Source organism: Spea bombifrons, chromosome 6 (assembly GCF_027358695.1).
Source record: "Spea bombifrons isolate aSpeBom1 chromosome 6, aSpeBom1.2.pri, whole genome shotgun sequence".
NCBI lineage: Eukaryota > Metazoa > Chordata > Amphibia > Anura > Pelobatidae > Spea > Spea bombifrons.
Window position 1 is genome coordinate 17860103 of NC_071092.1, and position 72089 is coordinate 17932191.

A 72089-nucleotide genomic window follows, 5' to 3' on the forward strand; every position below is an offset into this window, starting at 1 on the left:
CTATCTACACTTAGCACCATACTTTTTTGCAAAAAAACTTTTTTTGTTTCTAATTCACCAAAACTGCTTTAAATCATGCCTTCAGCAGCCCAAATAACAACCAACATAAAAGTAATGTTGTGGGATGCAGTATGTGGAAGCTACACGCAATACAGTATTTGGATGAAAACATGAAGCTATCTACACTTAGCACCATACTTTTTTGCAAAAAAACTTTTTTTGTTTCTAATTCACCAAAACTGCTTTAAATCATGCCTTCAGCAGCCCAAATAACAACCAACATAAAAGTAATGTTGTGGGGTGCAGTATGTGGAAGCTACAAGCAATACAGTATTTGGATGAAAACATGAAGCTTTCTACACCTAGCACCATACTTTTTTGCAATTAAACTTTTTTTGTTTCTAATTCTCCAAAACTGCTTTAAATCATGCCTTCAGCAGCCCAAATAACAACCAACATAAAAGTAATGTTGTGGGATGCAGTATGTGGAAGCTACACGCAATACAGTATTTGGATGAAAACATGAAGCTATCTACACTTCGCACCATACTTTTTTGCAAAAAAACTTTTTTTGTTTCTAATTCACCAAAACTGCTTTAAATCATGCCTTCAGCAGCCCAAATAACAACCAACATAAAAGTAATGTTGTGGGGTGCAGTATGTGGAAGCTACAAGCAATACAGTATTTGGATGAAAACATGAAGCTTTCTACACCTAGCACCATACTTTTTTGCAAAAAAACTTTTTTTGTTTCTAATTCTCCAAAACTGCTTTAAATCATGCCTTCAGCAGCCCAAATAACAACCAACATAAAAGTAATGTTGTGGGGTGCAGTATGTGGAAGCTACAAGCAATACAGTATTTGGATGAAAACATGAAGCTTTCTACACCTAGCACCATACTTTTTTGCAAAAAAACTTTTTTTGCTTCTAATTCTCCAAAACTGCTTTAAATCATGCCTTCAGCAGCCCAAATAACAACCAACATAAAAGTAATGTTGTGGGATGCAGTATGTGGAAGCTACACGCAATACAGTATTTGGATGAAAACATGAAGCTATCTACACTTAGCACCATACTTTTTTGCAAAAAAAGTTTTTTTGTTTCTAATTCACCAAAACTGCTTTAAATCATGCCTTCAGCAGCCCAAATAACAACCAACATAAAAGTAATGTTGTGGGATGCAGTATGTGGAAGCTACAAGCAATACAGTATTTGGATGAAAACATGAAGCTTTCTACACCTAGCACCATACTTTTTTGCAAAAAAACTTTTTTTGTTTCTAATTCTCCAAAACTGCTTTAAATCATGCCTTCAGCAGCCCAAATAACAACCAACATAAAAGTAATGTTGTGGGATGCAGTATGTGGAAGCTACACACAATACAGTATTTGGATGAAAACATGAAGCTTTCTACACCTAGCACCATACTTTTTTGCAAAAAAACTTTTTTTTGTTTCTAATTCACCAAAACTGCTTTAAATCATGCCTTCAGCAGCCCAAATAACAACCAACATAAAAGTAATGTTGTGGGGTGCAGTATGTGGAAGCTACAAGCAATACAGTATTTGGATGAAAACATGAAGCTTTCTACACCTAGCACCATACTTTTTTGCAAAAAAACTTTTTTTGTTTCTAATTCTCCAAAACTGCTTTAAATCATGCCTTCAGTAGCCCAAATAACAACCAACATAAAAGTAATGTTGTGGGATGCAGTATGTGGCAGCTACACGCAATACAGTATTTGGATGAAAACATGAAGCTATCTACACTTAGCACCATACTTTTTTGCAAAAAAACTTTTTTTGTTTCTAATTCACCAAAACTGCTTTAAATCATGCCTTGCCTTCAGCAGCCCAAATAACAACCAACATAAAAGTAATGTTGTGGGATGCAGTATGTGGAAGCTACAAGCAAGACAGTATTTGGATGAAAACATGAAGCTTTCTACACCTAGCACCATACTTTTTTGCAAAAAAACTTTTTTTGTTTCTAATTCTCCAAAACTGCTTTAAATCATGCCTTCAGCAGCCCAAATAACAACCAACATAAAAGTAATGTTGTGTTATGCAGTATGTGGAAGCTAGGGGGGCGTGGCTTGACCATCGAGTGAGATGGCAGCATAGTGCAAGAGCTCTGTGAGGATTTGGGCTTTTTTCATTAAAAAAACAGCATTCAACTGTGGACCCGTTCCAGAATCGAACTACTATTGGACTGATTGGAAGATGCAAAAGCAGAAGTTTTCAACCAAAACTTCGGGTGCCTCGAAACCTGTGGAAAAGCTCGTGATTGAAGACACTGAGTCCCCACGTAAGAAACAGGCTAAGATGGGTGAGGAGTTTGAGAGATCAGGTATGACTGTTACGGAACCTCGATTAATTAAGCTGCTTACGGATCTCAGGAATGGGATTCGTGATGATTTGATGAAAGAGATTTCCGTTATTAAGAAGGATATAAACGAACTGGACATTCGTGTGGATCGTACTGAACAGGCTCTTGGTCTGCAGAGGAACTCACATTTAGAGTTAGAAAAGCGTGTGGATCTGCTTGAACACCAACTCGAGCTAAGTACACTAAAAATTGCTGATTTGGAAGATCGTAGTAGGCGCAATAATATACGGATCAGAAATATACCTGAATCCATACAAAATCAAGATCTAGGCGCATATGTTAAAAAAATTATTGGCTCAGTTCTGAAAAATCGTGCTGAACCAGAGATTTTGATTGACCGATGCCATCGGCTGCCGAAGTCCAACCGAGCTCCTAAGGAGGCTGCAAGGGACACTATAGCACGATTACATTTCTTCCATGTTAAGGATGAGTTCCTGACTGCTGTGAGAACGGGTGCTAATCTCTGTGAGGAGTATACAAACCTCAAATTCTTTCAAGATTTTTCTGCTTCCACTATGTCACGAAGAAAAGATTTTCAATTTCTTACAAGGGAATTACAAGCTCTGAATATCCGATACAGATGGGGATTCCCTGTTAAAGTTTTATTTAGGCATGATGGTCAGAACTATGTTATAACATCACCGGAAGAGGGAAAGGATTTTTTACAAATATTTTCGCCAAGACGTCACGAATCTAAGGGACAAAGATTTGATCGCAGAATGCATACCAAAATTGCAGAAGCTGCAGCTATATTGGATGAAGGAGCCATTATTGCGGAGTAATAGGTTTGATTTATTGATATGTGCTCTATACATATAGACATTGATTTTTTTTCCGTGTTTTTCTATTTTTTGTTTTCTTTTTGCAAGTTGATGGCGCTGACTGGGCGTGCCACACCTATTTCAAATCTCTGGAATTTCCTTATTCCTCTATTGTTCTCAGGAGTAAACAACCGGAACTTCTTTGTTAAATAAACATTGCAGTATCTCTGCAGGAGCATGGATATGTTGTTAAGAAACACTGCTACAGGGACACCGCCCAGCTATTGTTTTAAAACTATCCATATATTTTTGAGGTCTTTTTTTAACTGTCTTAATTCGAACTGGCTACTTGTTGATAATGTTTCTTTTTTATTATTTATTTCCATTTTTATTTGTTTTCTTTTGTTTCTATTTTTTTTTCTTATATGTGTGGGTCTTTAATAGATTTCTTTTATTTTTTATTTTTTTCATTCGTTTTTATGCAACGTTATTAATTATTACATTATCCCTGTCCTCACTGTTCTCTCGCTACCACCCCAACAGTAAGGCCTTTTTTTTTTACCATCAATGGAGAGGAGTATATTTTTAATTTCTTTTTACTCCTCTCTTTGGGCCTATTTTTTTATCTTTGGTATATATTTTATTTGTTCCAAATTTAGTTGGTTCCCCATTAGGAAGGGAATCATTTCTTTTTTAGTTTTGTTGTTTTTCCCCTACCCATTTGTAATCAATGGAAGCTCTTGTGTGATACTTCTTATTTTGTTTCTTTTGGTTCTCTCGCTGTGCGTGCTTGTACCTCCTTTACAATACCCTTTCATGTTTTTAAAATTTGATGTGTTAGGCCCAATCCCTTTATTTTGTGTTTTAGCCATTCACAGTCTTGTGTTCATTTTTGATGTTCCTTATAATCAATGGTATTGAAAATAATGTCCTTTAATGTTAAGGGATTGGGCTCTTTTCATAAAAGAAGGCTGTTGTTGAAGGAGGCTAGGGAGAAGCGTGTAGATGTTTTGTGCATACAGGAGTCCCACTTTAAAAATGATTTTAATCCCCACATTTTTGCTAGGTATTATCCCATTCAATTTCATTCTAAGTTTTCTTCAAAGGCTAGGGGAACTTCTATTTTTTTTAACAAATCATTGGCTATCAAGACTTTGGCAACTATTATTGATCCTGACGGTAGATATGTGTTATGGGTGGGTAAAGTGAATAACGTAGATTATTCCATTTTCAACGTTTATTTTCCAACGAGTTCCCAATTTCAATATTTGAAAACCGTTATGCAAACAGCTCTTGATGAATGTAGGGGGAGAGTGATTGTTTGTGGTGATACTAATTTCGTATTGGACCCTGAAAGTGATGTCTCGAGGGAGGAATCCTCTTCCAATTCAAATTCTTATATGTCCACTGCAAAGAGGTGCTCCAGATTGTTGCAATCCAAATGTTACTATGATGTGTGGCGTCTCCTACATCCTAATGAAAGAGATTATACTTTTTACTCAGCTGGCCACAATATGTACTCTCGTATCGATCGCTTTCTAGTGCCTGAAAATATGTTAGCTTTCATTGAGAAAGCTGAAATTTTAGATTTTAAATGGTCAGATCATGCTCCTATTACTCTGGGTATTCATGAAACAATACCACATGTTCCTTATAGACCTTGGAGACTGAATGATTTCATTTTGAATAACATAGATGAAAAAATCTTGGCTGAAAAAACGTTATCTTCATATTTTGAATAAAACATTACTGAAGATATTCCATATTCTACTATTTGGAATGCTCATAAGGCTGTGTTAAGAGGACATTTTATTCAGAGAAATTCTTATATTAGGAAAACATCGTCTGCAAATGTTAAAACTTTGGAGAAAGAATTATATAATTTAAATTTAGCAAATAAGTTAGGCCCTTCTTTCTCTGTTTCAGCTTTAATTAAAGACGTGAAAACAAAATTGGATAAACTTAATTTGGAAAAGACTGCTAAAACTTTACGATCTTTAAAAATGTCATTTTACTCAAAGGGTAATAAAGCCTCTAATTTATTAGCGAATAAATTAAAACAAAAAACTATACAATCTAGAATAGCTTATATATTGGATGATTCTGGCCAGAAAATTTTACATCCTAGGGACATATCTAATTCTTTTGCTGCATATTATAAGTCACTTTATAACCTTAAAGATTCCCCTCTGGAAACGCAACCAACCTCTGCTAACATAACTGAATTTTTGGATAAAACTAATCTCCCTAGAATCCCTGATTTTCATGTTGAATTTCTTGAGTCGGACATTTCTTTGGAGGAGGTGCTTCAAGCTATTAAAGATACTCCATCTGGTAAGGCACCGGGTCCTGATGGTTTTTCTGCTCTATACTATCACAAATTTAAAAATATCTTATTGCCACATTTAACGAAATTGTTTAACGAATATTGGAAAAATGGCTATATTCCTGATGAATCCCTTTGTGCCCAAATTTCTACTTTACCTAAACCCGGGAAGGAACCTGATAGGTGTTCCAATTTTAGGCCCATTTCTCTAATTAATAATGACACCAAATTATACTCGAAAATATTAGCTAATCGTATTTCAAATTTATTGCCTCTGCTTGTTCATAATGATCAAGTAGGTTTTATTCCCAGACGTCAAGCAACAGACAATACGAGACGTTTTATTAATTTGATCTCATATATTCAAAAATCTAAACACCCCTCTTTATTTTTATCACTCGATGCTGAAAAGGCATTTGATAGGGTTCATTGGGGATATTTGGAAGATGTTTTGATTCGGTTTGGGTTCCCAGCTGCTTTGAGAAAAGCTATTTTTGCTTTGTATCAGAAGCCTACTGCAAAAGTGCTGGCCTCTGGAGTTTTGTCCGACTCATTCTCGTTATCCAATGGGACTAGGCAGGGTTGCCCTTTGTCACCTTTACTTTTTGCTTTAGCTATTGAGCCTTTGGCTGAGGCAATAAGAGTTGATAGTAATATTCAGGGTGTTACAACAGATGGAGATACTCACAAATTGGGTTTATTTGCAGACGATGTAATTCTTACGTTAAGTGATCCAGCTACTTCTATGGGTCATTTATTTTCTCTTCTTAGAGAATTTCGTGAAGTGTCCTTTTATAAAATTAATGATAGCAAAACACAGGCATTACCATTCCATATAAAGAGGAATGATTTGACTGCTCTTAAAAGATCGTATGACTTTGACTGGAGGAAGAGCTTTATTTCCTATTTAGGCATTAATTTATGTAAAAATTTAAAACATATGTATGCTTACAATTTAAAGACTTTTTGGCCCTCTTTGCTACTGGATCTTGAGAGGTGGGACAATCTTGAGATTTCATGGTTGGGTAGAATACACTCCATTAAGATGGTTATTCTCCCTAAGATTTTGTATTTTTTAAGAGCCATACCTTTAAGTGTGCCTATTTCTTTTTTTGATTCGGTGCGTTCTGCCCTCATAAAGTTTATATGGAGGAAGAAGCCTAGCAGAGTCAAATTTACCACTTTGACTAATTCTAGAGACAATTTCGGATTGGGGGTGCCAGATTTTAGGAATTATTATTATGCATCGAATGCGTCTAGCGCTTTCAAATTTAATTTGGACAGGGATTGGCCTAGATGGCTGATTATGGAAATTAATAAACTAAAACCTTTTTGTATAAAAGATGTTTTATGGGTTTCACATTCTAATCGGCCCAGGTTTACAAAAATGTACCCCTCAACTAAATTGGCTATACTCTCTTGGGATAGATTATTTAATAAACTACCAGGATCTATTACTTGGTCCAGGGCGATGTCACTTGGTTCCTTGAGATATGTTCTTCCAGACCTAGATATAGATTACTGGAATGGCAAACATATTTTTTCTATTAATGATTTCTTTAAGAATAATTCGGCTCTATCATTTACAAAATTACAAAAAAAATATAATTTAGATGCTGACAGGCAATGTGATTATGACTTCATTCTTCAAATTATTCAAGAACGATTTAATATATCTGATTTTGATGTGGATCAGTCTCATTTAGCTTTGACTGATATAGAGACAGTTTATATTAATGCCCCGGACCTGACAGGTACTATCTCATTGTGTTACTCTTCCCTCTCCTCGAAGGTTTCAGAAAAACTTAAATTTTTATCGGCCTGGGAAGAGGAATTAGGTAAAACATACGATCTAGCTGTCTGGAATGATGTGTTCTCGGGACTAAGGGGCATAACACAATGCGCACAACATTTTGAAAATCATTTTAAGATAATATACAGATGGTACCTGACCCCGGAAAGGCTTTATCGCATGAAGACGACTACAAGTTTTAAATGTTGGAGAGGCTGTAATGGCCCAGGTAATCTCCTTCATATTTTTTGGGATTGTCCATTAATTAAACCTATGTGGGACTCTTTATTACCAATAATTAGGCTTATAAATAGCGAGATTGAGGTACTTGGGCCAGAACTATGTATTTTTAAACATTTTCCGTCTGATTTGCCTAAAATAGATAAGATCATCATAGGTCATTTGCTGATTGCAGCTACTATCCTTATCCCTAAGTATTGGAAAACAGGAGTTGTTCCGACTATAAAAGAAATCTTGTATATGACTTTGGAGAATAAATCTTATGAATCTTCCATTAGGCCACCCTCAGCTTTTAAAACACAACTTTTATTTTTTTGGGACACCTGGGAAGAGAAAATTAGAAAGAAATTTTTACTTTAGTTTATCTTTTTTGTTCCTTTAAATTATTATTTTTTTAATTTTACATTTCTGCACGCTTCTTCTTAATCTTTCATCCATATGTATTTTTTTTATATGGCGAGATAACTTTGGTTAAAGTGAAGACAGAGACTTCCGGATTGAAGATTTTAATAATTTCCATTTCCATTTTACCCTCCTGTTTTTTCCCCCCTTGTTTTTTTTTTTCTCTCTTTCGAGTGATAATTGTTGTAACTACTATTTCCCAATTCTATGGTTTCAATTTGAATTATTATTGTACACTGTATATTGTATGTGCGATACTGTTTGACAGTCTCATCTGTTTGATGTTATAATTACATTTACTTTTGTTTTGTATTTTATAAAACTGTAATAAAAAATATTTGAAAAGTATGTGGAAGCTACACGCAATACAGTATTTGGATGAAAACATGAAGCTATCTACACTTAGCACCATACTTTTTTGCAAAAAAACTTTTTTTGTTTTTAATTCACCAAAACTGCTTTAAATCATGCCTTCAGCAGCCCAAATAACAACCAACATAAAAGTAATGTTGTGGGTTGCAGTATGTGGAAGCTACAAGAAATACAGTATTTGGATGAAAACATGAAGCTATCTACACTTAGCACCATACTTTTTTGCAAAAAAACTTTTTTTGTTTCTAATTCTCCAAAACTGCTTTAAATCATGCCTTCAGCAGCCCAAATAACAACCAACATAAAAGTAATGTTGTGGGGTGCAGTATGTGGAAGCTACAAGCAATACAGTATTTGGATGAAAACATGAAGTTTCTACACCTAGCACCATACTTTTTTGCAAAAAAACTTTTTTTGTTTCTAATTCTCCAAAACTGCTTTAAATCATGCCTTCAGCAGCCCAAATAACAACCAACATAAAAGTAATGTTGTGGGATGCAGTATGTGGAAGCTACACGCAATACAGTATTTGGATGAAAACATGAAGCTATCTACACTTAGCACCATACTTTTTTGCAAAAAAAGTTTTTTTGTTTCTAATTCACCAAAACTGCTTTAAATCATGCCTTCAGCAGCCCAAATAACAACCAACATAAAAGTAATGTTGTGGGATGCAGTATGTGGAAGCTACAAGCAATACAGTATTTGGATGAAAACATGAAGCTTTCTACACCTAGCACCATACTTTTTTGCAAAAAAACTTTTTTTGTTTCTAATTCTCCAAAACTGCTTTAAATCATGCCTTCAGCAGCCCAAATAACAACCAACATAAAAGTAATGTTGTGGGGTGCAGTATGTGGAAGCTACAAGCAATACAGTATTTGGATGAAAACATGAAGTTTCTACACCTAGCACCATACTTTTTTGCAAAAAAACTTTTTTTGTTTCTAATTCTCCAAAACTGCTTTAAATCATGCCTTCAGCAGCCCAAATAACAACCAACATAAAAGTAATGTTCTGGGGTGCAGTATGTGGAAGCTACAAGCAATACAGTATTTGGATGAAAACATGAAGCTTTCTACACCTAGCACCATACTTTTTTGCAAAAAAACTTTTTTTGTTTCTAATTCTCCAAAACTGCTTTAAATCATGCCTTCAGCAGCCCAAATAACAACCAACATAAAAGTAATGTTGTGGGGTGCAGTATGTGGAAGCTACAAGCAATACAGTATTTGGATGAAAACATGAAGTTTCTACACCTAGCACCATACTTTTTTGCAAAAAAACTTTTTTTGTTTCTAATTCTCCAAAACTGCTTTAAATCATGCCTTCAGCAGCCCAAATAACAACCAACATAAAAGTAATGTTGTGGGATGCAGTATGTGGAAGCTACAAGCAATACAGTATTTGGATGAAAACATGAAGCTTTCTACACCTAGCACCATACTTTTTTGCAAAAAAACTTTTTTTGTTTCTAATTCTCCAAAACTGCTTTAAATCATGCCTTCAGTAGCCCAAATAACAACCAACATAAAAGTAATGTTGTGGGATGCAGTATGTGGAAGCTACACGCAATGCAGTATTTGGATGAAAACATGAAGCTATCTACACTTAGCACCATACTTTTTTGCAAAAAAACTTTTTTTGTTTCTAATTCTCCAAAACTGCTTTAAATCATGCCTTCAGCAGCCCAAATAACAACCAACATAAAAGTAATGTTGTGGGGTGCAGTATGTGGAAGCTACAAGCAATACAGTATTTGGATGAAAACATGAAGTTTCTACACCTAGCACCATACTTTTTTGCAAAAAAACTTTTTTTGTTTCTAATTCACCAAAACTGCTTTAAATCATGCCTTCAGCAGCCCAAATAACAACCAACATAAAAGTAATGTTGTGGGGTGCAGTATGTGGAAGCTACAAGCAATACAGTATTTGGATGAAAACATGAAGCTTTCTACACCTAGCACCATACTTTTTTGCAAAAAAACTTTTTTTGTTTCTAATTCTCCAAAACTGCTTTAAATCATGCCTTCAGCAGCCCAAATAACAACCAACATAAAAGTAATGTTGTGGGGTGCAGTATGTGGAAGCTACAAGCAATACAGTATTTGGATGAAAACATGAAGCTATCTACACTTAGCACCATACTTTTTTGCAAAAAAACTTTTTTTGTTTCTAATTCACCAAAACTGCTTTAAATCATGCCTTCAGCAGCCCAAATAACAACCAACATAAAAGTAATGTTCTGGGGTGCAGTATGTGGAAGCTACAAGCAAGACAGTATTTGGATGAAAACATGAAGCTTTCTACACCTAGCACCATACTTTTTTGCAAAAAAACTTTTTTTGTTTCTAATTCTCCAAAACTGCTTTAAATCATGCCTTCAGCAGCCCAAATAACAACCAACATAAAAGTAATGTTGTGGGATGCAGTATGTGGAAGCTACACGCAATACAGTATTTGGATGAAAACATGAAGCTATCTACACTTAGCACCATACTTTTTTGCAAAAAAAGTTTTTTTGTTTCTAATTCACCAAAACTGCTTTAAATCATGCCTTCAGCAGCCCAAATAACAACCAACATAAAAGTAATGTTGTGGGATGCAGTATGTGGAAGCTACAAGCAATACAGTATTTGGATGAAAACATGAAGCTTTCTACACCTAGCACCATACTTTTTTGCAAAAAAACTTTTTTTGTTTCTAATTCTCCAAAACTGCTTTAAATCATGCCTTCAGCAGCCCAAATAACAACCAACATAAAAGTAATGTTGTGGGGTGCAGTATGTGGAAGCTACACGCAATACAGTATTTGGATGAAAACATGAAGCTATCTACACTTAGCACCATACTTTTTTGCAAAAAAAGTTTTTTTGTTTCTAATTCACCAAAACTGCTTTAAATCATGCCTTCAGCAGCCCAAATAACAACCAACATAAAAGTAATGTTGTGGGGTGCAGTATGTGGAAGCTACAAGCAATACAGTATTTGGATGAAAACATGAAGCTTTCTACACCTAGCACCATACTTTTTTGCAAAAAAACTTTTTTTGTTTCTAATTCTCCAAAACTGCTTTAAATCATGCCTTCAGCAGCCCAAATAACAACCAACATAAAAGTAATGTTGTGGGGTGCAGTATGTGGAAGCTACAAGCAATACAGTATTTGGATGAAAACATGAAGCTATCTACACCTAGCACCATACTTTTTTGCAAAAAAACTTTTTTTGTTTCTAATTCTCCAAAACTGCTTTAAATCATGCCTTCAGCAGCCCAAATAACAACCAACATAAAAGTAATGTTGTGGGGTGCAGTATGTGGAAGCTGCAAGCAATACAGTATTTGGATGAAAACATGAAGCTTTCTACACCTAGCACCATACTTTTTTGCAAAAAAACTTTTTTTGTTTCTAATTCACCAAAACTGCTTTAAATCATGCCTTCAGCAGCCCAAATAACAACCAACATAAAAGTAATGTAGTGGGATGCAGTATGTGGAAGCTACACGCAATACAGTATTTGGATGAAAACATGAAGCTATCTACACTTAGCACCATACTTTTTTGCAAAAAAACTTTTTTTGTTTCTAATTCTCCAAAACTGCTTTAAATCATGCCTTCAGCAGCCCAAATAACAACCAACATAAAAGTAATGTTGTGGGATGCAGTATGTGGAAGCTACACGCAATACAGTATTTGGATGAAAAAATGAAGCTATCTACACTTAGCACCATACTTTTTTGCAAAAAAACTTTTTTGTTTCTAATTCACCAAAACTGCTTTAAATCATGCCTTCAGCAGCCCAAATAACAACCAACATAAAAGTAATGTTGTGGGGTGCAGTATGTGGAAGCTACATGCAATACAGTATTTGGATGAAAACATGAAGCTATCTACACCTAGCACCATACTTTTTTGCAAAAAAACTTTTTTTGTTTCTAATTCACCAAAACTGCTTTAAATCATGCCTTCAGCAGCCCAAATAACAACCAACATAAAAGTAATATTGTGGGGTGCAGTATGTGGAAGCTACAAGCAATACAGTATTTGGATGAAAACATGAAGCTTTCTACACCTAGCACCATAGTTTTTTGCAAAAAAACTTTTTTTGTTTCTAATTCTCCAAAACTGCTTTAAATCATGCCTTCAGCAGCCCAAATAACAACCAACATAAAAGTAATGTAGTGGGATGCAGTATGTGGAAGCTACACGCAATACAGTATTTGGATGAAAACATGAAGCTATCTACACTTAGCACCATACTTTTTTGCAAAAAAACTTTTTTTGTTTCTAATTCTCCAAAACTGCTTTAAATCATGCCTTCAGCAGCCCAAATAACAACCAACATAAAAGTAATGTTGTGGGATGCAGTATGTGGAAGCTACACGCAATACAGTATTTGGATGAAAACATGAAGCTATCTACACTTAGCACCATACTTTTTTGCAAAAAAACTTTTTTGTTTCTAATTCACCAAAACTGCTTTAAATCATGCCTTCAGCAGCCCAAATAACAACCAACATAAAAGTAATGTTGTGGGGTGCAGTATGTGGAAGCTACACGCAATACAGTATTTGGATGAAAACATGAAGCTATCTACACTTAGCACTATACTTTTTTGCAAAAAAACTTTTTTTGTTTCTAATTCACCAAAACTGCTTTAAATCATGCCTTCAGCAGCCCAAATAACAACCAACATAAAAGTAATGTTGTGGGGTGCAGTATGTGGAAGCTACAAGCAATACAGTATTTGGATGAAAACATGAAGCTTTCTACACCTAGCACCATATTTTTTTGCAAAAAAACTTTTTTGTTTCTAATTCTCCAAAACTGCTTTAAATCATGCCTTCAGTAGCCCAAATAACAACCAACATAAAAGTAATGTTGTGGGGTGCAGTATGTGGAAGCTACAAGCAATACAGTATTTGGATGAAAACATGAAGCTATCTACACTTAGCACTATACTTTTTTGCAAAAAAACTTTTTTTGTTTCTAATTCACCAAAACTGCTTTAAATCATGCCTTCAGCAGCCCAAATAACAACCAACATAAAAGTAATGTTGTGGGGTGCAGTATGTGGAAGCTACAAGCAATACAGTATTTGGATGAAAACATGAAGCTTTCTACACCTAGCACCATATTTTTTTGCAAAAAAACTTTTTTGTTTCTAATTCTCCAAAACTGCTTTAAATCATGCCTTCAGCAGCCCAAATAACAACCAACATAAAAGTAATGTTGTGGGTTGCAGTATGTGGAAGCTACAAGAAATACAGTATTTGGATGAAAACATGAAGCTATCTACACTTAGCACCATACTTTTTTGCAAAAAAACTTTTTTTGTTTCTAATTCACCAAAACTGCTTTAAATGATGCCTTCAGCAGCCCAAATAACAACCAACATAAAAGTAATGTTGTGGGGTGCAGTATGTGGAAGCTACAAGCAATACAGTATTTGGATGAAAACATGAAGTTTCTACACCTAGCACCATACTTTTTTGCAAAAAAACTTTTTTTGTTTCTAATTCACCAAAACTGCTTTAAATCATGCCTTCAGCAGCCCAAATAACAACCAACATAAAAGTAATGTTGTGGGGTGCAGTATGTGGAAGCTACAAGCAATACAGTATTTGGATGAAAACATGAATTTATCTACACTTAGCACCATACTTTTTTGCAAAAAAACTCTTTTTGTTTCTAATTCACCAAAACTGCTTTAAATCATGCCTTCAGCAGCCCAAATAACAACCAACATAAAAGTAATGTTGTGGGGTGCAGTATGTGGAAGCTACAAGCAATACAGTATTTGGATGAAAACATGAAGCTTTCTACACCTAGCACCATACTTTTTTGCAAAAAAACTTTTTTTGTTTCTAATTCTCCAAAACTGCTTTAAATCATGCCTTCAGCAGGCCAAATAACAACCAACATAAAAGTAATGTTGTGGGATGCAGTATGTGGAAGCTACACGCAATACAGTATTTGGATGAAAACATGAAGCTATCTACACTTAGCACCATACTTTTTTGCAAAAAAACTTTTTTTGTTTCTAATTCACCAAAACTGCTTTAAATCATGCCTTCAGCAGCCCAAATAACAACCAACATAAAAGTAATGTTGTGGGGTGCAGTATGTGGAAGCTACAAGCAATACAGTATTTGGATGACAACATGAAGCTTTCTACACCTAGCACCATACTTTTTTGCAAAAAAACTTTTTTTGTTTCTAATTCTCCAAAACTGCTTTAAATCATGCCTTCAGCAGCCCAAATAACAACCAACATAAAAGTAATGTTGTGGGATGCAGTATGTGGAAGCTACAAGCAATACAGTATTTAAATGAAAACATGAAGCTATCTACACTTAGCACCATACTTTTTTGCAAAAAAACTCTTTTTGTTTCTAATTCACCAAATCTGCTTTAAATCATGCCTTCAGCAGCCCAAATAACAACCAACATAAAAGTAATGTTGTGGGGTGCAGTATCTGGAAGCTACAAGTAATACAGTATTTGGATGAAAACATGAAGCTTTCTACACCTAGCACCATACTTTTTTGCAAAAAAACTTTTTTTGTTTCTAATTCTCCAAAACTGCTTTAAATCATGCCTTCAGCAGCCCAAATAACAACCAACATAAAAGTAATGTTGTGGGATGCAGTATGTGGAAGCTACACGCAATACAGTATTTGGATGAAAACATGAAGCTATCTACACTTAGCACCATACTTCTTTGCAAAAAAACTTTTTTTGTTTCTAATTCACCAAAACTGCTTTAAATCATGCCTTCAGCAGCCCAAATAACAACCAACATAAAAGTAATGTTGTGGGATGCAGTATGTGGAAGCTACACGCAATACAGTATTTGGATGAAAACATGAAGCTATCTACACTTAGCACCATACTTTTTTGGAAAAAAACTTTTTTTGTTTCTAATTCACCAAAACTGCTTTAAATCATGCCTTCAGCAGCCCAAATAACAACCAACATAAAAGTAATGTTGTGGGATGCAGTATGTGGAAGCTACAAGCAATACAGTATTTGGATGAAAACATGAAGCTATCTACTTTTCAAATGATGAAGCTATCTACACCTAGCACCATACTTTTTTGCAAAAAAACTTTTTTTGTTTCTAATTCACCAAAACTGCTTTAAATCATGCCTTCAGCAGCCCAAATAACAACCAACATAAAAGTAATGTTGTGGGATGCAGTATGTGGAAGCTACAAGCAATACAGTATTTGGATGAAAACATGAAGCTATCTACACTTAGCACCATACTTTTTTGCAAAAAAACTTTTTTTGTTTCTAATTCACCAAAACTGCTTTAAATCATGCCTTCAGCAGCCCAAATAACAACCAACATAAAAGTAATGTTGTGGGGTGCAGTATGTGGAAGCTACAAGCAATACAGTATTTGGATGAAAACATGAAGCTTTCTACACCTAGCACCATACTTTTTTGCAAAAAAACTTTTTTTGTTTCTAATTCTCCAAAACTGCTTTAAATCATGCCTTCAGCAGCCCAAATAACAACCAACATAAAAGTAATGTTGTGGGATGCAGTATGTGGAAGCTACACGCAATACATTATTTGGATGAAAACATGAAGCTATCTACACTTAGCACCATTCTTTTTTGCAAAAAAACTTTTTTTGTTTCTAATTCACCAAAACTGCTTTAAATCATGCCTTCAGCAGCCCAAATAACAACCAACATAAAAGTAATGTTGTGGGATGCAGTATGTGGAAGCTACAAGCAAGACAGTATTTGGATGAAAACATGAAGCTATCTACACTTCGCACCATACTTTTTTGCAAAAAAACTTTTTTTGTTTCTAATTCACCAAAACTGCTTTAAATCATGCCTTCAGCAGCCCAAATAACAACCAACATAAAAGTAATGTTGTGGGGTGCAGTATGTGGAAGCTACAAGCAATACAGTATTTGGATGAAAACATGAAGCTTTCTACACCTAGCACCATACTTTTTTGCAAAAAAACTTTTTTTGTTTCTAATTCTCCAAAACTGCTTTAAATCATGCCTTCAGCAGCCCAAATAACAACCAACATAAAAGTAATGTTGTGGGATGCAGTATGTGGAAGCTACACGCAATACAGTATTTGGATGAAAACATGAAGCTATCTACACTTAGCACCATACTTTTTTGCAAAAAAACTTTTTTTGTTTTTAATTCACCAAAACTGCTTTAAATCATGCCTTCAGCAGCCCAAATAACAACCAACGTAAAAGTAATGTTGTGGGATGCAGTATGTGGAAGCTACACGCAATACAGTATTTGGATGAAAACATGAAGCTATCTACACTTAGCACCATACTTTTTTGCAAAAAAACTTTTTTTGTTTTTAATTCACCAAAACTGCTTTAAATCATGCCTTCAGCAGCCCAAATAACAACCAACATAAAAGTAATATTGTGGGGTGCAGTATGTGGAAGCTACAAGCAATACAGTATTTGGATGAAAACATGAAGCTTTCTACACCTAGCACCATAGTTTTTTGCAAAAAAACTTTTTTTGTTTCTAATTCTCCAAAACTGCTTTAAATCATGCCTTCAGCAGCCCAAATAACAACCAACATAAAAGTAATGTAGTGGGATGCAGTATGTGGAAGCTACACGCAATACAGTATTTGGATGAAAACATGAAGCTATCTACACTTAGCACCATACTTTTTTGCAAAAAAACTTTTTTTGTTTCTAATTCTCCAAAACTGCTTTAAATCATGCCTTCAGCAGCCCAAATAACAACCAACATAAAAGTAATGTTGTGGGATGCAGTATGTGGAAGCTACACGCAATACAGTATTTGGATGAAAACATGAAGCTATCTACACTTAGCACCATACTTTTTTGCAAAAAAACTTTTTTGTTTCTAATTCACCAAAACTGCTTTAAATCATGCCTTCAGCAGCCCAAATAACAACCAACATAAAAGTAATGTTGTGGGGTGCAGTATGTGGAAGCTACAAGCAATACAGTATTTGGATGAAAACATGAAGCTTTCTACACCTAGCACCATACTTTTTTGCAAAAAAACTTTTTTTGTTTCTAATTCTCCAAAACTGCTTTAAATCATGCCTTCAGCAGCCCAAATAACAACCAACATAAAAGTAATGTTGTGGGGTGCAGTATGTGGAAGCTACAAGCAATACAGTATTTGGATGAAAACATGAAGCTTTCTACACCTAGCACCATACTTTTTTGCAAAAAAACTTTTTTTGTTTCTAATTCTCCAAAACTGCTTTAAATCATGCCTTCAGCAGCCCAAATAACAACCAACATAAAAGTAATGTTGTGGGATGCAGTATGTGGAAGCTACACGCAATACAGTATTTGGATGAAAACATGAAGCTATCTACACTTAGCACCATACTTTTTTGCAAAAAAACTTTTTTTGTTTTTAATTCACCAAAACTGCTTTAAATCATGCCTTCAGCAGCCCAAATAACAACCAACGTAAAAGTAATGTTGTGGGATGCAGTATGTGGAAGCTACACGCAATACAGTATTTGGATGAAAACATGAAGCTATCTACACTTAGCACCATACTTTTTTGGAAAAAAACTTTTTTTGTTTCTAATTCACCAAAACTGCTTTAAATCATGCCTTCAGCAGCCCAAATAACAACCAACATAAAAGTAATGTTGTGGGGTGCAGTATGTGGAAGCTACAAGCAATACAGTATTTGGATGAAAACATGAAGCTTTCTACACCTAGCACCATACTTTTTTGCAAAAAAACTTTTTTTGTTTCTAATTCTCCAAAACTGCTTTAAATCATGCCTTCAGCAGCCCAAATAACAACCAACATAAAAGTTATGTTGTGGGATGCAGTATGTGGAAGCTACAAGCAATACAGTATTTGGATGAAAACATGAAGCTATCTACTTTTCAAATGATGAAGCTATCTACACCTAGCACCATACTTTTTTGCAAAAAAACTTTTTTTGTTTCTAATTCACCAAAACTGCTTTAAATCATGCCTTCAGCAGCCCAAATAACAACCAACATAAAAGTAATGTTGTGGGATGCAGTATGTGGAAGCTACAAGCAATACAGTATTTGGATGAAAACATGAAGCTATCTACACTTAGCACCATACTTTTTTGCAAAAAAACTTTTTTTGTTTCTAATTCACCAAAACTGCTTTAAATCATGCCTTCAGCAGCCCAAATAACAACCAACATAAAAGTAATGTTGTGGGGTGCAGTATGTGGAAGCTACAAGCAATACAGTATTTGGATGAAAACATGAAGCTTTCTACACCTAGCACCATACTTTTTTGCAAAAAAACTTTTTTTGTTTCTAATTCTCCAAAACTGCTTTAAATCATGCCTTCAGCAGCCCAAATAACAACCAACATAAAAGTAATGTTGTGGGATGCAGTATGTGGAAGCTACACGCAATACATTATTTGGATGAAAACATGAAGCTATCTACACTTAGCACCATTCTTTTTTGCAAAAAAACTTTTTTTGTTTCTAATTCACCAAAACTGCTTTAAATCATGCCTTCAGCAGCCCAAATAACAACCAACATAAAAGTAATGTTGTGGGATGCAGTATGTGGAAGCTACAAGCAAGACAGTATTTGGATGAAAACATGAAGCTATCTACACTTCGCACCATACTTTTTTGCAAAAAAACTTTTTTTGTTTCTAATTCACCAAAACTGCTTTAAATCATGCCTTCAGCAGCCCAAATAACAACCAACATAAAAGTAATGTTGTGGGGTGCAGTATGTGGAAGCTACAAGCAATACAGTATTTGGATGAAAACATGAAGCTTTCTACACCTAGCACCATACTTTTTTGCAAAAAAACTTTTTTTGTTTCTAATTCTCCAAAACTGCTTTAAATCATGCCTTCAGCAGCCCAAATAACAACCAACATAAAAGTAATGTTGTGGGATGCAGTATGTGGAAGCTACACGCAATACAGTATTTGGATGAAAACATGAAGCTATCTACACTTAGCACCATACTTTTTTGCAAAAAAACTTTTTTTGTTTTTAATTCACCAAAACTGCTTTAAATCATGCCTTCAGCAGCCCAAATAACAACCAACGTAAAAGTAATGTTGTGGGATGCAGTATGTGGAAGCTACACGCAATACAGTATTTGGATGAAAACATGAAGCTATCTACACTTAGCACCATACTTTTTTGCAAAAAAACTTTTTTGTTTCTAATTCACCAAAACTGCTTTAAATCATGCCTTCAGCAGCCCAAATAACAACCAACATAAAAGTAATGTTGTGGGGTGCAGTATGTGGAAGCTACACGCAATACAGTATTTGGATGAAAACATGAAGCTATCTACACTTAGCACTATACTTTTTTGCAAAAAAACTTTTTTTGTTTCTAATTCACCAAAACTGCTTTAAATCATGCCTTCAGCAGCCCAAATAACAACCAACATAAAAGTAATGTTGTGGGGTGCAGTATGTGGAAGCTACAAGCAATACAGTATTTGGATGAAAACATGAAGCTTTCTACACCTAGCACCATATTTTTTTGCAAAAAAACTTTTTTGTTTCTAATTCTCCAAAACTGCTTTAAATCATGCCTTCAGTAGCCCAAATAACAACCAACATAAAAGTAATGTTGTGGGGTGCAGTATGTGGAAGCTACAAGCAATACAGTATTTGGATGAAAACATGAAGCTATCTACACTTAGCACTATACTTTTTTGCAAAAAAACTTTTTTTGTTTCTAATTCACCAAAACTGCTTTAAATCATGCCTTCAGCAGCCCAAATAACAACCAACATAAAAGTAATGTTGTGGGGTGCAGTATGTGGAAGCTACAAGCAATACAGTATTTGGATGAAAACATGAAGCTTTCTACACCTAGCACCATATTTTTTTGCAAAAAAACTTTTTTGTTTCTAATTCTCCAAAACTGCTTTAAATCATGCCTTCAGCAGCCCAAATAACAACCAACATAAAAGTAATGTTGTGGGTTGCAGTATGTGGAAGCTACAAGAAATACAGTATTTGGATGAAAACATGAAGCTATCTACACTTAGCACCATACTTTTTTGCAAAAAAACTTTTTTTGTTTCTAATTCACCAAAACTGCTTTAAATGATGCCTTCAGCAGCCCAAATAACAACCAACATAAAAGTAATGTTGTGGGGTGCAGTATGTGGAAGCTACAAGCAATACAGTATTTGGATGAAAACATGAAGTTTCTACACCTAGCACCATACTTTTTTGCAAAAAAACTTTTTTTGTTTCTAATTCACCAAAACTGCTTTAAATCATGCCTTCAGCAGCCCAAATAACAACCAACATAAAAGTAATGTTGTGGGGTGCAGTATGTGGAAGCTACAAGCAATACAGTATTTGGATGAAAACATGAAGCTATCTACACTTAGCACCATACTTTTTTGCAAAAAAACTCTTTTTGTTTCTAATTCACCAAAACTGCTTTAAATCATGCCTTCAGCAGCCCAAATAACAACCAACATAAAAGTAATGTTGTGGGGTGCAGTATGTGGAAGCTACAAGCAATACAGTATTTGGATGAAAACATGAAGCTTTCTACACCTAGCACCATACTTTTTTGCAAAAAAACTTTTTTTGTTTCTAATTCTCCAAAACTGCTTTAAATCATGCCTTCAGCAGGCCAAATAACAACCAACATAAAAGTAATGTTGTGGGATGCAGTATGTGGAAGCTACACGCAATACAGTATTTGGATGAAAACATGAAGCTATCTACACTTAGCACCATACTTTTTTGCAAAAAAACTTTTTTTGTTTCTAATTCACCAAAACTGCTTTAAATCATGCCTTCAGCAGCCCAAATAACAACCAACATAAAAGTAATGTTGTGGGGTGCAGTATGTGGAAGCTACAAGCAATACAGTATTTGGATGACAACATGAAGCTTTCTACACCTAGCACCATACTTTTTTGCAAAAAAACTTTTTTTGTTTCTAATTCTCCAAAACTGCTTTAAATCATGCCTTCAGCAGCCCAAATAACAACCAACATAAAAGTAATGTTGTGGGATGCAGTATGTGGAAGCTACAAGCAATACAGTATTTAAATGAAAACATGAAGCTATCTACACTTAGCACCATACTTTTTTGCAAAAAAACTCTTTTTGTTTCTAATTCACCAAATCTGCTTTAAATCATGCCTTCAGCAGCCCAAATAACAACCAACATAAAAGTAATGTTGTGGGGTGCAGTATCTGGAAGCTACAAGTAATACAGTATTTGGATGAAAACATGAAGCTTTCTACACCTAGCACCATACTTTTTTGCAAAAAAACTTTTTTTGTTTCTAATTCTCCAAAACTGCTTTAAATCATGCCTTCAGCAGCCCAAATAACAACCAACATAAAAGTAATGTTGTGGGATGCAGTATGTGGAAGCTACACGCAATACAGTATTTGGATGAAAACATGAAGCTATCTACACTTAGCACCATACTTCTTTGCAAAAAAACTTTTTTTGTTTCTAATTCACCAAAACTGCTTTAAATCATGCCTTCAGCAGCCCAAATAACAACCAACATAAAAGTAATGTTGTGGGATGCAGTATGTGGAAGCTACACGCAATACAGTATTTGGATGAAAACATGAAGCTATCTACACTTAGCACCATACTTTTTTGGAAAAAAACTTTTTTTGTTTCTAATTCACCAAAACTGCTTTAAATCATGCCTTCAGCAGCCCAAATAACAACCAACATAAAAGTAATGTTGTGGGGTGCAGTATGTGGAAGCTACAAGCAATACAGTATTTGGATGAAAACATGAAGCTTTCTACACCTAGCACCATACTTTTTTGCAAAAAAACTTTTTTTGTTTCTAATTCTCCAAAACTGCTTTAAATCATGCCTTCAGCAGCCCAAATAACAACCAACATAAAAGTAATGTTGTGGGATGCAGTATGTGGAAGCTACAAGCAATACAGTATTTGGATGAAAACATGAAGCTATCTACTTTTCAAATGATGAAGCTATCTACACCTAGCACCATACTTTTTTGCAAAAAAACTTTTTTTGTTTCTAATTCACCAAAACTGCTTTAAATCATGCCTTCAGCAGCCCAAATAACAACCAACATAAAAGTAATGTTGTGGGATGCAGTATGTGGAAGCTACAAGCAATACAGTATTTGGATGAAAACATGAAGCTATCTACACTTAGCACCATACTTTTTTGCAAAAAAACTTTTTTTGTTTCTAATTCACCAAAACTGCTTTAAATCATGCCTTCAGCAGCCCAAATAACAACCAACATAAAAGTAATGTTGTGGGGTGCAGTATGTGGAAGCTACAAGCAATACAGTATTTGGATGAAAACATGAAGCTTTCTACACCTAGCACCATACTTTTTTGCAAAAAAACTTTTTTTGTTTCTAATTCTCCAAAACTGCTTTAAATCATGCCTTCAGCAGCCCAAATAACAACCAACATAAAAGTAATGTTGTGGGATGCAGTATGTGGAAGCTACACGCAATACATTATTTGGATGAAAACATGAAGCTATCTACACTTAGCACCATTCTTTTTTGCAAAAAAACTTTTTTTGTTTCTAATTCACCAAAACTGCTTTAAATCATGCCTTCAGCAGCCCAAATAACAACCAACATAAAAGTAATGTTGTGGGATGCAGTATGTGGAAGCTACAAGCAAGACAGTATTTGGATGAAAACATGAAGCTATCTACACTTCGCACCATACTTTTTTGCAAAAAAACTTTTTTTGTTTCTAATTCACCAAAACTGCTTTAAATCATGCCTTCAGCAGCCCAAATAACAACCAACATAAAAGTAATGTTGTGGGGTGCAGTATGTGGAAGCTACAAGCAATACAGTATTTGGATGAAAACATGAAGCTTTCTACACTTAGCACCATACTTTTTTGCAAAAAAACTTTTTTTGTTTTTAATTCACCAAAACTGCTTTAAATCATGCCTTCAGCAGCCCAAATAACAACCAACGTAAAAGTAATGTTGTGGGATGCAGTATGTGGAAGCTACACGCAATACAGTATTTGGATGAAAACATGAAGCTATCTACACTTAGCACCATACTTTTTTGCAAAAAAACTTTTTTTGTTTTTAATTCACCAAAACTGCTTTAAATCATGCCTTCAGCAGCCCAAATAACAACCAACATAAAAGTAATGTTGTGGGTTGCAGTATGTGGAAGCTACAAGAAATACAGTATTTGGATGAAAACATGAAGCTATCTACACTTAGCACCATACTTTTTTGCAAAAAAACTTTTTTTGTTTCTAATTCACCAAAACTGCTTTAAATCATGCCTTCAGCAGCCCAAATAACAACCAACATAAAAGTAATGTTGTGGGGTGCAGTGTGTGGAAGCTACAAGCAATACAGTATTTGGATGAAAACATGAAGCTTTCTACACCTAGCACCATACTTTTTTGCAAAAAAACTTTTTTTGTTTCTAATTCTCCAAAACTGCTTTAAATCATGCCTTCAGCAGCCCAAATAACAACCAACATAAAAGTAATGTTGTGGGATGCAGTATGTGGAAGCTACAAGCAATACAGTATTTGGATGAAAACATGAAGCTATCTACTTTTCAAATGATGAAGCTATCTACACCTAGCACCATACTTTTTTGCAAAAAAACTCTTTTTGTTTCTAATTCACCAAATCTGCTTTAAATCATGCCTTCAGCAGCCCAAATAACAACCAACATAAAAGTAATGTTGTGGGGTGCAGTATGTGGAAGCTACAAGCAATACAGTATTTGGATGAAAACATGAAGCTTTCTACACCTAGCACCATACTTTTTTGCAAAAAAACTTTTTTTGTTTCTAATTCTCCAAAACTACTTTAAATCATGCCTTCAGCAGCCCAAATAACAACCAACATAAAAGTAATGTTGTGGGATGCAGTATGTGGAAGCTACACGCAATACAGTATTTGGATGAAAACATGAAGCTATCTACACTTAGCACCATACTTTTTTGCAAAAAAACTTTTTTTGTTTCTAATTCACCAAAACTGCTTTAAATCATGCCTTCAGCAGCCCAAATAACAACCAACATAAAAGTAATGTTGTGGGGTGCAGTATGTGGAAGCTACAAGCAATACAGTATTTGGATGAAAACATGAAGCTTTCTACACCTAGCACCATACTTTTTTGCAAAAAAACTTTTTTTGTTTCTAATTCTCCAAAACTGCTTTAAATCATGCCTTCAGCAGCCCAAATAACAACCAACATAAAAGTAATGTTGTGGGATGCAGTATGTGGAAGCTACACGCAATACAGTATTTGGATGAAAACATGAAGCTATCTACACTTAGCACCATACTTTTTTGCAAAAAAACTTTTTTTGTTTCTAATTCACCAAAACTGCTTTAAATCATGCCTTCAGCAGCCCAAATAACAACCAACATAAAAGTAATGTAGTGGGATGCAGTATGTGGAAGCTACAAGCAATACAGTATTTAAATGAAAACATGAAGCTATCTACACTTAGCACCATACTTTTTTGCAAAAAAACTCGTTTTGTTTCTAATTCACCAAATCTGCTTTAAATCATGCCTTCAGCAGCCCAAATAACAACCAACATAAAAGTAATGTTGTGGGATGCAGTATGTGGAAGCTACACGCAATACAGTATTTGGATGAAAACATGAAGCTATCTACACTTAGCACCATACTTTTTTGCAAAAAAACTTTTTTTGTTTCTAATTCACCAAAACTGCTTTAAATCATGCCTTCAGCAGCCCAAATAACAACCAACATAAAAGTAATGTAGTGGGATGCAGTATGTGGAAGCTACAAGCAATACAGTATTTAAATGAAAACATGAAGCTATCTACACTTAGCACCATACTTTTTTGCAAAAAAACTTTTTTTGTTTTTAATTCACCAAAACTGCTTTAAATCATGCCTTCAGCAGCCCAAATAACAACCAACATAAAAGTAATGTTGTGGGGTGCAGTATGTGGCAGCTACACGCAATACAGTATTTGGATGAAAACATGAAGCTATCTACACTTAGCACCATACTTTTTTGCAAAAAAACTTTTTTTGTTTCTAATTCACCAAAACTGCTTTAAATCATGCCTTGCCTTCAGCAGCCCAAATAACAACCAACATAAAAGTAATGTTGTGGGATGCAGTATGTGGAAGCTACAAGCAAGACAGTATTTGGATGAAAACATGAAGCTTTCTACACCTAGCACCATACTTTTTTGCAAAAAAACTTTTTTTGTTTCTAATTCTCCAAAACTGCTTTAAATCATGCCTTCAGCAGCCCAAATAACAACCAACATAAAAGTAATGTTGTGTTATGCAGTATGTGGAAGCTAGGGGGGCGTGGCTTGACCATCGAGTGAGATGGCAGCATAGTGCAAGAGCTCTGTGAGGATTTGGGCTTTTTTCATTAAAAAAACAGCATTCAACTGTGGACCCGTTCCAGAATCGAACTACTATTGGACTGATTGGAAGATGCAAAAGCAGAAGTTTTCAACCAAAACTTCGGGTGCCTCGAAACCTGTGGAAAAGCTCGTGATTGAAGACACTGAGTCCCCACGTAAGAAACAGGCTAAGATGGGTGAGGAGTTTGAGAGATCAGGTATGACTGTTACGGAACCTCGATTAATTAAGCTGCTTACGGATCTCAGGAATGGGATTCGTGATGATTTGATGAAAGAGATTTCCGTTATTAAGAAGGATATAAACGAACTGGACATTCGTGTGGATCGTACTGAACAGGCTCTTGGTCTGCAGAGGAACTCACATTTAGAGTTAGAAAAGCGTGTGGATCTGCTTGAACACCAACTCGAGCTAAGTACACTAAAAATTGCTGATTTGGAAGATCGTAGTAGGCGCAATAATATACGGATCAGAAATATACCTGAATCCATACAAAATCAAGATCTAGGCGCATATGTTAAAAAAATTATTGGCTCAGTTCTGAAAAATCGTGCTGAACCAGAGATTTTGATTGACCGATGCCATCGGCTGCCGAAGTCCAACCGAGCTCCTAAGGAGGCTGCAAGGGACACTATAGCACGATTACATTTCTTCCATGTTAAGGATGAGTTCCTGACTGCTGTGAGAACGGGTGCTAATCTCTGTGAGGAGTATACAAACCTCAAATTCTTTCAAGATTTTTCTGCTTCCACTATGTCACGAAGAAAAGATTTTCAATTTCTTACAAGGGAATTACAAGCTCTGAATATCCGATACAGATGGGGATTCCCTGTTAAAGTTTTATTTAGGCATGATGGTCAGAACTATGTTATAACATCACCGGAAGAGGGAAAGGATTTTTTACAAATATTTTCGCCAAGACGTCACGAATCTAAGGGACAAAGATTTGATCGCAGAATGCATACCAAAATTGCAGAAGCTGCAGCTATATTGGATGAAGGAGCCATTATTGCGGAGTAATAGGTTTGATTTATTGATATGTGCTCTATACATATAGACATTGATTTTTTTTCCGTGTTTTTCTATTTTTTGTTTTCTTTTTGCAAGTTGATGGCGCTGACTGGGCGTGCCACACCTATTTCAAATCTCTGGAATTTCCTTATTCCTCTATTGTTCTCAGGAGTAAACAACCGGAACTTCTTTGTTAAATAAACATTGCAGTATCTCTGCAGGAGCATGGATATGTTGTTAAGAAACACTGCTACAGGGACACCGCCCAGCTATTGTTTTAAAACTATCCATATATTTTTGAGGTCTTTTTTTAACTGTCTTAATTCGAACTGGCTACTTGTTGATAATGTTTCTTTTTTATTATTTATTTCCATTTTTATTTGTTTTCTTTTGTTTCTATTTTTTTTTCTTATATGTGTGGGTCTTTAATAGATTTCTTTTATTTTTTATTTTTTTCATTCGTTTTTATGCAACGTTATTAATTATTACATTATCCCTGTCCTCACTGTTCTCTCGCTACCACCCCAACAGTAAGGCCTTTTTTTTTTACCATCAATGGAGAGGAGTATATTTTTAATTTCTTTTTACTCCTCTCTTTGGGCCTATTTTTTTATCTTTGGTATATATTTTATTTGTTCCAAATTTAGTTGGTTCCCCATTAGGAAGGGAATCATTTCTTTTTTAGTTTTGTTGTTTTTCCCCTACCCATTTGTAATCAATGGAAGCTCTTGTGTGATACTTCTTATTTTGTTTCTTTTGGTTCTCTCGCTGTGCGTGCTTGTACCTCCTTTACAATACCCTTTCATGTTTTTAAAATTTGATGTGTTAGGCCCAATCCCTTTATTTTGTGTTTTAGCCATTCACAGTCTTGTGTTCATTTTTGATGTTCCTTATAATCAATGGTATTGAAAATAATGTCCTTTAATGTTAAGGGATTGGGCTCTTTTCATAAAAGAAGGCTGTTGTTGAAGGAGGCTAGGGAGAAGCGTGTAGATGTTTTGTGCATACAGGAGTCCCACTTTAAAAATGATTTTAATCCCCACATTTTTGCTAGGTATTATCCCATTCAATTTCATTCTAAGTTTTCTTCAAAGGCTAGGGGAACTTCTATTTTTTTTAACAAATCATTGGCTATCAAGACTTTGGCAACTATTATTGATCCTGACGGTAGATATGTGTTATGGGTGGGTAAAGTGAATAACGTAGATTATTCCATTTTCAACGTTTATTTTCCAACGAGTTCCCAATTTCAATATTTGAAAACCGTTATGCAAACAGCTCTTGATGAATGTAGGGGGAGAGTGATTGTTTGTGGTGATACTAATTTCGTATTGGACCCTGAAAGTGATGTCTCGAGGGAGGAATCCTCTTCCAATTCAAATTCTTATATGTCCACTGCAAAGAGGTGCTCCAGATTGTTGCAATCCAAATGTTACTATGATGTGTGGCGTCTCCTACATCCTAATGAAAGAGATTATACTTTTTACTCAGCTGGCCACAATATGTACTCTCGTATCGATCGCTTTCTAGTGCCTGAAAATATGTTAGCTTTCATTGAGAAAGCTGAAATTTTAGATTTTAAATGGTCAGATCATGCTCCTATTACTCTGGGTATTCATGAAACAATACCACATGTTCCTTATAGACCTTGGAGACTGAATGATTTCATTTTGAATAACATAGATGAAAAAATCTTGGCTGAAAAAACGTTATCTTCATATTTTGAATAAAACATTACTGAAGATATTCCATATTCTACTATTTGGAATGCTCATAAGGCTGTGTTAAGAGGACATTTTATTCAGAGAAATTCTTATATTAGGAAAACATCGTCTGCAAATGTTAAAACTTTGGAGAAAGAATTATATAATTTAAATTTAGCAAATAAGTTAGGCCCTTCTTTCTCTGTTTCAGCTTTAATTAAAGACGTGAAAACAAAATTGGATAAACTTAATTTGGAAAAGACTGCTAAAACTTTACGATCTTTAAAAATGTCATTTTACTCAAAGGGTAATAAAGCCTCTAATTTATTAGCGAATAAATTAAAACAAAAAACTATACAATCTAGAATAGCTTATATATTGGATGATTCTGGCCAGAAAATTTTACATCCTAGGGACATATCTAATTCTTTTGCTGCATATTATAAGTCACTTTATAACCTTAAAGATTCCCCTCTGGAAACGCAACCAACCTCTGCTAACATAACTGAATTTTTGGATAAAACTAATCTCCCTAGAATCCCTGATTTTCATGTTGAATTTCTTGAGTCGGACATTTCTTTGGAGGAGGTGCTTCAAGCTATTAAAGATACTCCATCTGGTAAGGCACCGGGTCCTGATGGTTTTTCTGCTCTATACTATCACAAATTTAAAAATATCTTATTGCCACATTTAACGAAATTGTTTAACGAATATTGGAAAAATGGCTATATTCCTGATGAATCCCTTTGTGCCCAAATTTCTACTTTACCTAAACCCGGGAAGGAACCTGATAGGTGTTCCAATTTTAGGCCCATTTCTCTAATTAATAATGACACCAAATTATACTCGAAAATATTAGCTAATCGTATTTCAAATTTATTGCCTCTGCTTGTTCATAATGATCAAGTAGGTTTTATTCCCAGACGTCAAGCAACAGACAATACGAGACGTTTTATTAATTTGATCTCATATATTCAAAAATCTAAACACCCCTCTTTATTTTTATCACTCGATGCTGAAAAGGCATTTGATAGGGTTCATTGGGGATATTTGGAAGATGTTTTGATTCGGTTTGGGTTCCCAGCTGCTTTGAGAAAAGCTATTTTTGCTTTGTATCAGAAGCCTACTGCAAAAGTGCTGGCCTCTGGAGTTTTGTCCGACTCATTCTCGTTATCCAATGGGACTAGGCAGGGTTGCCCTTTGTCACCTTTACTTTTTGCTTTAGCTATTGAGCCTTTGGCTGAGGCAATAAGAGTTGATAGTAATATTCAGGGTGTTACAATAGATGGAGATACTCACAAATTGGGTTTATTTGCAGACGATGTAATTCTTACGTTAAGTGATCCAGCTACTTCTATGGGTCATTTATTTTCTCTTCTTAGAGAATTTCGTGAAGTGTCCTTTTATAAAATTAATGATAGCAAAACACAGGCATTACCATTCCATATAAAGAGGAATGATTTGACTGCTCTTAAAAGATCGTATGACTTTGACTGGAGGAAGAGCTTTATTTCCTATTTAGGCATTAATTTATGTAAAAATTTAAAACATATGTATGCTTACAATTTAAAGACTTTTTGGCCCTCTTTGCTACTGGATCTTGAGAGGTGGGACAATCTTGAGATTTCATGGTTGGGTAGAATACACTCCATTAAGATGGTTATTCTCCCTAAGATTTTGTATTTTTTAAGAGCCATACCTTTAAGTGTGCCTATTTCTTTTTTTGATTCGGTGCGTTCTGCCCTCATAAAGTTTATATGGAGGAAGAAGCCTAGCAGAGTCAAATTTACCACTTTGACTAATTCTAGAGACAATTTCGGATTGGGGGTGCCAGATTTTAGGAATTATTATTATGCATCGAATGCGTCTAGCGCTTTCAAATTTAATTTGGACAGGGATTGGCCTAGATGGCTGATTATGGAAATTAATAAACTAAAACCTTTTTGTATAAAAGATGTTTTATGGGTTTCACATTCTAATCGGCCCAGGTTTACAAAAATGTACCCCTCAACTAAATTGGCTATACTCTCTTGGGATAGATTATTTAATAAACTACCAGGATCTATTACTTGGTCCAGGGCGATGTCACTTGGTTCCTTGAGATATGTTCTTCCAGACCTAGATATAGATTACTGGAATGGCAAACATATTTTTTCTATTAATGATTTCTTTAAGAATAATTCGGCTCTATCATTTACAAAATTACAAAAAAAATATAATTTAGATGCTGACAGGCAATGTGATTATGACTTCATTCTTCAAATTATTCAAGAACGATTTAATATATCTGATTTTGATGTGGATCAGTCTCATTTAGCTTTGACTGATATAGAGACAGTTTATATTAATGCCCCGGACCTGACAGGTACTATCTCATTGTGTTACTCTTCCCTCTCCTCGAAGGTTTCAGAAAAACTTAAATTTTTATCGGCCTGGGAAGAGGAATTAGGTAAAACATACGATCTAGCTGTCTGGAATGATGTGTTCTCGGGACTAAGGGGCATAACACAATGCGCACAACATTTTGAAAATCATTTTAAGATAATATACAGATGGTACCTGACCCCGGAAAGGCTTTATCGCATGAAGACGACTACAAGTTTTAAATGTTGGAGAGGCTGTAATGGCCCAGGTAATCTCCTTCATATTTTTTGGGATTGTCCATTAATTAAACCTATGTGGGACTCTTTATTACCAATAATTAGGCTTATAAATAGCGAGATTGAGGTACTTGGGCCAGAACTATGTATTTTTAAACATTTTCCGTCTGATTTGCCTAAAATAGATAAGATCATCATAGGGCATTTGCTGATTGCAGCTACTATCCTTATCCCTAAGTATTGGAAAACAGGAGTTGTTCCGACTATAAAAGAAATCTTGTATATGACTTTGGAGAATAAATCTTATGAATCTTCCATTAGGCCACCCTCAGCTTTTAAAACACAACTTTTATTTTTTTGGGACACCTGGGAAGAGAAAATTAGAAAGAAATTTTTACTTTAGTTTATCTTTTTTGTTCCTTTAAATTATTATTTTTTTAATTTTACATTTCTGCACGCTTCTTCTTAATCTTTCATCCATATGTATTTTTTTTATATGGCGAGATAACTTTGGTTAAAGTGAAGACAGAGACTTCCGGATTGAAGATTTTAATAATTTCCATTTCCATTTTACCCTCCTGTTTTTTCCCCCCTTGTTTTTTTTTTTCTCTCTTTCGAGTGATAATTGTTGTAACTACTATTTCCCAATTCTATGGTTTCAATTTGAATTATTATTGTACACTGTATATTGTATGTGCGATACTGTTTGACAGTCTCATCTGTTTGATGTTATAATTACATTTACTTTTGTTTTGTATTTTATAAAACTGTAATAAAAAATATTTGAAAAGTATGTGGAAGCTACACGCAATACAGTATTTGGATGAAAACATGAAGCTATCTACACTTAGCACCATACTTTTTTGCAAAAAAACTTTTTTTGTTTTTAATTCACCAAAACTGCTTTAAATCATGCCTTCAGCAGCCCAAATAACAACCAACATAAAAGTAATGTTGTGGGTTGCAGTATGTGGAAGCTACAAGAAATACAGTATTTGGATGAAAACATGAAGCTATCTACACTTAGCACCATACTTTTTTGCAAAAAAACTTTTTTTGTTTCTAATTCTCCAAAACTGCTTTAAATCATGCCTTCAGCAGCCCAAATAACAACCAACATAAAAGTAATGTTGTGGGGTGCAGTATGTGGAAGCTACAAGCAATACAGTATTTGGATGAAAACATGAAGTTTCTACACCTAGCACCATACTTTTTTGCAAAAAAACTTTTTTTGTTTCTAATTCTCCAAAACTGCTTTAAATCATGCCTTCAGCAGCCCAAATAACAACCAACATAAAAGTAATGTTGTGGGATGCAGTATGTGGAAGCTACACGCAATACAGTATTTGGATGAAAACATGAAGCTATCTACACCTAGCACCATACTTTTTTGCAAAAAAACTTTTTTTGTTTCTAATTCTCCAAAACTGCTTTAAATCATGCCTTCAGCAGCCCAAATAACAACCAACATAAAAGTAATGTTGTGGGATGCAGTATGTGGAAGCTACACGCAATACAGTATTTGGATGAAAACATGAAGCTATCTACACTTAGCACCATACTTTTTTGCAAAAAAAGTTTTTTTGTTTCTAATTCACCAAAACTGCTTTAAATCATGCCTTCAGCAGCCCAAATAACAACCAACATAAAAGTAATGTTGTGGGATGCAGTATGTGGAAGCTACAAGCAATACAGTATTTGGATGAAAACATGAAGCTTTCTACACCTAGCACCATACTTTTTTGCAAAAAAACTTTTTTTGTTTCTAATTCTCCAAAACTGCTTTAAATCATGCCTTCAGCAGCCCAAATAACAACCAACATAAAAGTAATGTTGTGGGGTGCAGTATGTGGAAGCTACAAGCAATACAGTATTTGGATGAAAATATGAAGCTTTCTACACCTAGCACCATACTTTTTTGCAAAAAAACTTTTTTTGTTTCTAATTCTCCAAAACTGCTTTAAATCATGCCTTCAGCAGCCCAAATAACAACCAACATAAAAGTAATGTTGTGGGATGCAGTATGTGGAAGCTACACGCAATACAGTATTTGGATGAAAACATGAAGCTATCTACACTTAGCACCATACTTTTTTGCAAAAAAACTTTTTTTGTTTCTAATTCACCAAAACTGCTTTAAATCATGCCTTCAGCAGCCCAAATAACAACCAACATAAAAGTAATGTTGTGGGGTGCAGTATGTGGAAGCTACAAGAAATACAGTATTTGGATGAAAACATGAAGCTATCTACACTTAGCACCATACTTTTTTGCAAAAAAACTTTTTTTGTTTCTAATTCTCCAAAACTGCTTTAAATCATGCCTTCAGCAGCCCAAATAACAACCAACATAAAAGTAATGTTGTGGGGTGCAGTATGTGGAAGCTACAAGCAATACAGTATTTGGATGAAAACATGAAGTTTCTACACCTAGCACCATACTTTTTTGCAAAAAAACTTTTTTTGTTTCTAATTCACCAAAACTGCTTTAAATCATGCCTTCAGCAGCCCAAATAACAACCAACATAAAAGTAATGTTGTGGGGTGCAGTATGTGGAAGCTACAAGCAATACAGTATTTGGATGAAAACATGAAGCTTTCTACACCTAGCACCATACTTTTTTGCAAAAAAACTTTTTTTGTTTCTAATTCTCCAAAACTGCTTTAAATCATGCCTTCAGCAGCCCAAATAACAACCAACATAAAAGTAATGTTGTGGGGTGCAGTATGTGGAAGCTACAAGCAATACAGTATTTGGATGAAAACATGAAGTTTCTACACCTAGCACCATACTTTTTTGCAAAAAAACTTTTTTTGTTTCTAATTCTCCAAAACTGCTTTAAATCATGCCTTCAGCAGCCCAAATAACAACCAACATAAAAGTAATGTTCTGGGGTGCAGTATGTGGAAGCTACAAGCAATACAGTATTTGGATGAAAACATGAAGCTTTCTACACCTAGCACCATACTTTTTTGCAAAAAAACTTTTTTTGTTTCTAATTCTCCAAAACTGCTTTAAATCATGCCTTCAGCAGCCCAAATAACAACCAACATAAAAGTAATGTTGTGGGGTGCAGTATGTGGAAGCTACAAGCAATACAGTATTTGGATGAAAACATGAAGTTTCTACACCTAGCACCATACTTTTTTGCAAAAAAACTTTTTTTGTTTCTAATTCTCCAAAACTGCTTTAAATCATGCCTTCAGCAGCCCAAATAACAACCAACATAAAAGTAATGTTCTGGGGTGCAGTATGTGGAAGCTACAAGCAATACAGTATTTGGATGAAAACATGAAGCTTTCTACACCTAGCACCATACTTTTTTGCAAAAAAACTTTTTTTGTTTCTAATTCTCCAAAACTGCTTTAAATCATGCCTTCAGCAGCCCAAATAACAACCAACATAAAAGTAATGTTGTGGGGTGCAGTATGTGGAAGCTACAAGCAATACAGTATTTGGATGAAAACATGAAGTTTCTACACCTAGCACCATACTTTTTTGCAAAAAAACTTTTTTTGTTTCTAATTCTCCAAAACTGCTTTAAATCATGCCTTCAGCAGCCCAAATAACAACCAACATAAAAGTAATGTTGTGGGATGCAGTATGTGGAAGCTACACGCAATACAGTATTTGGATGAAAACATGAAGCTATCTACACTTAGCACCATACTTTTTTGCAAAAAAACTTTTTTTGTTTCTAATTCTCCAAAACTGCTTTAAATCATGCCTTCAGCAGCCCAAATAACAACCAACATAAAAGTAATGTTGTGGGATGCAGTATGTGGAAGCTACACGCAATACAGTATTTGGATGAAAACATGAAGCTATCTACACTTAGCACCATACTTTTTTGCAAAAAAACTTTTTTTTTTTCTAATTCACCAAAACTGCTTTAAATCATGCCTTCAGCAGCCCAAATAACAACCAACATAAAAGTAATGTTGTGGGATGCAGTATGTGGAAGCTACAAGCAAGACAGTATTTGGATGAAAACATGAAGCTTTCTACACCTAGCACCATACTTTTTTGCAAAAAAACTTTTTTTGTTTCTAATTCTCCAAAACTGCTTTAAATCATGCCTTCAGCAGCCCAAATAACAACCAACATAAAAGTAATGTTGTGGGATGCAGTATGTGGAAGCTACACGCAATACAGTATTTGGATGAAAACATGAAGCTATCTACACTTAGCACCATACTTTTTTGCAAAAAAACTTTTTTTGTTTTTAATTCACCAAAACTGCTTTAAATCATGCCTTCAGCAGCCCAAATAACAACCAACATAAAAGTAATGTTGTGGGATGCAGTATGTGGAAGCTACAAGCAATACAGTATTTGGATGAAAACATGAAGCTTTCTACACCTAGCACCATACTTTTTTGCAAAAAAACTTTTTTTGTTTCTAATTCTCCAAAACTGCTTTAAATCATGCCTTCAGCAGCCCAAATAACAACCAACATAAAAGTAATGTTGTGGGATGCAGTATGTGGAAGCTACACGCAATACAGTATTTGGATGAAAACATGAAGCTATCTACACTTAGCACCATACTTTTTTGCAAAAAAAGTTTTTTTGTTTCTAATTCACCAAAACTGCTTTAAATCATGCCTTCAGCAGCCCAAATAACAACCAACATAAAAGTAATGTTGTGGGATGCAGTATGTGGAAGCTACAAGCAATACAGTATTTGGATGAAAACATGAAGCTTTCTACACCTAGCACCATACTTTTTTGCAAAAAAACTTTTTTTGTTTCTAATTCTCCAAAACTGCTTTAAATCATGCCTTCAGCAGCCCAAATAACAACCAACATAAAAGTAATGTTGTGGGGTGCAGTATGTGGAAGCTACACGCAATACAGTATTTGGATGAAAACATGAAGCTATCTACACTTAGCACCATACTTTTTTGCAAAAAAAGTTTTTTTGTTTCTAATTCACCAAAACTGCTTTAAATCATGCCTTCAGCAGCCCAAATAACAACCAACATAAAAGTAATGTTGTGGGGTGCAGTATGTGGAAGCTACAAGCAATACAGTATTTGGATGAAAACATGAAGCTTTCTACACCTAGCACCATACTTTTTTGCAAAAAAACTTTTTTTGTTTCTAATTCTCCAAAACTGCTTTAAATCATGCCTTCAGCAGCCCAAATAACAACCAACATAAAAGTAATGTTGTGGGGTGCAGTATGTGGAAGCTACAAGCAATACAGTATTTGGATGAAAACATGAAGCTATCTACACCTAGCACCATACTTTTTTGCAAAAAAACTTTTTTTGTTTCTAATTCTCCAAAACTGCTTTAAATCATGCCTTCAGCAGCCCAAATAACAACCAACATAAAAGTAATGTTGTGGGGTGCAGTATGTGGAAGCTGCAAGCAATACAGTATTTGGATGAAAACATGAAGCTTTCTACACCTAGCACCATACTTTTTTGCAAAAAAACTTTTTTTGTTTCTAATTCACCAAAACTGCTTTAAATCATGCCTTCAGCAGCCCAAATAACAACCAACATAAAAGTAATGTAGTGGGATGCAGTATGTGGAAGCTACACGCAATACAGTATTTGGATGAAAACATGAAGCTATCTACACTTAGCACCATACTTTTTTGCAAAAAAACTTTTTTTGTTTCTAATTCTCCAAAACTGCTTTAAATCATGCCTTCAGCAGCCCAAATAACAACCAACATAAAAGTAATGTTGTGGGATGCAGTATGTGGAAGCTACACGCAATACAGTATTTGGATGAAAACATGAAGCTATCTACACTTAGCACCATACTTTTTTGCAAAAAAACTTTTTTGTTTCTAATTCACCAAAACTGCTTTAAATCATGCCTTCAGCAGCCCAAATAACAACCAACATAAAAGTAATGTTGTGGGGTGCAGTATGTGGAAGCTACACGCAATACAGTATTTGGATGAAAACATGAAGCTATCTACACTTAGCACTATACTTTTTTGCAAAAAAACTTTTTTTGTTTCTAATTCACCAAAACTGCTTTAAATCATGCCTTCAGCAGCCCAAATAACAACCAACATAAAAGTAATGTTGTGGGGTGCAGTATGTGGAAGCTACAAGCAATACAGTATTTGGATGAAAACATGAAGCTTTCTACACCTAGCACCATATTTTTTTGCAAAAAAACTTTTTTGTTTCTAATTCTCCAAAACTGCTTTAAATCATGCCTTCAGTAGCCCAAATAACAACCAACATAAAAGTAATGTTGTGGGGTGCAGTATGTGGAAGCTACAAGCAATACAGTATTTGGATGAAAACATGAAGCTTTCTACACCTAGCACCATACTTTTTTGCAAAAAAACTTTTTTTGTCTCTAATTCTCCAAAACTGCTTTAAATCATGCCTTCAGCAGCCCAAATAACAACCAACATAAAAGTAATGTTGTGGGATGCAGTATGTGGAAGCTACACGCAATACAGTATTTGGATGAAAACATGAAGCTTTCTACACCTAGCACCATACTTTTTTGCAAAAAAACTTTTTTTGTTTCTAATTCACCAAAACTGCTTTAAATCATGCCTTCAGCAGCCCAAATAACAACCAACATAAAAGTAATGTTGTGGGATGCAGTATGTGGAAGCTGCAAGCAATACAGTATTTGGATGAAAACATGAAGCTTTCTACACCTAGCACCATACTTTTTTGCAAAAAAACTTTTTTTGTTTCTAATTCACCAAAACTGCTTTAAATCATGCCTTCAGCAGCCCAAATAACAACCAACATAAAAGTAATGTAGTGGGATGCAGTATGTGGAAGCTACACGCAATACAGTATTTGGATGAAAACATGAAGCTATCTACACTTAGCACCATACTTTTTTGCAAAAAAACTTTTTTTGTTTCTAATTCTCCAAAACTGCTTTAAATCATGCCTTCAGCAGCCCAAATAACAACCAACATAAAAGTAATGTTGTGGGATGCAGTATGTGGAAGCTACACGCAATACAGTATTTGGATGAAAACATGAAGCTATCTACACTTAGCACCATACTTTTTTGCAAAAAAACTTTTTTGTTTCTAATTCACCAAAACTGCTTTAAATCATGCCTTCAGCAGCCCAAATAACAACCAACATAAAAGTAATGTTGTGGGGTGCAGTATGTGGAAGCTACACGCAATACAGTATTTGGATGAAAACATGAAGCTATCTACACTTAGCACTATACTTTTTTGCAAAAAAACTTTTTTTGTTTCTAATTCACCAAAACTGCTTTAAATCATGCCTTCAGCAGCCCAAATAACAACCAACATAAAAGTAATGTTGTGGGGTGCAGTATGTGGAAGCTACAAGCAATACAGTATTTGGATGAAAACATGAAGCTTTCTACACCTAGCACCATATTTTTTTGCAAAAAAACTTTTTTGTTTCTAATTCTCCAAAACTGCTTTAAATCATGCCTTCAGTAGCCCAAATAACAACCAACATAAAAGTAATGTTGTGGGGTGCAGTATGTGGAAGCTACAAGCAATACAGTATTTGGATGAAAACATGAAGCTTTCTACACCTAGCACCATACTTTTTTGCAAAAAAACTTTTTTTGTCTCTAATTCTCCAAAACTGCTTTAAATCATGCCTTCAGCAGCCCAAATAACAACCAACATAAAAGTAATGTTGTGGGATGCAGTATGTGGAAGCTACACGCAATACAGTATTTGGATGAAAACATGAAGCTTTCTACACCTAGCACCATACTTTTTTGCAAAAAAACTTTTTTTGTTTCTAATTCTCCAAAACTGCTTTAAATCATGCCTTCAGCAGCCCAAATAACAACCAACATAAAAGTAATGTTGTGGGGTGCAGTATGTGGAAGCTACAAGCAATACAGTATTTGGATGAAAATATGAAGCTTTCTACACCTAGCACCATACTTTTTTGCAAAAAAACTTTTTTTGTTTCTAATTCTCCAAAACTGCTTTAAATCATGCCTTCAGCAGCCCAAATAACAACCAACATAAAAGTAATGTTGTGGGATGCAGTATGTGGAAGCTACACGCAATACAGTATTTGGATGAAAACATGAAGCTATCTACACTTAGCACCATACTTTTTTGCAAAAAACTTTTTTTGTTTCTAATTCACCAAAACTGCTTTAAATCATGCCTTCAGCAGCCCAAATAACAACCAACATAAAAGTAATGTTGTGGGGTGCAGTATGTGGAAGCTACAAGCAATACAGTATTTGGATGAAAACATGAAGCTTTCTACACCTAGCACCATACTTTTTTGCAAAAAAACTTTTTTTGTTTCTAATTCTCCAAAACTGCTTTAAATCATGCCTTCAGTAGCCCAAATAACAACCAACATAAAAGTAATGTTGTGGGATGCAGTATGTGGAAGCTACACGCAATGCAGTATTTGGATGAAAACATGAAGCTATCTACACTTAGCACCATACTTTTTTGCAAAAAAACTTTTTTTGTTTCTAATTCTCCAAAACTGCTTTAAATCATGCCTTCAGCAGCCCAAATAACAACCAACATAAAAGTAATGTTGTGGGGTGCAGTATGTGGAAGCTACAAGCAATACAGTATTTGGATGAAAACATGAAGTTTCTACACCTAGCACCATACTTTTTTGCAAAAAAACTTTTTTTGTTTCTAATTCACCAAAACTGCTTTAAATCATGCCTTCAGCAGCCCAAATAACAACCAACATAAAAGTAATGTTGTGGGGTGCAGTATGTGGAAGCTACAAGCAATACAGTATTTGGATGAAAACATGAAGTTTCTACACCTAGCACCATACTTTTTTGCAAAAAAACTTTTTTTGTTTCTAATTCTCCAAAACTGCTTTAAATCATGCCTTCAGCAGCCCAAATAACAACCAACATAAAAGTAATGTTGTGGGATGCAGTATGTGGAAGCTACAAGCAATACAGTATTTGGATGAAAACATGAAGCTTTCTACACCTAGCACCATACTTTTTTGCAAAAAAACTTTTTTTGTTTCTAATTCTCCAAAACTGCTTTAAATCATGCCTTCAGTAGCCCAAATAACAACCAACATAAAAGTAATGTTGTGGGATGCAGTATGTGGAAGCTACACGCAATGCAGTATTTGGATGAAAACATGAAGCTATCTACACTTAGCACCATACTTTTTTGCAAAAAAACTTTTTTTGTTTCTAATTCTCCAAAACTGCTTTAAATCATGCCTTCAGCAGCCCAAATAACAACCAACATAAAAGTAATGTTGTGGGGTGCAGTATGTGGAAGCTACAAGCAATACAGTATTTGGATGAAAACATGAAGTTTCTACACCTAGCACCATACTTTTTTGCAAAAAAACTTTTTTTGTTTCTAATTCACCAAAACTGCTTTAAATCATGCCTTCAGCAGCCCAAATAACAACCAACATAAAAGTAATGTTGTGGGGTGCAGTATGTGGAAGCTACAAGCAATACAGTATTTGGATGAAAACATGAAGCTTTCTACACCTAGCACCATACTTTTTTGCAAAAAAACTTTTTTTGTTTCTAATTCTCCAAAACTGCTTTAAATCATGCCTTCAGCAGCCCAAATAACAACCAACATAAAAGTAATGTTGTGGGGTGCAGTATGTGGAAGCTACAAGCAATACAGTATTTGGATGAAAACATGAAGTTTCTACACCTAGCACCATACTTTTTTGCAAAAAAACTTTTTTTGTTTCTAATTCTCCAAAACTGCTTTAAATCATGCCTTCAGCAGCCCAAATAACAACCAACATAAAAGTAATGTTCTGGGGTGCAGTATGTGGAAGCTACAAGCAATACAGTATTTGGATGAAAACATGAAGCTTTCTACACCTAGCACCATACTTTTTTGCAAAAAAACTTTTTTTGTTTCTAATTCTCCAAAACTGCTTTAAATCATGCCTTCAGCAGCCCAAATAACAACCAACATAAAAGTAATGTTGTGGGGTGCAGTATGTGGAAGCTACAAGCAATACAGTATTTGGATGAAAACATGAAGTTTCTACACCTAGCACCATACTTTTTTGCAAAAAAACTTTTTTTGTTTCTAATTCTCCAAAACTGCTTTAAATCATGCCTTCAGCAGCCCAAATAACAACCAACATAAAAGTAATGTTGTGGGATGCAGTATGTGGAAGCTACACGCAATACAGTATTTGGATGAAAACATGAAGCTATCTACACTTAGCACCATACTTTTTTGCAAAAAAACTTTTTTTGTTTCTAATTCTCCAAAACTGCTTTAAATCATGCCTTCAGCAGCCCAAATAACAACCAACATAAAAGTAATGTTGTGGGATGCAGTATGTGGAAGCTACACGCAATACAGTATTTGGATGAAAACATGAAGCTATCTACACTTAGCACCATACTTTTTTGCAAAAAAACTTTTTTTGTTTTTAATTCACCAAAACTGCTTTAAATCATGCCTTCAGCAGCCCAAATAACAACCAACATAAAAGTAATGTTGTGGGATGCAGTATGTGGAAGCTACAAGCAATACAGTATTTGGATGAAAACATGAAGCTTTCTACACCTAGCACCATACTTTTTTGCAAAAAAAGTTTTTTTGTTTCTAATTCACCAAAACTGCTTTAAATCATGCCTTCAGCAGCCCAAATAACAACCAACATAAAAGTAATGTTGTGGGATGCAGTATGTGGAAGCTACAAGCAATACAGTATTTGGATGAAAACATGAAGCTTTCTACACCTAGCACCATACTTTTTTGCAAAAAAACTTTTTTTGTTTCTAATTCTCCAAAACTGCTTTAAATCATGCCTTCAGCAGCCCAAATAACAACCAACATAAAAGTAATGTTGTGGGGTGCAGTATGTGGAAGCTACACGCAATACAGTATTTGGATGAAAACATGAAGCTATCTACACTTAGCACCATACTTTTTTGCAAAAAAAGTTTTTTTGTTTCTAATTCACCAAAACTGCTTTAAATCATGCCTTCAGCAGCCCAAATAACAACCAACATAAAAGTAATGTTGTGGGGTGCAGTATGTGGAAGCTACAAGCAATACAGTATTTGGATGAAAACATGAAGCTTTCTACACCTAGCACCATACTTTTTTGCAAAAAAACTTTTTTTGTTTCTAATTCTCCAAAACTGCTTTAAATCATGCCTTCAGCAGCCCAAATAACAACCAACATAAAAGTAATGTTGTGGGGTGCAGTATGTGGAAGCTACAAGCAATACAGTATTTGGATGAAAACATGAAGCTATCTACACCTAGCACCATACTTTTTTGCAAAAAAACTTTTTTTGTTTCTAATTCTCCAAAACTGCTTTAAATCATGCCTTCAGCAGCCCAAATAACAACCAACATAAAAGTAATGTTGTGGGGTGCAGTATGTGGAAGCTGCAAGCAATACAGTATTTGGATGAAAACATGAAACTTTCTACACCTAGCACCATACTTTTTTGCAAAAAAACTTTTTTTGTTTCTAATTCACCAAAACTGCTTTAAATCATGCCTTCAGCAGCCCAAATAACAACCAACATAAAAGTAATGTAGTGGGATGCAGTATGTGGAAGCTACACGCAATACAGTATTTGGATGAAAACATGAAGCTATCTACACTTAGCACCATACTTTTTTGCAAAAAAACTTTTTTTGTTTCTAATTCTCCAAAACTGCTTTAAATCATGCCTTCAGCAGCCCAAATAACAACCAACATAAAAGTAATGTTGTGGGATGCAGTATGTGGAAGCTACACGCAATACAGTATTTGGATGAAAAAATGAAGCTATCTACACTTAGCACCATACTTTTTTGCAAAAAAACTTTTTTGTTTCTAATTCACCAAAACTGCTTTAAATCATGCCTTCAGCAGCCCAAATAACAACCAACATAAAAGTAATGTTGTGGGGTGCAGTATGTGGAAGCTACATGCAATACAGTATTTGGATGAAAACATGAAGCTATCTACACCTAGCACCATACTTTTTTGCAAAAAAACTTTTTTTGTTTCTAATTCACCAAAACTGCTTTAAATCATGCCTTCAGCAGCCCAAATAACAACCAACATAAAAGTAATATTGTGGGGTGCAGTATGTGGAAGCTACAAGCAATACAGTATTTGGATGAAAACATGAAGCTTTCTACACCTAGCACCATAGTTTTTTGCAAAAAAACTTTTTTTGTTTCTAATTCTCCAAAACTGCTTTAAATCATGCCTTCAGCAGCCCAAATAACAACCAACATAAAAGTAATGTAGTGGGATGCAGTATGTGGAAGCTACACGCAATACAGTATTTGGATGAAAACATGAAGCTATCTACACTTAGCACCATACTTTTTTGCAAAAAAACTTTTTTTGTTTCTAATTCTCCAAAACTGCTTTAAATCATGCCTTCAGCAGCCCAAATAACAACCAACATAAAAGTAATGTTGTGGGATGCAGTATGTGGAAGCTACACGCAATACAGTATTTGGATGAAAACATGAAGCTATCTACACTTAGCACCATACTTTTTTGCAAAAAAACTTTTTTGTTTCTAATTCACCAAAACTGCTTTAAATCATGCCTTCAGCAGCCCAAATAACAACCAACATAAAAGTAATGTTGTGGGGTGCAGTATGTGGAAGCTACAAGCAATACAGTATTTGGATGAAAACATGAAGCTATCTACACCTAGCACCATACTTTTTTGCAAAAAAACTTTTTTTGTTTCTAATTCACCAAAACTGCTTTAAATCATGCCTTCAGCAGCCCAAATAACAACCAACATAAAAGTAATGTTGTGGGGTGCAGTATGTGGAAGCTACAAGCAATACAGTATTTGGATGAAAACATGAAGCTTTCTACACCTAGCACCATACTTTTTTGCAAAAAAACTTTTTTTGTTTCTAATTCTCCAAAACTGCTTTAAATCATGCCTTCAGCAGCCCAAATAACAACCAACATAAAAGTAATGTTGTGGGGTGCAGTATGTGGAAGCTACAAGCAATACAGTATTTGGATGAAAACATGAAGCTATCTACACCTAGCACCATACTTTTTTGCAAAAAAACTTTTTTTGTTTCTAATTCTCCAAAACTGCTTTAAATCATGCCTTCAGCAGCCCAAATAACAACCAACATAAAAGTAATGTTGTGGGGTGCAGTATGTGGAAGCTGCAAGCAATACAGTATTTGGATGAAAACATGAAGCTTTCTACACCTAGCACCATACTTTTTTGCAAAAAAACTTTTTTTGTTTCTAATTCACCAAAACTGCTTTAAATCATGCCTTCAGCAGCCCAAATAACAACCAACATAAAAGTAATGTAGTGGGATGCAGTATGTGGAAGCTACACGCAATACAGTATTTGGATGAAAACATGAAGCTATCTACACTTAGCACCATACTTTTTTGCAAAAAAACTTTTTTTGTTTCTAATTCTCCAAAACTGCTTTAAATCATGCCTTCAGCAGCCCAAATAACAACCAACATAAAAGTAATGTTGTGGGATGCAGTATGTGGAAGCTACACGCAATACAGTATTTGGATGAAAAAATGAAGCTATCTACACTTAGCACCATACTTTTTTGCAAAAAAACTTTTTTGTTTCTAATTCACCAAAACTGCTTTAAATCATGCCTTCAGCAGCCCAAATAACAACCAACATAAAAGTAATGTTGTGGGGTGCAGTATGTGGAAGCTACAAGCAATACAGTATTTGGATGAAAACATGAAGCTTTCTACACCTAGCACCATACTTTTTTGCAAAAAAACTTTTTTTGTTTCTAATTCTCCAAAACTGCTTTAAATCATGCCTTCAGCAGCCCAAATAACAACCAACATAAAAGTAATGTTGTGGGGTGCAGTATGTGGAAGCTACAAGCAATACAGTATTTGGATGAAAACATGAAGCTATCTACACCTAGCACCATACTTTTTTGCAAAAAAACTTTTTTTGTTTCTAATTCTCCAAAACTGCTTTAAATCATGCCTTCAGCAGCCCAAATAACAACCAACATAAAAGTAATGTTGTGGGGTGCAGTATGTGGAAGCTGCAAGCAATACAGTATTTGGATGAAAACATGAAGCTTTCTACACCTAGCACCATACTTTTTTGCAAAAAAACTTTTTTTGTTTCTAATTCACCAAAACTGCTTTAAATCATGCCTTCAGCAGCCCAAATAACAACCAACATAAAAGTAATGTAGTGGGATGCAGTATGTGGAAGCTACACGCAATACAGTATTTGGATGAAAACATGAAGCTATCTACACTTAGCACCATACTTTTTTGCAAAAAAACTTTTTTTGTTTCTAATTCTCCAAAACTGCTTTAAATCATGCCTTCAGCAGCCCAAATAACAACCAACATAAAAGTAATGTTGTGGGATGCAGTATGTGGAAGCTACACGCAATACAGTATTTGGATGAAAAAATGAAGCTATCTACACTTAGCACCATACTTTTTTGCAAAAAAACTTTTTTGTTTCTAATTCACCAAAACTGCTTTAAATCATGCCTTCAGCAGCCCAAATAACAACCAACATAAAAGTAATGTTGTGGGGTGCAGTATGTGGAAGCTACATGCAATACAGTATTTGGATGAAAACATGAAGCTATCTACACCTAGCACCATACTTTTTTGCAAAAAAACTTTTTTTGTTTCTAATTCACCAAAACTGCTTTAAATCATGCCTTCAGCAGCCCAAATAACAACCAACATAAAAGTAATATTGTGGGGTGCAGTATGTGGAAGCTACAAGCAATACAGTATTTGGATGAAAACATGAAGCTTTCTACACCTAGCACCATAGTTTTTTGCAAAAAAACTTTTTTTGTTTCTAATTCTCCAAAACTGCTTTAAATCATGCCTTCAGCAGCCCAAATAACAACCAACATAAAAGTAATGTAGTGGGATGCAGTATGTGGAAGCTACACGCAATACAGTATTTGGATGAAAACATGAAGCTATCTACACTTAGCACCATACTTTTTTGCAAAAAAACTTTTTTTGTTTCTAATTCTCCAAAACTGCTTTAAATCATGCCTTCAGCAGCCCAAATAACAACCAACATAAAAGTAATGTTGTGGGATGCAGTATGTGGAAGCTACACGCAATACAGTATTTGGATGAAAACATGAAGCTATCTACACTTAGCACCATACTTTTTTGCAAAAAAACTTTTTTGTTTCTAATTCACCAAAACTGCTTTAAATCATGCCTTCAGCAGCCCAAATAACAACCAACATAAAAGTAATGTTGTGGGGTGCAGTATGTGGAAGCTACAAGCAATACAGTATTTGGATGAAAACATGAAGCTATCTACACCTAGCACCATACTTTTTTGCAAAAAAACTTTTTTTGTTTCTAATTCTCCAAAACTGCTTTAAATCATGCCTTCAGCAGCCCAAATAACAACCAACATAAAAGTAATGTTGTGGGGTGCAGTATGTGGAAGCTGCAAGCAATACAGTATTTGGATGAAAACATGAAGCTTTCTACACCTAGCACCATACTTTTTTGCAAAAAAACTTTTTTTGTTTCTAATTCACCAAAACTGCTTTAAATCATGCCTTCAGCAGCCCAAATAACAACCAACATAAAAGTAATGTAGTGGGATGCAGTATGTGGAAGCTACACGCAATACAGTATTTGGATGAAAACATGAAGCTATCTACACTTAGCACCATACTTTTTTGCAAAAAAACTTTTTTTGTTTCTAATTCTCCAAAACTGCTTTAAATCATGCCTTCAGCAGCCCAAATAACAACCAACATAAAAGTAATGTTGTGGGATGCAGTATGTGGAAGCTACACGCAATACAGTATTTGGATGAAAAAATGAAGCTATCTACACTTAGCACCATACTTTTTTGCAAAAAAACTTTTTTGTTTCTAATTCACCAAAACTGCTTTAAATCATGCCTTCAGCAGCCCAAATAACAACCAACATAAAAGTAATGTTGTGGGGTGCAGTATGTGGAAGCTACATGCAATACAGTATTTGGATGAAAACATGAAGCTATCTACACCTAGCACCGTACTTTTTTGCAAAAAAACTTTTTTTGTTTCTAATTCACCAAAACTGCTTTAAATCATGCCTTCAGCAGCCCAAATAACAACCAACATAAAAGTAATATTGTGGGGTGCAGTATGTGGAAGCTACAAGCAATACAGTATTTGGATGAAAACATGAAGCTTTCTACACCTAGCACCATAGTTTTTTGCAAAAAAACTTTTTTTGTTTCTAATTCTCCAAAACTGCTTTAAATCATGCCTTCAGCAGCCCAAATAACAACCAACATAAAAGTAATGTAGTGGGATGCAGTATGTGGAAGCTACACGCAATACAGTATTTGGATGAAAACATGAAGCTATCTACACTTAGCACCATACTTTTTTGCAAAAAAACTTTTTTTGTTTCTAATTCTCCAAAACTGCTTTAAATCATGCCTTCAGCAGCCCAAATAACAACCAACATAAAAGTAATGTTGTGGGATGCAGTATGTGGAAGCTACACGCAATACAGTATTTGGATGAAAACATGAAGCTATCTACACTTAGCACCATACTTTTTTGCAAAAAAACTTTTTTGTTTCTAATTCACCAAAACTGCTTTAAATCATGCCTTCAGCAGCCCAAATAACAACCAACATAAAAGTAATGTTGTGTGGTGCAGTATGTGGAAGCTACACGCAATACAGTATTTGGATGAAAACATGAAGCTATCTACACTTAGCACTATACTTTTTTGCAAAAAAACTTTTTTTGTTTCTAATTCACCAAAACTGCTTTAAATCATGCCTTCAGCAGCCCAAATAACAACCAACATAAAAGTAATGTTGTGGGGTGCAGTATGTGGAAGCTACAAGCAATACAGTATTTGGATGAAAACATGAAGCTTTCTACACCTAGCACCATATTTTTTTGCAAAAAAACTTTTTTGTTTCTAATTCTCCAAAACTGCTTTAAATCATGCCTTCAGTAGCCCAAATAACAACCAACATAAAAGTAATGTTGTGGGGTGCAGTATGTGGAAGCTACAAGCAATACAGTATTTGGATGAAAACATGAAGCTATCTACACTTAGCACTATACTTTTTTGCAAAAAAACTTTTTTTGTTTCTAATTCACCAAAACTGCTTTAAATCATGCCTTCAGCAGCCCAAATAACAACCAACATAAAAGTAATGTTGTGGGGTGCAGTATGTGGAAGCTACAAGCAATACAGTATTTGGATGAAAACATGAAGCTTTCTACACCTAGCACCATATTTTTTTGCAAAAAAACTTTTTTGTTTCTAATTCTCCAAAACTGCTTTAAATCATGCCTTCAGCAGCCCAAATAACAACCAACATAAAAGTAATGTTGTGGGTTGCAGTATGTGGAAGCTACAAGAAATACAGTATTTGGATGAAAACATGAAGCTATCTACACTTAGCACCATACTTTTTTGCAAAAAAACTTTTTTTGTTTCTAATTCACCAAAACTGCTTTAAATGATGCCTTCAGCAGCCCAAATAACAACCAACATAAAAGTAATGTTGTGGGGTGCAGTATGTGGAAGCTACAAGCAATACAGTATTTGGATGAAAACATGAAGTTTCTACACCTAGCACCATACTTTTTTGCAAAAAAACTTTTTTTGTTTCTAATTCACCAAAACTGCTTTAAATCATGCCTTCAGCAGCCCAAATAACAACCAACATAAAAGTAATGTTGTGGGGTGCAGTATGTGGAAGCTACAAGCAATACAGTATTTGGATGAAAACATGAAGCTATCTACACTTAGCACCATACTTTTTTGCAAAAAAACTCTTTTTGTTTCTAATTCACCAAAACTGCTTTAAATCATGCCTTCAGCAGCCCAAATAACAACCAACATAAAAGTAATGTTGTGGGGTGCAGTATGTGGAAGCTACAAGCAATACAGTATTTGGATGAAAACATGAAGCTTTCTACACCTAGCACCATACTTTTTTGCAAAAAAACTTTTTTTGTTTCTAATTCTCCAAAACTGCTTTAAATCATGCCTTCAGCAGGCCAAATAACAACCAACATAAAAGTAATGTTGTGGGATGCAGTATGTGGAAGCTACACGCAATACAGTATTTGGATGAAAACATGAAGCTATCTACACTTAGCACCATACTTTTTTGCAAAAAAACTTTTTTTGTTTCTAATTCACCAAAACTGCTTTAAATCATGCCTTCAGCAGCCCAAATAACAACCAACATAAAAGTAATGTTGTGGGGTGCAGTATGTGGAAGCTACAAGCAATACAGTATTTGGATGACAACATGAAGCTTTCTACACCTAGCACCATACTTTTTTGCAAAAAAACTTTTTTTGTTTCTAATTCTCCAAAACTGCTTTAAATCATGCCTTCAGCAGCCCAAATAACAACCAACATAAAAGTAATGTTGTGGGGTGCAGTATGTGGAAGCTACACGCAATACAGTATTTGGATGAAAACATGAAGCTATCTACACTTAGCACCATACTTTTTTGCAAAAAAAGTTTTTTTGTTTCTAATTCACCAAAACTGCTTTAAATCATGCCTTCAGCAGCCCAAATAACAACCAACATAAAAGTAATGTTGTGGGGTGCAGTATGTGGAAGCTACAAGCAATACAGTATTTGGATGAAAACATGAAGCTTTCTACACCTAGCACCATACTTTTTTGCAAAAAAACTTTTTTTGTTTCTAATTCTCCAAAACTGCTTTAAATCATGCCTTCAGCAGCCCAAATAACAACCAACATAAAAGTAATGTTGTGGGGTGCAGTATGTGGAAGCTACAAGCAATACAGTATTTGGATGAAAACATGAAGCTATCTACACCTAGCACCATACTTTTTTGCAAAAAAACTTTTTTTGTTTCTAATTCTCCAAAACTGCTTTAAATCATGCCTTCAGCAGCCCAAATAACAACCAACATAAAAGTAATGTTGTGGGGTGCAGTATGTGGAAGCTGCAAGCAATACAGTATTTGGATGAAAACATGAAGCTTTCTACACCTAGCACCATACTTTTTTGCAAAAAAACTTTTTTTGTTTCTAATTCACCAAAACTGCTTTAAATCATGCCTTCAGCAGCCCAAATAACAACCAACATAAAAGTAATGTAGTGGGATGCAGTATGTGGAAGCTACACGCAATACAGTATTTGGATGAAAACATGAAGCTATCTACACTTAGCACCATACTTTTTTGCAAAAAAACTTTTTTTGTTTCTAATTCTCCAAAACTGCTTTAAATCATGCCTTCAGCAGCCCAAATAACAACCAACATAAAAGTAATGTTGTGGGATGCAGTATGTGGAAGCTACACGCAATACAGTATTTGGATGAAAAAATGAAGCTATCTACACTTAGCACCATACTTTTTTGCAAAAAAACTTTTTTGTTTCTAATTCACCAAAACTGCTTTAAATCATGCCTTCAGCAGCCCAAATAACAACCAACATAAAAGTAATGTTGTGGGGTGCAGTATGTGGAAGCTACATGCAATACAGTATTTGGATGAAAACATGAAGCTATCTACACCTAGCACCATACTTTTTTGCAAAAAAACTTTTTTTGTTTCTAATTCACCAAAACTGCTTTAAATCATGCCTTCAGCAGCCCAAATAACAACCAACATAAAAGTAATATTGTGGGGTGCAGTATGTGGAAGCTACAAGCAATACAGTATTTGGATGAAAACATGAAGCTTTCTACACCTAGCACCATAGTTTTTTGCAAAAAAACTTTTTTTGTTTCTAATTCTCCAAAACTGCTTTAAATCATGCCTTCAGCAGCCCAAATAACAACCAACATAAAAGTAATGTAGTGGGATGCAGTATGTGGAAGCTACACGCAATACAGTATTTGGATGAAAACATGAAGCTATCTACACTTAGCACCATACTTTTTTGCAAAAAAACTTTTTTTGTTTCTAATTCTCCAAAACTGCTTTAAATCATGCCTTCAGCAGCCCAAATAACAACCAACATAAAAGTAATGTTGTGGGATGCAGTATGTGGAAGCTACACGCAATACAGTATTTGGATGAAAACATGAAGCTATCTACACTTAGCACCATACTTTTTTGCAAAAAAACTTTTTTGTTTCTAATTCACCAAAACTGCTTTAAATCATGCCTTCAGCAGCCCAAATAACAACCAACATAAAAGTAATGTTGTGTGGTGCAGTATGTGGAAGCTACACGCAATACAGTATTTGGATGAAAACATGAAGCTATCTACACTTAGCACTATACTTTTTTGCAAAAAAACTTTTTTTGTTTCTAATTCACCAAAACTGCTTTAAATCATGCCTTCAGCAGCCCAAATAACAACCAACATAAAAGTAATGTTGTGGGGTGCAGTATGTGGAAGCTACAAGCAATACAGTATTTGGATGAAAACATGAAGCTTTCTACACCTAGCACCATATTTTTTTGCAAAAAAACTTTTTTGTTTCTAATTCTCCAAAACTGCTTTAAATCATGCCTTCAGTAGCCCAAATAACAACCAACATAAAAGTAATGTTGTGGGGTGCAGTATGTGGAAGCTACAAGCAATACAGTATTTGGATGAAAACATGAAGCTATCTACACTTAGCACTATACTTTTTTGCAAAAAAACTTTTTTTGTTTCTAATTCACCAAAACTGCTTTAAATCATGCCTTCAGCAGCCCAAATAACAACCAACATAAAAGTAATGTTGTGGGGTGCAGTATGTGGAAGCTACAAGCAATACAGTATTTGGATGAAAACATGAAGCTTTCTACACCTAGCACCATATTTTTTTGCAAAAAAACTTTTTTGTTTCTAATTCTCCAAAACTGCTTTAAATCATGCCTTCAGCAGCCCAAATAACAACCAACATAAAAGTAATGTTGTGGGTTGCAGTATGTGGAAGCTACAAGAAATACAGTATTTGGATGAAAACATGAAGCTATCTACACTTAGCACCATACTTTTTTGCAAAAAAACTTTTTTTGTTTCTAATTCACCAAAACTGCTTTAAATGATGCCTTCAGCAGCCCAAATAACAACCAACATAAAAGTAATGTTGTGGGGTGCAGTATGTGGAAGCTACAAGCAATACAGTATTTGGATGAAAACATGAAGTTTCTACACCTAGCACCATACTTTTTTGCAAAAAAACTTTTTTTGTTTCTAATTCACCAAAACTGCTTTAAATGATGCCTTCAGCAGCCCAAATAACAACCAACATAAAAGTAATGTTGTGGGGTGCAGTATGTGGAAGCTACAAGCAATACAGTATTTGGATGAAAACATGAAGTTTCTACACCTAGCACCATACTTTTTTGCAAAAAAACTTTTTTTGTTTCTAATTCACCAAAACTGCTTTAAATCATGCCTTCAGCAGCCCAAATAACAACCAACATAAAAGTAATGTTGTGGGGTGCAGTATGTGGAAGCTACAAGCAATACAGTATTTGGATGAAAACATGAAGCTATCTACACTTAGCACCATACTTTTTTGCAAAAAAACTCTTTTTGTTTCTAATTCACCAAAACTGCTTTAAATCATGCCTTCAGCAGCCCAAATAACAACCAACATAAAAGTAATGTTGTGGGGTGCAGTATGTGGAAGCTACAAGCAATACAGTATTTGGATGAAAACATGAAGCTTTCTACACCTAGCACCATACTTTTTTGCAAAAAAACTTTTTTTGTTTCTAATTCTCCAAAACTGCTTTAAATCATGCCTTCAGCAGGCCAAATAACAACCAACATAAAAGTAATGTTGTGGGATGCAGTATGTGGAAGCTACACGCAATACAGTATTTGGATGAAAACATGAAGCTATCTACACTTAGCACCATACTTTTTTGCAAAAAAACTTTTTTTGTTTCTAATTCACCAAAACTGCTTTAAATCATGCCTTCAGCAGCCCAAATAACAACCAACATAAAAGTAATGTTGTGGGGTGCAGTATGTGGAAGCTACAAGCAATACAGTATTTGGATGACAACATGAAGCTTTCTACACCTAGCACCATACTTTTTTGCAAAAAAACTTTTTTTGTTTCTAATTCTCCAAAACTGCTTTAAATCATGCCTTCAGCAGCCCAAATAACAACCAACATAAAAGTAATGTTGTGGGGTGCAGTATGTGGAAGCTACACGCAATACAGTATTTGGATGAAAACATGAAGCTATCTACACTTAGCACCATACTTTTTTGCAAAAAAAGTTTTTTTGTTTCTAATTCACCAAAACTGCTTTAAATCATGCCTTCAGCAGCCCAAATAACAACCAACATAAAAGTAATGTTGTGGGGTGCAGTATGTGGAAGCTACAAGCAATACAGTATTTGGATGAAAACATGAAGCTTTCTACACCTAGCACCATACTTTTTTGCAAAAAAACTTTTTTTGTTTCTAATTCTCCAAAACTGCTTTAAATCATGCCTTCAGCAGCCCAAATAACAACCAACATAAAAGTAATGTTGTGGGGTGCAGTATGTGGAAGCTACAAGCAATACAGTATTTGGATGAAAACATGAAGCTATCTACACCTAGCACCATACTTTTTTGCAAAAAAACTTTTTTTGTTTCTAATTCTCCAAAACTGCTTTAAATCATGCCTTCAGCAGCCCAAATAACAACCAACATAAAAGTAATGTTGTGGGGTGCAGTATGTGGAAGCTGCAAGCAATACAGTATTTGGATGAAAACATGAAGCTTTCTACACCTAGCACCATACTTTTTTGCAAAAAAACTTTTTTTGTTTCTAATTCACCAAAACTGCTTTAAATCATGCCTTCAGCAGCCCAAATAACAACCAACATAAAAGTAATGTAGTGGGATGCAGTATGTGGAAGCTACACGCAATACAGTATTTGGATGAAAACATGAAGCTATCTACACTTAGCACCATACTTTTTTGCAAAAAAACTTTTTTTGTTTCTAATTCTCCAAAACTGCTTTAAATCATGCCTTCAGCAGCCCAAATAACAACCAACATAAAAGTAATGTTGTGGGATGCAGTATGTGGAAGCTACACGCAATACAGTATTTGGATGAAAAAATGAAGCTATCTACACTTAGCACCATACTTTTTTGCAAAAAAACTTTTTTGTTTCTAATTCACCAAAACTGCTTTAAATCATGCCTTCAGCAGCCCAAATAACAACCAACATAAAAGTAATGTTGTGGGGTGCAGTATGTGGAAGCTACATGCAATACAGTATTTGGATGAAAACATGAAGCTATCTACACCTAGCACCATACTTTTTTGCAAAAAAACTTTTTTTGTTTCTAATTCACCAAAACTGCTTTAAATCATGCCTTCAGCAGCCCAAATAACAACCAACATAAAAGTAATATTGTGGGGTGCAGTATGTGGAAGCTACAAGCAATACAGTATTTGGATGAAAACATGAAGCTTTCTACACCTAGCACCATAGTTTTTTGCAAAAAAACTTTTTTTGTTTCTAATTCTCCAAAACTGCTTTAAATCATGCCTTCAGCAGCCCAAATAACAACCAACATAAAAGTAATGTAGTGGGATGCAGTATGTGGAAGCTACACGCAATACAGTATTTGGATGAAAACATGAAGCTATCTACACTTAGCACCATACTTTTTTGCAAAAAAACTTTTTTTGTTTCTAATTCTCCAAAACTGCTTTAAATCATGCCTTCAGCAGCCCAAATAACAACCAACATAAAAGTAATGTTGTGGGATGCAGTATGTGGAAGCTACACGCAATACAGTATTTGGATGAAAACATGAAGCTATCTACACTTAGCACCATACTTTTTTGCAAAAAAACTTTTTTGTTTCTAATTCACCAAAACTGCTTTAAATCATGCCTTCAGCAGCCCAAATAACAACCAACATAAAAGTAATGTTGTGGGGTGCAGTATGTGGAAGCTACACGCAATACAGTATTTGGATGAAAACATGAAGCTATCTACACTTAGCACTATACTTTTTTGCAAAAAAACTTTTTTTGTTTCTAATTCACCAAAACTGCTTTAAATCATGCCTTCAGCAGCCCAAATAACAACCAACATAAAAGTAATGTTGTGGGGTGCAGTATGTGGAAGCTACAAGCAATACAGTATTTGGATGAAAACATGAAGCTTTCTACACCTAGCACCATATTTTTTTGCAAAAAAACTTTTTTGTTTCTAATTCTCCAAAACTGCTTTAAATCATGCCTTCAGTAGCCCAAATAACAACCAACATAAAAGTAATGTTGTGGGGTGCAGTATGTGGAAGCTACAAGCAATACAGTATTTGGATGAAAACATGAAGCTTTCTACACCTAGCACCATACTTTTTTGCAAAAAAACTTTTTTTGTCTCTAATTCTCCAAAACTGCTTTAAATCATGCCTTCAGCAGCCCAAATAACAACCAACATAAAAGTAATGTTGTGGGATGCAGTATGTGGAAGCTACACGCAATACAGTATTTGGATGAAAACATGAAGCTTTCTACACCTAGCACCATACTTTTTTGCAAAAAAACTTTTTTTGTTTCTAATTCACCAAAACTGCTTTAAATCATGCCTTCAGCAGCCCAAATAACAACCAACATAAAAGTAATGTTGTGGGGTGCAGTATGTGGAAGCTACAAGCAATACAGTATTTGGATGAAAACATGAAGCTTTCTACACCTAGCACCATACTTTTTTGCAAAAAAACTTTTTTTGTTTCTAATTCTCCAAAACTGCTTTAAATCATGCCTTCAGCAGCCCAAATAACAACCAACATAAAAGTAATGTTGTGGGGTGCAGTATGTGGAAGCTGCAAGCAATACAGTATTTGGATGAAAACATGAAGCTTTCTACACCTAGCACCATACTTTTTTGCAAAAAAACTTTTTTTGTTTCTAATTCACCAAAACTGCTTTAAATCATGCCTTCAGCAGCCCAAATAACAACCAACATAAAAGTAATGTAGTGGGATGCAGTATGTGGAAGCTACACGCAATACAGTATTTGGATGAAAACATGAAGCTATCTACACTTAGCACCATACTTTTTTGCAAAAAAACTTTTTTTGTTTCTAATTCTCCAAAACTGCTTTAAATCATGCCTTCAGCAGCCCAAATAACAACCAACATAAAAGTAATGTTGTGGGATGCAGTATGTGGAAGCTACACGCAATACAGTATTTGGATGAAAAAATGAAGCTATCTACACTTAGCACCATACTTTTTTGCAAAAAAACTTTTTTGTTTCTAATTCACCAAAACTGCTTTAAATCATGCCTTCAGCAGCCCAAATAACAACCAACATAAAAGTAATGTTGTGGGGTGCAGTATGTGGAAGCTACATGCAATACAGTATTTGGATGAAAACATGAAGCTATCTACACCTAGCACCATACTTTTTTGCAAAAAAACTTTTTTTGTTTCTAATTCACCAAAACTGCTTTAAATCATGCCTTCAGCAGCCCAAATAACAACCAACATAAAAGTAATATTGTGGGGTGCAGTATGTGGAAGCTACAAGCAATACAGTATTTGGATGAAAACATGAAGCTTTCTACACTTAGCACCATACTTTTTTGCAAAACAACTTTTTTTGTTTCTAATTCTCCAAAACTGCTTTAAATCATGCCTTCAGCAGCCCAAATAACAACCAACATAAAAGTAATGTTGTGGGATGCAGTATGTGGAAGCTACACGCAATACAGTATTTGGATGAAAACATGAAGCTATCTACACTTAGCACCATACTTTTTTGCAAAAAAACTTTTTTGTTTCTAATTCACCAAAACTGCTTTAAATCATGCCTTCAGCAGCCCAAATAACAACCAACATAAAAGTAATGTTGTGGGGTACAGTATGTGGAAGCTACACGCAATACAGTATTTGGATGAAAACATGAAGCTATCTACACTTAGCACTATACTTTTTTGCAAAAAAACTTTTTTTGTTTCTAATTCACCAAAACTGCTTTAAATCATGCCTTCAGCAGCCCAAATAACAACCAACATAAAAGTAATGTTGTGGGGTGCAGTATGTGGAAGCTACAAGCAATACAGTATTTGGATGAAAACATGAAGCTTTCTACACCTAGCACCATATTTTTTTGCAAAAAAACTTTTTTGTTTCTAATTCTCCAAAACTGCTTTAAATCATGCCTTCAGTAGCCCAAATAACAACCAACATAAAAGTAATGTTGTGGGGTGCAGTATGTGGAAGCTACAAGCAATACAGTATTTGGATGAAAACATGAAGCTATCTACACTTAGCACTATACTTTTTTGCAAAAAAACTTTTTTTGTTTCTAATTCACCAAAACTGCTTTAAATCATGCCTTCAGCAGCCCAAATAACAACCAACATAAAAGTAATGTTGTGGGGTGCAGTATGTGGAAGCTACAAGCAATACAGTATTTGGATGAAAACATGAAGCTTTCTACACCTAGCACCATATTTTTTTGCAAAAAAACTTTTTTGTTTCTAATTCTCCAAAACTGCTTTAAATCATGCCTTCAGCAGCCCAAATAACAACCAACATAAAAGTAATGTTGTGGGTTGCAGTATGTGGAAGCTACAAGAAATACAGTATTTGGATGAAAACATGAAGCTATCTACACTTAGCACCATACTTTTTTGCAAAAAAACTTTTTTTGTTTCTAATTCACCAAAACTGCTTTAAATGATGCCTTCAGCAGCCCAAATAACAACCAACATAAAAGTAATGTTGTGGGGTGCAGTATGTGGAAGCTACAAGCAATACAGTATTTGGATGAAAACATGAAGTTTCTACACCTAGCACCATACTTTTTTGCAAAAAAACTTTTTTTGTTTCTAATTCACCAAAACTGCTTTAAATCATGCCTTCAGCAGCCCAAATAACAACCAACATAAAAGTAATGTTGTGGGGTGCAGTATGTGGAAGCTACAAGCAATACAGTATTTGGATGAAAACATGAAGCTATCTACACTTAGCACCATACTTTTTTGCAAAAAAACTCTTTTTGTTTCTAATTCACCAAAACTGCTTTAAATCATGCCTTCAGCAGCCCAAATAACAACCAACATAAAAGTAATGTTGTGGGGTGCAGTATGTGGAAGCTACAAGCAATACAGTATTTGGATGAAAACATGAAGCTTTCTACACCTAGCACCATACTTTTTTGCAAAAAAACTTTTTTTGTTTCTAATTCTCCAAAACTGCTTTAAATCATGCCTTCAGCAGGCCAAATAACAACCAACATAAAAGTAATGTTGTGGGATGCAGTATGTGGAAGCTACACGCAATACAGTATTTGGATGAAAACATGAAGCTATCTACACTTAGCACCATACTTTTTTGCAAAAAAACTTTTTTTGTTTCTAATTCACCAAAACTGCTTTAAATCATGCCTTCAGCAGCCCAAATAACAACCAACATAAAAGTAATGTTGTGGGGTGCAGTATGTGGAAGCTACAAGCAATACAGTATTTGGATGAAAACATGAAGCTTTCTACACCTAGCACCATACTTTTTTGCAAAAAAACTTTTTTTGTTTCTAATTCTCCAAAACTGCTTTAAATCATGCCTTCAGCAGCCCAAATAACAACCAACATAAAAGTAATGTTGTGGGGTGCAGTATGTGGAAGCTACAAGCAATACAGTATTTGGATGAAAACATGAAGCTATCTACACCTAGCACCATACTTTTTTGCAAAAAAACTTTTTTTGTTTCTAATTCTCCAAAACTGCTTTAAATCATGCCTTCAGCAGCCCAAATAACAACCAACATAAAAGTAATGTTGTGGGGTGCAGTATGTGGAAGCTGCAAGCAATACAGTATTTGGATGAAAACATGAAGCTTTCTACACCTAGCACCATACTTTTTTGCAAAAAAACTTTTTTTGTTTCTAATTCACCAAAACTGCTTTAAATCATGCCTTCAGCAGCCCAAATAACAACCAACATAAAAGTAATGTAGTGGGATGCAGTATGTGGAAGCTACACGCAATACAGTATTTGGATGAAAACATGAAGCTATCTACACTTAGCACCATACTTTTTTGCAAAAAAACTTTTTTTGTTTCTAATTCTCCAAAACTGCTTTAAATCATGCCTTCAGCAGCCCAAATAACAACCAACATAAAAGTAATGTTGTGGGATGCAGTATGTGGAAGCTACACGCAATACAGTATTTGGATGAAAAAATGAAGCTATCTACACTTAGCACCATACTTTTTTGCAAAAAAACTTTTTTGTTTCTAATTCACCAAAACTGCTTTAAATCATGCCTTCAGCAGCCCAAATAACAACCAACATAAAAGTAATGTTGTGGGGTGCAGTATGTGGAAGCTACATGCAATACAGTATTTGGATGAAAACATGAAGCTATCTACACCTAGCACCATACTTTTTTGCAAAAAAACTTTTTTTGTTTCTAATTCACCAAAACTGCTTTAAATCATGCCTTCAGCAGCCCAAATAACAACCAACATAAAAGTAATATTGTGGGGTGCAGTATGTGGAAGCTACAAGCAATACAGTATTTGGATGAAAACATGAAGCTTTCTACACCTAGCACCATAGTTTTTTGCAAAAAAACTTTTTTTGTTTCTAATTCTCCAAAACTGCTTTAAATCATGCCTTCAGCAGCCCAAATAACAACCAACATAAAAGTAATGTAGTGGGATGCAGTATGTGGAAGCTACACGCAATACAGTATTTGGATGAAAACATGAAGCTATCTACACTTAGCACCATACTTTTTTGCAAAAAAACTTTTTTTGTTTCTAATTCTCCAAAACTGCTTTAAATCATGCCTTCAGCAGCCCAAATAACAACCAACATAAAAGTAATGTTGTGGGATGCAGTATGTGGAAGCTACACGCAATACAGTATTTGGATGAAAACATGAAGCTATCTACACTTAGCACCATACTTTTTTGCAAAAAAACTTTTTTGTTTCTAATTCACCAAAACTGCTTTAAATCATGCCTTCAGCAGCCCAAATAACAACCAACATAAAAGTAATGTTGTGGGGTGCAGTATGTGGAAGCTACACGCAATACAGTATTTGGATGAAAACATGAAGCTATCTACACTTAGCACTATACTTTTTTGCAAAAAAACTTTTTTTGTTTCTAATTCACCAAAACTGCTTTAAATCATGCCTTCAGCAGCCCAAATAACAACCAACATAAAAGTAATGTTGTGGGGTGCAGTATGTGGAAGCTACAAGCAATACAGTATTTGGATGAAAACATGAAGCTTTCTACACCTAGCACCATATTTTTTTGCAAAAAAACTTTTTTTGTTTCTAATTCTCCAAAACTGCTTTAAATCATGCCTTCAGTAGCCCAAATAACAACCAACATAAAAGTAATATTGTGGGGTGCAGTATGTGGAAGCTACAAGCAATACAGTATTTGGATGAAAACATGAAGCTTTCTACACCTAGCACCATAGTTTTTTGCAAAAAAACTTTTTTTGTTTCTAATTCTCCAAAACTGCTTTAAATCATGCCTTCAGCAGCCCAAATAACAACCAACATAAAAGTAATGTAGTGGGATGCAGTATGTGGAAGCTACACGCAATACAGTATTTGGATGAAAACATGAAGCTATCTACACTTAGCACCATACTTTTTTGCAAAAAAACTTTTTTTGTTTCTAATTCTCCAAAACTGCTTTAAATCATGCCTTCAGCAGCCCAAATAACAACCAACATAAAAGTAATGTTGTGGGATGCAGTATGTGGAAGCTACACGCAATACAGTATTTGGATGAAAACATGAAGCTATCTACACTTAGCACCATACTTTTTTGCAAAAAAACTTTTTTGTTTCTAATTCACCAAAACTGCTTTAAATCATGCCTTCAGCAGCCCAAATAACAACCAACATAAAAGTAATGTTGTGGGGTGCAGTATGTGGAAGCTACACGCAATACAGTATTTGGATGAAAACATGAAGCTATCTACACTTAGCACTATACTTTTTTGCAAAAAAACTTTTTTTGTTTCTAATTCACCAAAACTGCTTTAAATCATGCCTTCAGCAGCCCAAATAACAACCAACATAAAAGTAATGTTGTGGGGTGCAGTATGTGGAAGCTACAAGCAATACAGTATTTGGATGAAAACATGAAGCTTTCTACACCTAGCACCATATTTTTTTGCAAAAAAACTTTTTTGTTTCTAATTCTCCAAAACTGCTTTAAATCATGCCTTCAGTAGCCCAAATAACAACCAACATAAAAGTAATGTTGTGGGGTGCAGTATGTGGAAGCTACAAGCAATACAGTATTTGGATGAAAACATGAAGCTATCTACACTTAGCACTATACTTTTTTGCAAAAAAACTTTTTTTGTTTCTAATTCACCAAAACTGCTTTAAATCATGCCTTCAGCAGCCCAAATAACAACCAACATAAAAGTAATGTTGTGGGGTGCAGTATGTGGAAGCTACAAGCAATACAGTATTTGGATGAAAACATGAAGCTTTCTACACCTAGCACCATATTTTTTTGCAAAAAAACTTTTTTGTTTCTAATTCTCCAAAACTGCTTTAAATCATGCCTTCAGCAGCCCAAATAACAACCAACATAAAAGTAATGTTGTGGGTTGCAGTATGTGGAAGCTACAAGAAATACAGTATTTGGATGAAAACATGAAGCTATCTACACTTAGCACCATACTTTTTTGCAAAAAAACTTTTTTTGTTTCTAATTCACCAAAACTGCTTTAAATGATGCCTTCAGCAGCCCAAATAACAACCAACATAAAAGTAATGTTGTGGGGTGCAGTATGTGGAAGCTACAAGCAATACAGTATTTGGATGAAAACATGAAGTTTCTACACCTAGCACCATACTTTTTTGCAAAAAAACTTTTTTTGTTTCTAATTCACCAAAACTGCTTTAAATCATGCCTTCAGCAGCCCAAATAACAACCAACATAAAAGTAATGTTGTGGGGTGCAGTATGTGGAAGCTACAAGCAATACAGTATTTGGATGAAAACATGAAGCTATCTACACTTAGCACCATACTTTTTTGCAAAAAAACTCTTTTTGTTTCTAATTCACCAAAACTGCTTTAAATCATGCCTTCAGCAGCCCAAATAACAACCAACATAAAAGTAATGTTGTGGGGTGCAGTATGTGGAAGCTACAAGCAATACAGTATTTGGATGAAAACATGAAGCTATCTACACTTAGCACCATACTTTTTTGCAAAAAAAGTTTTTTTGTTTCTAATTCACCAAAACTGCTTTAAATCATGCCTTCAGCAGCCCAAATAACAACCAACATAAAAGTAATGTTGTGGGGTGCAGTATGTGGAAGCTACAAGCAATACAGTATTTGGATGAAAACATGAAGCTTTCTACACCTAGCACCATACTTTTTTGCAAAAAAACTTTTTTTGTTTCTAATTCTCCAAAACTGCTTTAAATCATGCCTTCAGCAGCCCAAATAACAACCAACATAAAAGTAATGTTGTGGGGTGCAGTATGTGGAAGCTACAAGCAATACAGTATTTGGATGAAAACATGAAGCTATCTACACCTAGCACCATACTTTTTTGCAAAAAAACTTTTTTTGTTTCTAATTCTCCAAAACTGCTTTAAATCATGCCTTCAGCAGCCCAAATAACAACCAACATAAAAGTAATGTTGTGGGGTGCAGTATGTGGAAGCTGCAAGCAATACAGTATTTGGATGAAAACATGAAGCTTTCTACACCTAGCACCATACTTTTTTGCAAAAAAACTTTTTTTGTTTCTAATTCACCAAAACTGCTTTAAATCATGCCTTCAGCAGCCCAAATAACAACCAACATAAAAGTAATGTAGTGGGATGCAGTATGTGGAAGCTACACGCAATACAGTATTTGGATGAAAACATGAAGCTATCTACACTTAGCACCATACTTTTTTGCAAAAAAACTTTTTTTGTTTCTAATTCTCCAAAACTGCTTTAAATCATGCCTTCAGCAGCCCAAATAACAACCAACATAAAAGTAATGTTGTGGGATGCAGTATGTGGAAGCTACACGCAATACAGTATTTGGATGAAAAAATGAAGCTATCTACACTTAGCACCATACTTTTTTGCAAAAAAACTTTTTTGTTTCTAATTCACCAAAACTGCTTTAAATCATGCCTTCAGCAGCCCAAATAACAACCAACATAAAAGTAATGTTGTGGGGTGCAGTATGTGGAAGCTACATGCAATACAGTATTTGGATGAAAACATGAAGCTATCTACACCTAGCACCATACTTTTTTGCAAAAAAACTTTTTTTGTTTCTAATTCACCAAAACTGCTTTAAATCATGCCTTCAGCAGCCCAAATAACAACCAACATAAAAGTAATATTGTGGGGTGCAGTATGTGGAAGCTACAAGCAATACAGTATTTGGATGAAAACATGAAGCTTTCTACACCTAGCACCATAGTTTTTTGCAAAAAAACTTTTTTTGTTTCTAATTCTCCAAAACTGCTTTAAATCATGCCTTCAGCAGCCCAAATAACAACCAACATAAAAGTAATGTAGTGGGATGCAGTATGTGGAAGCTACACGCAATACAGTATTTGGATGAAAACATGAAGCTATCTACACTTAGCACCATACTTTTTTGCAAAAAAACTTTTTTTGTTTCTAATTCTCCAAAACTGCTTTAAATCATGCCTTCAGCAGCCCAAATAACAACCAACATAAAAGTAATGTTGTGGGATGCAGTATGTGGAAGCTACACGCAATACAGTATTTGGATGAAAACATGAAGCTATCTACACTTAGCACCATACTTTTTTGCAAAAAAACTTTTTTGTTTCTAATTCACCAAAACTGCTTTAAATCATGCCTTCAGCAGCCCAAATAACAACCAACATAAAAGTAATGTTGTGGGGTGCAGTATGTGGAAGCTACACGCAATACAGTATTTGGATGAAAACATGAAGCTATCTACACTTAGCACTATACTTTTTTGCAAAAAAACTTTTTTTGTTTCTAATTCACCAAAACTGCTTTAAATCATGCCTTCAGCAGCCCAAATAACAACCAACATAAAAGTAATGTTGTGGGGTGCAGTATGTGGAAGCTACAAGCAATACAGTATTTGGATGAAAACATGAAGCTTTCTACACCTAGCACCATATTTTTTTGCAAAAAAACTTTTTTGTTTCTAATTCTCCAAAACTGCTTTAAATCATGCCTTCAGTAGCCCAAATAACAACCAACATAAAAGTAATGTTGTGGGGTGCAGTATGTGGAAGCTACAAGCAATACAGTATTTGGATGAAAACATGAAGCTATCTACACTTAGCACTATACTTTTTTGCAAAAAAACTTTTTTTGTTTCTAATTCACCAAAACTGCTTTAAATCATGCCTTCAGCAGCCCAAATAACAACCAACATAAAAGTAATGTTGTGGGGTGCAGTATGTGGAAGCTACAAGCAATACAGTATTTGGATGAAAACATGAAGCTTTCTACACCTAGCACCATATTTTTTTGCAAAAAAACTTTTTTGTTTCTAATTCTCCAAAACTGCTTTAAATCATGCCTTCAGCAGCCCAAATAACAACCAACATAAAAGTAATGTTGTGGGTTGCAGTATGTGGAAGCTACAAGAAATACAGTATTTGGATGAAAACATGAAGCTATCTACACTTAGCACCATACTTTTTTGCAAAAAAACTTTTTTTGTTTCTAATTCACCAAAACTGCTTTAAATGATGCCTTCAGCAGCCCAAATAACAACCAACATAAAAGTAATGTTGTGGGGTGCAGTATGTGGAAGCTACAAGCAATACAGTATTTGGATGAAAACATGAAGTTTCTACACCTAGCACCATACTTTTTTGCAAAAAAACTTTTTTTGTTTCTAATTCACCAAAACTGCTTTAAATCATGCCTTCAGCAGCCCAAATAACAACCAACATAAAAGTAATGTTGTGGGGTGCAGTATGTGGAAGCTACAAGCAATACAGTATTTGGATGAAAACATGAAGCTATCTACACTTAGCACCATACTTTTTTGCAAAAAAACTCTTTTTGTTTCTAATTCACCAAAACTGCTTTAAATCATGCCTTCAGCAGCCCAAATAACAACCAACATAAAAGTAATGTTGTGGGGTGCAGTATGTGGAAGCTACAAGCAATACAGTATTTGGATGAAAACATGAAGCTTTCTACACCTAGCACCATACTTTTTTGCAAAAAAACTTTTTTTGTTTCTAATTCTCCAAAACTGCTTTAAATCATGCCTTCAGCAGGCCAAATAACAACCAACATAAAAGTAATGTTGTGGGATGCAGTATGTGGAAGCTACACGCAATACAGTATTTGGATGAAAACATGAAGCTATCTACACTTAGCACCATACTTTTTTGCAAAAAAACTTTTTTTGTTTCTAATTCACCAAAACTGCTTTAAATCATGCCTTCAGCAGCCCAAATAACAACCAACATAAAAGTAATGTTGTGGGGTGCAGTATGTGGAAGCTACAAGCAATACAGTATTTGGATGACAACATGAAGCTTTCTACACCTAGCACCATACTTTTTTGCAAAAAAACTTTTTTTGTTTCTAATTCTCCAAAACTGCTTTAAATCATGCCTTCAGCAGCCCAAATAACAACCAACATAAAAGTAATGTTGTGGGATGCAGTATGTGGAAGCTACAAGCAATACAGTATTTAAATGAAAACATGAAGCTATCTACACTTAGCACCATACTTTTTTGCAAAAAAACTCTTTTTGTTTCTAATTCACCAAATCTGCTTTAAATCATGCCTTCAGCAGCCCAAATAACAACCAACATAAAAGTAATGTTGTGGGGTGCAGTATCTGGAAGCTACAAGTAATACAGTATTTGGATGAAAACATGAAGCTTTCTACACCTAGCACCATACTTTTTTGCAAAAAAACTTTTTTTGTTTCTAATTCTCCAAAACTGCTTTAAATCATGCCTTCAGCAGCCCAAATAACAACCAACATAAAAGTAATGTTGTGGGATGCAGTATGTGGAAGCTACACGCAATACAGTATTTGGATGAAAACATGAAGCTATCTACACTTAGCACCATACTTCTTTGCAAAAAAACTTTTTTTGTTTCTAATTCACCAAAACTGCTTTAAATCATGCCTTCAGCAGCCCAAATAACAACCAACATAAAAGTAATGTTGTGGGATGCAGTATGTGGAAGCTACACGCAATACAGTATTTGGATGAAAACATGAAGCTATCTACACTTAGCACCATACTTTTTTGGAAAAAAACTTTTTTTGTTTCTAATTCACCAAAACTGCTTTAAATCATGCCTTCAGCAGCCCAAATAACAACCAACATAAAAGTAATGTTGTGGGGTGCAGTATGTGGAAGCTACAAGCAATACAGTATTTGGATGAAAACATGAAGCTTTCTACACCTAGCACCATACTTTTTTGCAAAAAAACTTTTTTTGTTTCTAATTCTCCAAAACTGCTTTAAATCATGCCTTCAGCAGCCCAAATAACAACCAACATAAAAGTAATGTTGTGGGATGCAGTATGTGGAAGCTACAAGCAATACAGTATTTGGATGAAAACATGAAGCTATCTACACTTAGCACCATACTTTTTTGCAAAAAAACTTTTTTTGTTTCTAATTCACCAAAACTGCTTTAAATCATGCCTTCAGCAGCCCAAATAACAACCAACATAAAAGTAATGTTGTGGGGTGCAGTATGTGGAAGCTACAAGCAATACAGTATTTGGATGAAAACATGAAGCTTTCTACACCTAGCACCATACTTTTTTGCAAAAAAACTTTTTTTGTTTCTAATTCTCCAAAACTGCTTTAAATCATGCCTTCAGCAGCCCAAATAACAACCAACATAAAAGTAATGTTGTGGGATGCAGTATGTGGAAGCTACACGCAATACATTATTTGGATGAAAACATGAAGCTATCTACACTTAGCACCATTCTTTTTTGCAAAAAAACTTTTTTTGTTTCTAATTCACCAAAACTGCTTTAAATCATGCCTTCAGCAGCCCAAATAACAACCAACATAAAAGTAATGTTGTGGGATGCAGTATGTGGAAGCTACAAGCAAGACAGTATTTGGATGAAAACATGAAGCTATCTACACTTCGCACCATACTTTTTTGCAAAAAAACTTTTTTTGTTTCTAATTCACCAAAACTGCTTTAAATCATGCCTTCAGCAGCCCAAATAACAACCAACATAAAAGTAATGTTGTGGGGTGCAGTATGTGGAAGCTACAAGCAATACAGTATTTGGATGAAAACATGAAGCTTTCTACACCTAGCACCATACTTTTTTGCAAAAAAACTTTTTTTGTTTCTAATTCTCCAAAACTGCTTTAAATCATGCCTTCAGCAGCCCAAATAACAACCAACATAAAAGTAATGTTGTGGGATGCAGTATGTGGAAGCTACACGCAATACAGTATTTGGATGAAAACATGAAGCTATCTACACTTAGCACCATACTTTTTTGCAAAAAAACTTTTTTTGTTTTTAATTCACCAAAACTGCTTTAAATCATGCCTTCAGCAGCCCAAATAACAACCAACGTAAAAGTAATGTTGTGGGATGCAGTATGTGGAAGCTACACGCAATACAGTATTTGGATGAAAACATGAAGCTATCTACACTTAGCACCATACTTTTTTGCAAAAAAACTTTTTTTGTTTTTAATTCACCAAAACTGCTTTAAATCATGCCTTCAGCAGCCCAAATAACAACCAACATAAAAGTAATATTGTGGGGTGCAGTATGTGGAAGCTACAAGCAATACAGTATTTGGATGAAAACATGAAGCTTTCTACACCTAGCACCATAGTTTTTTGCAAAAAAACTTTTTTTGTTTCTATTTCTCCAAAACTGCTTTAAATCATGCCTTCAGCAGCCCAAATAACAACCAACATAAAAGTAATGTAGTGGGATGCAGTATGTGGAAGCTACACGCAATACAGTATTTGGATGAAAACATGAAGCTATCTACACTTAGCACCATACTTTTTTGCAAAAAAACTTTTTTTGTTTCTAATTCTCCAAAACTGCTTTAAATCATGCCTTCAGCAGCCCAAATAACAACCAACATAAAAGTAATGTTGTGGGATGCAGTATGTGGAAGCTACACGCAATACAGTATTTGGATGAAAACATGAAGCTATCTACACTTAGCACCATACTTTTTTGCAAAAAAACTTTTTTGTTTCTAATTCACCAAAACTGCTTTAAATCATGCCTTCAGCAGCCCAAATAACAACCAACATAAAAGTAATGTTGTGGGGTGCAGTATGTGGAAGCTACAAGCAATACAGTATTTGGATGAAAACATGAAGCTTTCTACACCTAGCACCATACTTTTTTGCAAAAAAACTTTTTTTGTTTCTAATTCTCCAAAACTGCTTTAAATCATGCCTTCAGCAGCCCAAATAACAACCAACATAAAAGTAATGTTGTGGGGTGCAGTATGTGGAAGCTACAAGCAATACAGTATTTGGATGAAAACATGAAGCTTTCTACACCTAGCACCATACTTTTTTGCAAAAAAACTTTTTTTGTTTCTAATTCTCCAAAACTGCTTTAAATCATGCCTTCAGCAGCCCAAATAACAACCAACATAAAAGTAATGTTGTGGGATGCAGTATGTGGAAGCTACACGCAATACAGTATTTGGATGAAAACATGAAGCTATCTACACTTAGCACCATACTTTTTTGCAAAAAAACTTTTTTGTTTCTAATTCACCAAAACTGCTTTAAATCATGCCTTCAGCAGCCCAAATAACAACCAACATAAAAGTAATGTTGTGGGGTACAGTATGTGGAAGCTACACGCAATACAGTATTTGGATGAAAACATGAAGCTATCTACACTTAGCACTATACTTTTTTGCAAAAAAACTTTTTTTGTTTCTAATTCACCAAAACTGCTTTAAATCATGCCTTCAGCAGCCCAAATAACAACCAACATAAAAGTAATGTTGTGGGGTGCAGTATGTGGAAGCTACAAGCAATACAGTATTTGGATGAAAACATGAAGCTTTCTACACCTAGCACCATATTTTTTTGCAAAAAAACTTTTTTGTTTCAAATTCTCCAAAACTGCTTTAAATCATGCCTTCAGTAGCCCAAATAACAACCAACATAAAAGTAATGTTGTGGGGTGCAGTATGTGGAAGCTACAAGCAATACAGTATTTGGATGAAAACATGAAGCTATCTACACTTAGCACTATACTTTTTTGCAAAAAAACTTTTTTTGTTTCTAATTCACCAAAACTGCTTTAAATCATGCCTTCAGCAGCCCAAATAACAACCAACATAAAAGTAATGTTGTGGGGTGCAGTATGTGGAAGCTACAAGCAATACAGTATTTGGATGAAAACATGAAGCTTTCTACACCTAGCACCATATTTTTTTGCAAAAAAACTTTTTTGTTTCTAATTCTCCAAAACTGCTTTAAATCATGCCTTCAGCAGCCCAAATAACAACCAACATAAAAGTAATGTTGTGGGTTGCAGTATGTGGAAGCTACAAGAAATACAGTATTTGGATGAAAACATGAAGCTATCTACACTTAGCACCATACTTTTTTGCAAAAAAACTTTTTTTGTTTCTAATTCACCAAAACTGCTTTAAATGATGCCTTCAGCAGCCCAAATAACAACCAACATAAAAGTAATGTTGTGGGGTGCAGTATGTGGAAGCTACAAGCAATACAGTATTTGGATGAAAACATGAAGTTTCTACACCTAGCACCATACTTTTTTGCAAAAAAACTTTTTTTGTTTCTAATTCACCAAAACTGCTTTAAATCATGCCTTCAGCAGCCCAAATAACAACCAACATAAAAGTAATGTTGTGGGGTGCAGTATGTGGAAGCTACAAGCAATACAGTATTTGGATGAAAACATGAAGCTATCTACACTTAGCACCATACTTTTTTGCAAAAAAACTCTTTTTGTTTCTAATTCACCAAAACTGCTTTAAATCATGCCTTCAGCAGCCCAAATAACAACCAACATAAAAGTAATGTTGTGGGGTGCAGTATGTGGAAGCTACAAGCAATACAGTATTTGGATGAAAACATGAAGCTTTCTACACCTAGCACCATACTTTTTTGCAAAAAAACTTTTTTTGTTTCTAATTCTCCAAAACTGCTTTAAATCATGCCTTCAGCAGGCCAAATAACAACCAACATAAAAGTAATGTTGTGGGATGCAGTATGTGGAAGCTACACGCAATACAGTATTTGGATGAAAACATGAAGCTATCTACACTTAGCACCATACTTTTTTGCAAAAAAACTTTTTTTGTTTCTAATTCACCAAAACTGCTTTAAATCATGCCTTCAGCAGCCCAAATAACAACCAACATAAAAGTAATGTTGTGGGGTGCAGTATGTGGAAGCTACAAGCAATACAGTATTTGGATGAAAACATGAAGCTTTCTACACCTAGCACCATACTTTTTTGCAAAAAAACTTTTTTTGTTTCTAATTCTCCAAAACTGCTTTAAATCATGCCTTCAGCAGCCCAAATAACAACCAACATAAAAGTAATGTTGTGGGGTGCAGTATGTGGAAGCTACAAGCAATACAGTATTTGGATGAAAACATGAAGCTATCTACACCTAGCACCATACTTTTTTGCAAAAAAACTTTTTTTGTTTCTAATTCTCCAAAACTGCTTTAAATCATGCCTTCAGCAGCCCAAATAACAACCAACATAAAAGTAATGTTGTGGGGTGCAGTATGTGGAAGCTGCAAGCAATACAGTATTTGGATGAAAACATGAAGCTTTCTACACCTAGCACCATACTTTTTTGCAAAAAAACTTTTTTTGTTTCTAATTCACCAAAACTGCTTTAAATCATGCCTTCAGCAGCCCAAATAACAACCAACATAAAAGTAATGTAGTGGGATGCAGTATGTGGAAGCTACACGCAATACAGTATTTGGATGAAAACATGAAGCTATCTACACTTAGCACCATACTTTTTTGCAAAAAAACTTTTTTTGTTTCTAATTCTCCAAAACTGCTTTAAATCATGCCTTCAGCAGCCCAAATAACAACCAACATAAAAGTAATGTTGTGGGATGCAGTATGTGGAAGCTACACGCAATACAGTATTTGGATGAAAAAATGAAGCTATCTACACTTAGCACCATACTTTTTTGCAAAAAAACTTTTTTGTTTCTAATTCACCAAAACTGCTTTAAATCATGCCTTCAGCAGCCCAAATAACAACCAACATAAAAGTAATGTTGTGGGGTGCAGTATGTGGAAGCTACATGCAATACAGTATTTGGATGAAAACATGAAGCTATCTACACCTAGCACCATACTTTTTTGCAAAAAAACTTTTTTTGTTTCTAATTCACCAAAACTGCTTTAAATCATGCCTTCAGCAGCCCAAATAACAACCAACATAAAAGTAATATTGTGGGGTGCAGTATGTGGAAGCTACAAGCAATACAGTATTTGGATGAAAACATGAAGCTTTCTACACCTAGCACCATAGTTTTTTGCAAAAAAACTTTTTTTGTTTCTAATTCTCCAAAACTGCTTTAAATCATGCCTTCAGCAGCCCAAATAACAACCAACATAAAAGTAATGTAGTGGGATGCAGTATGTGGAAGCTACACGCAATACAGTATTTGGATGAAAACATGAAGCTATCTACACTTAGCACCATACTTTTTTGCAAAAAAACTTTTTTTGTTTCTAATTCTCCAAAACTGCTTTAAATCATGCCTTCAGCAGCCCAAATAACAACCAACATAAAAGTAATGTTGTGGGATGCAGTATGTGGAAGCTACACGCAATACAGTATTTGGATGAAAACATGAAGCTATCTACACTTAGCACCATACTTTTTTGCAAAAAAACTTTTTTGTTTCTAATTCACCAAAACTGCTTTAAATCATGCCTTCAGCAGCCCAAATAACAACCAACATAAAAGTAATGTTGTGGGGTGCAGTATGTGGAAGCTACACGCAATACAGTATTTGGATGAAAACATGAAGCTATCTACACTTAGCACTATACTTTTTTGCAAAAAAACTTTTTTTGTTTCTAATTCACCAAAACTGCTTTAAATCATGCCTTCAGCAGCCCAAATAACAACCAACATAAAAGTAATGTTGTGGGGTGCAGTATGTGGAAGCTACAAGCAATACAGTATTTGGATGAAAACATGAAGCTTTCTACACCTAGCACCA